At 47.5% G+C, this 71,450-nt stretch overlaps 1 protein-coding gene across 1 annotated transcript; it reads left to right on the top strand.

The window, feature by feature from the left end:
• The first annotated feature begins 11,814 nt into the window (after positions 1 to 11,814).
• LOC148837310 (uncharacterized) lies at positions 11,815 to 70,588 on the top strand. Its single transcript, XM_088910320.1, has 16 exons — positions 11,815 to 12,501; positions 37,699 to 37,754; positions 39,100 to 39,212; positions 42,315 to 42,389; positions 47,985 to 48,122; positions 49,019 to 49,096; positions 50,016 to 50,167; positions 50,980 to 51,034; positions 51,608 to 51,682; positions 53,037 to 53,148; positions 53,258 to 53,788; positions 54,569 to 55,150; positions 56,165 to 56,287; positions 56,629 to 56,774; positions 56,991 to 57,048; positions 62,102 to 70,588. The coding sequence occupies exons 1-16, from the start codon at positions 12,416 to 12,418 to the stop codon at positions 62,236 to 62,238; spliced, it is 2,517 nt and encodes an 838-aa protein (XP_088766446.1). The 5' UTR covers positions 11,815 to 12,415; the 3' UTR covers positions 62,239 to 70,588.
• Positions 70,589 to 71,450: the final 862 nt, after the last annotated feature.

Here is a 71,450-nt window from a genome sequence, read left to right as displayed (position 1 = left end):
GGTCTGAGGGCTACAGATCTCCTGTCCCCCTTTCACATCTCTCTCAAACCTTCCGAGTCATGAACAGCAGATGGCGAGGGGACTTCATGCAAATATTTTAAAGTCCTCAAAGGCAAACCAGAGGGCACGCGTGGAAGGGCGTTTAAGACCGAGAAGGGGAGGCATGTCTTTACGCAAAGGGGCGTGTGAGTGTGGAACCAGCTCATTTTTTTAATTAAAATTGCTGCTCTGGCTCCTTTCAAGAAACAGCAGAATGAGATCCGCAGACCAATTAGCTACTAACCACCAAGTGAACCTGATAGACTTAATGGTTTCCTCTCGTCTGTAAGCTTCTTATGTTCTCAAGCTCTGAATATCTTCATCCTCAGCTCAGAATATCTTCATCCTCAGCGTGCCGCAAGCCCTAAAACCTGAGATAAAAAATTAACCTCCTTTCTATGCTTTTAGAGTTCTGATGGGAGGCAGTATCCCTTTGTACTGCATCCCTTACAAACCACGAACGTGAAGCAACAGCCGCTGGTGAAGGGTCTGTGTCTTCCTGGTTGGTGCCATTTTGTTTGGTTTTCTTTAGCCTCTCATTACCTGACTAAACACGTCATTCTGCAGCAACAAAGGCTGAGTCCCTGTCTCGCTCGGCCTGTGCTTCATAAGAAACTCATCTGTGCTCATTGCTCCTTTGCAGTGCAGCTGTGTGTCTGGACATCTTGCCCAGTGTACTTCATCAAGGCAGCGGAGATGTGTGTTCAGACCAGTGAGGATTGGTGAGGGCAGGTCTTCTTCATGATAGGTGTTTGAGGGAGCGGCTCTTGCCTCTTCAGGGATCCCATGATGATTACTAACTCGGGGGGGACAATGAGGGATAAGGCCAGCTGTAGAGCAGGCGAGCGGGAATCTCTTGGGTTGCTGATTGAAGACATGCAGATGTCACGGTCGTCATCCCTCCTCTAGAGGGCGCTCCTACCTTTTTTGTTGTGTTCCCAGTTTTATTTGTCCCAGCTGTGTCTTATCCCCTTTTCCCTGTTTAAGCCCGGCGTCTCCGTAGTTCTGCGCCCAGCTTTGGAAGACGTGTAAAGTCTGAAGGCCCGCCTATCCGCCGGCTCAGGAGCAGTCCGAGGGCAAGGACTTATTCCCAGACGTCCTGACCTACTGAGTCCGGGGCTCGGAGCTCTTTGTCCTGTCAAGGTTTTAACTGTTCATATTCCTAGCTCCCTGTTCCCTGTGTTCGTCTCGGATGGATCTCCCGGCACCTGCACGTTGGACAGCGCTCTGATTTCCCTCTTTGGACTTCTTTTTGGACTCGTTGGCCTGCGCTCCCCCCATGCACCAGATCCCCGCCATCATCACCCCCCTGTGTTTCTACCCGCCCTGATCCTGCAGTGTCTTCCCTGATGTCCTCCTCCAGTCACTTCTGGATCACACCGTCTCGCACAAGGCCTCTAACTATACACTCCACGGGAGTCCGATTCAGCTCCCGTGACAGCAGACAAAACCCCAGGCCATCTACCACTCAGCAAAGCCTTCCCCGACGGGGCTGTATTTCTATCAGATAATGATTAGTCTATTTTCTATGTTTTTTTTAAATAAAATATATAAAAATTATGTTTCTCTGGAACTTGTGATATTCTGTGCACTAACTTTCTGCAAAGGCAAATAGTTCCTACCACGCAGTATTTAGAAGAGGAAAACAACACTTCTAGTTCTTAACTTATTTGGTTGAGACTTTTGTCCAAAGTGACTTACTGTACATGTGTGCCCTTTGACACAGCTGGGTGTTGCCCTGGAGCAACGGGAGTAAAGGACTTCTCTCAGGAGGAGAACAGCACTGAGTGTCTGGTGCCGTTCTAGTTTGGATCTGTGGACCAGCTGTGTCTTTGCTGTTGCTGTTCTGTGGTTTAGAAAGATGTGGTTCCACCTACCAGTTTTGCCAAATAATGCCCGCTAGATCTGGAAGCTAGTTGGCTGATGGCATTCCATTTTTTTTTAATGAGCTCAGTTTGCGTGCATCCGAAACTCGTCATTTGACCTACATTTCTGCAGGATCTCCATCTTAAATGAATAATTCTTGTTTCCTTTTTTTATGCAAAAAATAATATGCAGCAGCAGTCATGTCACCCTGCAGCTCACAGCTCCCAGCTGGCAGCTGGCAGCCCACTGAAGTTCAGCAGGTGTGAGCCTGGTCAGTACCTGGATGGGAGACCTCCTGGGAAAAACTAAGGTTGCTGCTGGAAGAGGTGTTAGTGGAGCCAGCAGGGGGTGGTCACCCTTCAGTCTGTGTGGGTCCTAATGCCCCAGTGTAGTGAGGGGGAGACTATACTGTAAAAAGGTGCTGTCTTTCAGATGAGATGTAAAACTGAGGTCCTGACACTCTGTGCTCATTAAAAATCCCAGGGTGTCTCTCGAGGAGGGGTGTTACCATGGTGTCCTGGCCAAATTTCCCATTGGCTTTTACCAATCATGGCCTCCTTATAATCCCCATCTCTGAACTGGCTTCATCACTCTGCTCTCCTCCCCACTGATAGCTGATGTGTGGTGAGTGTACTGGCGCACTATGGCTGCCGTCGCATCATACAGGTGGGGCTTCACATTGATGGAGGAGAGTCCCTATTACCTGTAAAGCTCTTTGAGTAGAGTGTCTGGAAAATCGCTATATAAGTGGAAGGAATTTATTATTATTAACAACCTAAGAAACATTATAAACGAGAAGAAATCATTCAGCCCATCTGTCCTGTTTGGTGTTTTGTTTTTGAACTGCACCCCTGATCTCATCCAGCGGTTTCTTGAAAGAAGCCAGGGTGTATCTGTTCCATACTCCCACCACCCTTTGTGTAAAGTGGCCCTTGTTCTTTGTTTCAGATGTGCTTGCATGCACAATAGTTTCCACTGCTCTACTCTACTTTCGTCCTCTGTTTCGTGTTTCACTGTGTCTTAAAGTCATATGTCTTGAGTTTCTCATGGAGTCACTGCAGTGCTGCTCCTAAGGCAGTATTGCTGAGAGCACTTGGATGTGGCCAAAGCACAGCTGTTTTCTTCAGAGTGCAGGGCCCTGAAAACATGGGATTTTCCAAAGGAACCTCATTAAAGGGGCTGTGGAGCAGTGGGAGAGGCAGGGAGGCTGTGCTGAGCAGATGCAGTGGGATGAGAGTGTGCCTCTCCTTCTGATGTGGCCTTCCTTGGTGAGGGGAGTTTGGGCTGCACATTCTCCATGTCTTGATCACCCCAGCAGTCAGTCCCTAGGGTCTCTCTCACTCACCATCACAGGAATGAGGGGCGTTGCCACTAATGCTTTGATGGAAGCACACTACGTCGAGCTCTTAAAATAGATGCTGGTGACTTCATTTCCTCTATCAATAAAATCTTCAGCAATAACTGGATTAAAAAAGCCACATGAAACTTTATGCCAGTGACCACATGGCAGTGACCTAATAAGCAATACACTCAGAGTCAATTGAGCTTCTTGATTACAGCCCTTGACATTCTGTCATCAGTCTTTCTGGGATGCATTTGTTAGACTTATTTGTTTCCATTCCAGGAATGCAAATCTGGGCTAGATTAGCACTCCCTGGCAAGGTTGGTCACAGACACCTACTGAACAGCCTTGGAACTTTGCTGGTGTTCTGCTTTCCGAATGCCCCACTGTGCCTGATCAGAAGTGCAAGCTGACGTGATTGCTCACTGCCTCCAGTAGCTATCCAACTCAGTGTCACAATAATCTATGTATTAATAACAGTCTACCGTGTTAGTCATGAGTTATTTTGCCTTGTGCAATACATGATTCATAAAACATTACATTTTTTGGCGTTCCTCTGTACTTGATATCTACAGTAAATACCACGAATTGAATAATTTAAAAACATTGTAAATTAGGCACAATCAACACATTAAGGTGGAAATCTGCGCACATCTCTAACCAGGCTTATTTAATTACTGACCGGGGCAAAAATATCTATATGTAACTGTGATTAGCAGCTTCTTGAAAAGAAATTGGCACCAGCATTAAATCTGCTGAAAAGTAAGGGAATCAACATAATAATAAAAACTGAAATGTCCAAGTGAAAATAACCAAACATTTCCTTCCAGCATTCCATACAACATCTGCGAATGTACATATGATTGATTACAAATGAGAGGAGGTCACGGGCATTGCAATGTTGCCTGTTGCAGTCTCCCAGGAAATGTGTTTCCTTCCCGCGTTCCTGTGTGTTCTCAACTGCTCAGTCCAAAAAAGGGAACATGGTCTGATCTCCCAAAGCATGCTGGGATATGAGCTGGCATGCATCATATTCACAACCCCCGTTGAACATTGTAGATCAGTTCCCGATTTCACTGCTAATCACTGCTCTTGGCCGTTATTGAACAGATGCTGCGTGTGTACTGCTCCGTGTTGCAGTTGTAGATTTAGTCTGGAGCAGAGAAGACTATGAGGGGACCTGTTACAGGTATTCACAAACCTCAAAGGCCCACAGAGGATTTCTTCAGAAGGAACAGTGAAACACAGGTGGCCTGTAGAAGCGAGAGCAGGAGGAACCTCTTAACCCCAAGGGTTGTGGGAGTAAGATACAAGCCACCCAACCTTGTGGCTGAAGCTGGTGCCTTGGCTTCTTCCAAGAAACAGCTGGTTGACATCCTCAGATCAATGAACTGCGGATAACTAGCAACTAGTAACTAGCACTGTGGATAACACGAGTAGAGCCACTGTGAATACGGAGCGCTTGGTTTCCAGCAACCAGAGTCAAGGCCCCGCACTCCCTGAGAAAAAGCACAGCCGCTGCATTTCCGCAATTCTGGAAGCGTTCTGGAACATTCCACAGACTCACCCTCTATATCTCCCTCACTCCCTCCACAGCTCTTGTTCCTTTTACTCTCCATTCATTCCCATCACCCCCAGGCCCCCAAAAGACTCTTTCCCTCCTTGTTATTCCCCAGATGAGCTGCTCGTCCATTCAGAAAACTCAAATCCAGAGGAAATTGATGAGCTATTTCGGGTCCAAATATTTCTGTCTCTCTTTCTCACAGGCTGTGTGCGCCCCAGGTTCACAGAAGGATTATAAAAGCTTCACAGGAAAAATGCACCCCCCCCCCCCCCCGTGTTTTGAAAGCAAGCACAAATGTGAAAAATTTGTGAGCTAAAAGTGATCTTTCTGGACTAGAGAAACATTTTGGGAAAGGGACAGAATTTCATTTAGATTTCAGGCGCAGAAATGGAGCACAACTTCCATCTGGGTTTAAGATATTGTGAAATTGCGCTGTGAATTGTACAGTGATTTTGGATTTAATATGAGATACATGACAGTCAGACTCATTTCCATGTTGGAGAATCGTGCAATCTGCCTGCTCTGTCTTGGCGTGAGAGAGGAGGTCAAGGCCCGGGACAGTAACCACGCAGTGGGACACCTCAGGCAAGGAGCTGGGTGGGATGCTACTCCAGCATCTGGTCAGTGAGCTAACCTTAAAGGCTCGAGACTGAGAGAGTGCGGTCGTGACACAGCATCACACACCACACACAGAGCGTGTTGCACGCACTGTAACAGTAATTGAACTGCACACTGCACTCAGCTCAGCTCGGCTCAGCATCTGCAGGTCTTAGCTCATCACAGCTGTCATGGGACACTCGCCAGCACAGAACTCTTTCAATTTCCGTTCCAAAGACACCCAGCTCAGCACTCGAGCACCTCCCGCCTGCTGTTGCATCTTATGTGAAATGTTGACTGTTACTCTGAGGACTCCATTATGAACTGTTTTCCAAGACTATAAACACCTTTTCCGTTCCTCATGGAAAAGCGGCTTCTATTCCCTGTCATTATTTTTAGCTTGTTCTTTGCTTATCCGTATGGGCTTATCTGAAGTGGACTTTGGATTGTTATGTTCGGATTTGCTTCATGAATGAAAACGCTAATGCTTTCATTTCCCCTGCCTGATTCCCTGAGCTATGTGATGGTGCTGGATGAGCTTTCTAGCTCTTTGTGTTTAATGGGGCTGTCTGAGCAGAATGCGGCCTGTGATAGCTGTCTGCGCTGGGCTGGGGATGAGCGCGATGGTAGCCTCAGTATTGTGCTACAAAGAAACGAGATAGCCCGTGCAGGAACACAGAGACTGAAGTCTAGGGGTCTCAGGGTGCAACCCCAAGCCAGGAGATATGTAAAGCTATGGATTTAGTCATCTGGTGGACAAGCATAAGTTTGACCTGCTGCATGTAAACTGTGTGCAATACATACAGAATTTACACAATAGTGTGAGTTTTGCCCAGTGTGTTTTTTCTCTTGTGCTGGTGCGTGATGTTTCTCTTTCATCCTAGGTGTGGTGTGGCTCCCCAGTTTGCTGCCCGGGGCCACGGTAGTATTGGAACTTAAGCACAATGAATTAACTTGAGAGCACTTAAATCGGACGACGGTGTTTTTCATAATAACAATTCCTTCCATTTATTTGCTGCTTTTCATTCCGATGGATCTGGAAAAGAGTTGACCCTCTTAGGTAGGAGGAGATCCACTGAGCGACACACAGCAGCCCCACCGCACAGCAGAGCAGGCAGAGGAGAGATAAACTGCTTCAGCCACTGAATCAGATGAGCAAGTCCGGAGTAGATCTCAGTCAGGACCCTGGGGTTGTCACCCCTACGCCTGAGGCCCGTGCCATCTTTAAAGCTGCTGGGACCTTGGTTTCATATTCCCTCTTAAGGATGGTAACTCCTACAGTACACACTCCTACACAGTCATCACCCTGGGCAATTGGTTTGGAAAACTTTGGCCCAGACGGAAGAGCGCCACCTACTGGTCCACTGACACCACCTGCAGCAGCAGCCCGGATTTCCTTGGGGGTCTCCCATCCCTGATCCGCCCAGGAATGCAAGGCGGAAACACCTCTTGTAGGATTTTTTCTTTACAGTAGTTGCCGGTTAAAACCCTTCAGTCTTGTTCAAAAGGCTCCCTTTGAGGAAACTTTTACCTCCATCCTTGTAGCTTCCGGCCATCTTTCCAGAGGCACTAAGCAGCATTTCTGGCTCTTCTTCCCCTTTTAAAACATCCTGTGTTTCCCTGCATCCTGGAGCCTCACTGGGCAATGATGGATGGACTCCGTTCCAGCGCTTTTAAATGAGCAAAGGAAGGGGGGGGTCATTCGTATATATTGTAAATGAGCAGGGCAAACAAGAGAGCAGTGCATCTTACTTGGGAAGCCAGCCAGATCCTGGTTCCCAGTTTCAGCTTTCTTCAGAAACCCAAACATCGCCTTGGGCTCCGTTATCAACACGAGGCCCTCAGGAAGAGGCTGTCTGCAGGCCAGTATGTCACCAGACCAGGGGCGCGCTCTGCCAGCTGTGTCGGGCTGTTTCGCCTGATGGGCACAGCTCTCTTCTGCCCCTGCCTGATCGCTCGTGAGCTCTGGGCACAGTGAACACCTCCGCTGTGCCCCGTGGGAGAGTCCTGCCCTGTCAAGATTTCACAGACGGGCTCACCGCTTCTGTAACTGGAACACAGACACCCATGCAGACGGTCGATATGTGTACCTTTAGCACTTGAACAATTCCTCTGCATTTGGGGACGTTCATGTAATAATATTGAACACAGCGGCATGATGTCCCTTCTTCCATTCCCTGACTGGAGTACACTCTCTTGTTTGCATTGTGTGACATTCTGTACGATACTTAGATTGCAATTAATTTTTTTTCCCTTCTGACCTTATAAAACCTTCTTTTGCTACCCAGTCTGCTTACTGACCTCAGGCCACCTATTTCTGTAATACAAAATGTTATTTCTCGTGTCGGGTTTTCTGCATTTGTTTTCCTTCTGGCAGGACACGAGCCAGGTAGAAAGAGCAGGCGGGGCAGAGCCAGCAACAGACCAGGATCCCCCGTCAAGACTGAAGGTTCACGCCGAGCACTTCGTGACAAATGTAGACAAACCCAGATTTTGTCTTTTGAAGTTTCCCCTCTTGCGTTCCCCGGTGTTAACAGTCGTTTGTGCTGGAGCTTCCTGAACATTTCCCCAGGGAGTGTCTGCCTCTTCCCTGGAAAAACACAAAATGAATTTGGAATTCCTAACTATTGTGGAAGGAATGGTGAAGCACGAACCAGGCGGCTCAAGTGGAAGCAGGAGCAGGAGGCAGTTCTTTACCCAGAAGGCCGTGAGGGTCTGGAACAAACCACCCAGCCATGCTGTTGAAGTCAATACCCTGGATTCTTTCAAGAAACAGCTGGATTATAATTAATAATAATAATGACTTACACTTATATAGCGCTTTTCTGGACACTCAGCTCGAAACGCTTTACAGGTAATGGGGACTCCCAGGATGAGACACTGGGATCAATTAACTACTAACTACTAAATTGGCATAAATGGGTTGACTGGCCTCCCATTCTCTGTAACCTGTCTTATGTTCTGAAAAACACAAATTTATTCCTCGCGTCTCTAATTGTGTTTTTTGCTCCTTCCCTGACTAGTGTTTGTCAGCAAACTGCCTGTCCCAGAGGGGGTGTGAGCAAAAAGGAATGAGGCCCCACACAGTGACCCTCTGTGCCCCCTGACCTCTGACCGGGTCAAGGTGGTTTGACTGATGGCAGCTCAGTCATGGAGGAGCAGTGTGAGAAGCCCAGCCCAGCTCCCTGGCTGCAGAACCCTTCACCGCGGTAACCGCAGTGGCTGGAGTTCTGCTGCGTCAATAGAGAGAGTGCTTCCTCAGCGCTCCCTCCCTCGGCAGGTCTCTGAATCAACTCTGAATTGTTTGCACAGCCCATCCTGTTCTGAATGGATCTGGGCGGAGCTCGTTAAAAGAACGGCCATTTAACTGTCCGACAGAGGACAAGATAACAAGCCTTCGCAAAGCGTGCGCCGGGGCAGAGAGCGACCACAGCCAGCGCTCAGCATGAAGATTAATCTGAAAAGCGCTCAGGCACAGACCCAGACACGGGCAAGATAGATCCCAGGAGGAAATACCCACACAGCAACTGGCAGCCTGTTAATGTTGAGACTACACTGGCAATTTGTCTGAACCTCTGTTTAGAAATACCTTTCAGCTAATCTCACTTCCCTCAGCAGTGGTGGGGTGGCATTTGATTTTTGGAGTTATCCAAGACCTCAGGGAATCAGACCTCCATTGGGCAGGCATTATTTGAATACGCTATTAATGCAGCTCTGTCGTGGGCCCATTATTTTCCAGCAGTATTCCACTCTTATAAATAGAATCATAATTTGAAATTAGCTCCTACATAGTTTCTGGATAAGAAAAGCATATTCAAAACGAATATGATTAAACAGATTAACGTGATAGAGCACGTAGTGACTATAATATTGCATCACATTTTGGCAGAACCAGCAAGTCAAAGCGCAGCAGTATCTACACATCAGCCACCTGTGCCCCAGGTGCCTTCAAGTGCCAGCTTGTACTCATTACTATCTCTCCTGGGCTTCCTGGGTAACAACTGTGTATGTTGTAGTGGAAAATAACCTTTAGAAAAATATATGATGACCTCAGTATTTGCAGCAAAACAAGACGGTGTGGCCTTTCTTCTTAATTTACTTCTAAGCCTTGTCGATCCAGCACACATTTTAAAGGATTGTGGAAAATGGAACATGCTGCCCAGCCGTGCTGTAGAAGCCTCTTTCAAGAAACAGCTGGTTGACATCCTTGGATCAGCTCGCGACAAACTACTCCATGGGCCAGCGGGACAGAACAGTCTCCTCTCTTTTCTAAACTTTTTTTATGTTCGTAATATTGCAACATTTACAAAGCCAGTTCAATCTGAAAGGCTCCCTCCCAGGGTCCATGTTCAATCTGCAGCCGAACCTGTTTCTGTCTCAGCTCGCAGTGCAGGGTGACTCCTGTTCACAGGGAGCATGAAGCCGTTTTGACAAGCGACCAGCCCCACAGTGCCTGACAGGAGAGTCGGCACTGATTGGTGGAAAGCAGTACTACTTGAAACACTTTTGCCAAGGTGTATACCTATCAGAAGCTAGTTTTCTTTTTTGTGTGTGTGGGGGGGAGGGGGGTGTATGGGAGGCTTTATTCAGCCCAGTTTCTGTAGGGGGCGCTGCAGTGACCGCTGGGTGACAAGGGGGGCCTGTCCTGGTTCACTCAGATAAAATCCTATACAGCTTTCCAGCGCGTGACAGGCTGTGGCGCTCCTGAAAGAAAACAGAAATCGCCAGAACAGCGTTCATCCCTTCTCCTCTGCCGGAAACAGGGGAAATACTCCCGCGCGGTGACAGGCAGAGCCGCTGAGAGAGCCCAGCGGTGGAAAAACAATGTTAATGACAGGAAGCTGGAGCTTTGGCAGAGAAATGGCGGCTGCCAGCACTTCCCTTGGTGCTCTCTGCGCTGCACGTGGAGACTCGCTGTCTGAAAACCTCAGGCCCTCATTAACTCCTCAGCCCAGGGGCCGCGGGGGAGTCTCTGGAGACCTCCGAGATCTTTGCCTTTTACGGACAGATCCAAGCCAGCGCCGGCTTCCTCTCCCGGGAGTTCATCCGTCTTGATCTCGCGGAAATCAGGCCGCAGGATTCCGGAGTTCCCTGCGCAGGAATGCGCTTCCTCTGGCTGTCGGAGGGAGCCCCACGCACTGCCAGCCAGGCCAGGCTCCCTGCCCTCTGTGCCAGCAGCCTGTGGGAGGGCAGTGCTGCAGAGCCTTCTGGGAAAGAAGAAGGCAGCGTGGGATAGCAGGCAGAGGAGAGGCATTTTTGAGTTGGTGAAAGAAAAAAAACACACACAAGAAAAAACTATTTCATGCCAAGAAAAAAAAAAGCTGTCCAAAAACATGTCTGTGCTCAACGCATTGCCTGATGGAAAAGCAGCAATTGACTGCCACTCCCTCTGCTGGGGTCTCTCCCAAGTGGGCCAAAACAGCCCAATAATAGGGGCGAGTTTTCTGGGAAAACATTCTGAGGAGGAATAAAACAGGCAGGCTGCTGCCTATTTATAAAACAGTTCCCACAGAATCAGGCCCACTTCTGTGGCTGTGTAAACAGGCCCCAGTGTACTTCCCTCTCTGTAAATGGTGCTCCAGCTACCGCCAAGTGTACTGCCCCTCTGAAAGTGGGGCAACAGCGAAGACTGACAGCACTGTCGCCCGGCTGAAAGGGCTGTGTGGTGAGGGGTGCCCTCGCCCTGAATGGCCGCACGCTGGCCTCAGCGTCAGTGGGGCGCCTGTGTCACCGAACACTGGCGCAGTCCTCCTCAGCCCTCTCTGCTCATAAAGCCCTGCTTTATTCAAACGGGAGGCCTTGACGGAGGGGGGAAATCGCGTCGAAGACAGGCTATAGAAACGCTGTTCTTCACCCACCATGCCACGCGAATTCCGATTTCCCGTTGCTAGGTTAAACACTCACATCGCCAGGGCCGGCGAGAAAGCTCCACAGCCAGGTTGAGGACGTGATCGTCACGGACGAACCGAAAAGGCTGTGAGAGCAGTTGTCATTGTCATGTCATTCACGGGTCTTAATGCATTACGTCTCCCACTGGAATCACAGCCATAAAGAGAAAAACACCGACATAAACTGGATACACCGTTCAGGCGTAGGTCTATTAAAGCGGGTGTTTCTGGCGTCTGTCGTGCTTATTCACTGATGTCACAGATTCATTTTTTTTAAAAAAAATGTGCATGTCGTGCTGCCAATAGTGTTTTTGTTAAGAATGACCTCACCCTGCTAACGGCCGCTGGAGATCAGAATAATATTTTAAGACGCTAAACCCCTCTATTACGGTAAGGCAAATGATACTCTAGAGAGCGAGAAGGGAGGGAGAGTACTGTAAATGTTTCCCACTATTGTGATGTGAGGGGGCAGTTCGTTCAGCCCTGGTAACAAAAGGAAAGAGAGTCGGGCTCGGTTTGCTTTTCCACAGTTTAAGCAGCGGCAAATATCGCAGCTCCTCGGCCGGCGACGCACGCCAGGAGGGTCCCGGCGATAGCGCGGTATTTACTGGAATTGGGTCTGGAAACGTCTCGGTCCGTCTGCGGTTTCTTCCACGCACTGGTTGTTCGAGAGGGTCTGAGCCCCTCGGTTTTTCCGGTTCGGAGTCGTGTTCTGCGATGTAAAAAGTGCTAGGGTGAAGTCCAGCTGAATTTGTTTAACTGCCTTTTCTGCTTCGCGCAGGAGGTGGGGCTTTTTGGCTGCAAGTTCTCTTTTCTTGCAGGACTTTTTTCCCTGCAGTTTGCAACAGACTTCTCTCTCCCGATCGCCTGCCGCTCGCTCGCAGTGCGGATCCCCACAGTCGTGACTGCCAGGTAGAACGGAGAACACAATCGGTTTTTCGTTTCAGAAAAGGAGACCTTTAACGCCGACTGGTGCGTGTGTATGTGTGAGTGCCTCTCTGTGCTTTTGGCGTTGTTTTTTTTTTTGTGTGTGGTTCTTTGCGATCTTCAGCGGATACTACAGGACGGCAACAGAGGTGGAATAAGACTGGAATTCGTGAAAACGATCAGCCATCAGCCATGAAGTCGATTAACCTCGACACCTACAGCCTGTCACTGCTCACGGCTAAAGAAGACATCTTGAACCCCCGGTCGTCAACCAACTGGTAAGTCAGCATAGACTGGTATGCAGGGCGGGCTGGCCAGGCTGGCCTTTATTCCCCCCCCCCACTCATATATCATTTTGTGAACTTCGCTGTCATGGTGTCTTGTTCCTTCACGACGTGAGCATTCGTGAAGCAACGAAAAAGCTTCGTTTGTCCGCGATGTGCGCAAAACAAAGTGTGCTCTTGGGAGATCTTGGGACCGTGTCTCCGGGATGGCATCAGTCCCAGCAGAGTGAATTGCGCGTTCAGCGCAGCCGGGCTGCTGTTGTAACAGCCTGACGCGTGTCCGTGTCAGCAAGCACCCGTGATAAAATGCAGAAAGGTCAACGACCCCCTTACCGCTTCCCCGAGAGCAGGTCGGGTTTCAGACAACATGGTGCACAAGGAACGGACGGAAGGGGCTGTTGTTAATAGCAGTGGAGTCGGACGTGTCGGGTATTTGGCGTTTGTGCCCTGTTACTCAGACCTGTGGACTATTCGTGACATTTTCACCACCACCCTCTTACTACACACAGCCCTGATGGCTCCCACGGTTGCACACCTGTAAATACTGTACGCACACGCTATTGCAGTATCATACATTTCACGCATGCACCTAACGCAATTTAGCAATAATAATAATAATAATAATGAATACAGAAAGAAGTAGTAATCCCTTATTAAAGTTTGTAACAAAAATGCTCATCATTTAAAAAAAAAACTATGTAATGCTGATATTTTGTTACGTGTAGTTTAATCGGTCGCTATGAAACTGGTTTAGAGACGCTGCAGGATATATAGATCGGTAATCCTCACTCCTGCTCCTGCTCCGGGTGTTGTCATTTACATTCTGCCCGAGCTCTCGATTACAGGACGTAACAGAATCCGTGGATAACCTAATTGGCCTTAATTAACGGAGCCGTTGATTTCTTTGTGATCGCTGTAACCTGTGTGGGATTGTGGACCAGGAGTGAGACGAACCGTTACAGCAGAGAAGACGATACAGTAACATTTCCCGAGCCTGAGAAAGTCCGGCAGTGAGAGAGGAACAGCCTTGCTCCCCGAGAGGGTTCAGGAGAGGGGTTGTGAGCGAAAGCGGTGTGTTTGTGCGACACCCGGGCACCACAGCCCCAGCGCTTGACTGCGCTGTCATTCCTCCCGCACCGTACACCAGGGTTCTGAGCAAGCAGCTCGCCTGACTGGCAGCTTGTGCCCGGTGCTCTTTCGGCTCAGGCGTGCGCTGTTCGTACGCTGCTGATGAAATGCAGTGTGTTAGAAGGGGGCGGCCTGTATGTTTTAAAGCTGAGAACAGGTAGCAGGTCAGATCAACCCTATTATTTAATCCTAACTCATGCTTAATCTGAAATCAGTTGAGGGTTTAACTGTGTAACTGGAAGAGATCCAGCAGGTGTGTGGTCACCCAGGGACCTCTGCAGCAATCCTCCCGTTTGAGCTGATTATGATCTTAACTGGACCGGCTCGGTTCCCCTCAGCGGGAGGCTTTAAGAGCTGTGAAACCCGCAGGAGCAGAGCTGCCCCCTCTGACCCTTCTGCGGGCCGCCACCGTCCACCTGAGCGCACGCCGACTCTGCCCGGCCCTCGGCCCATTTGCTCCAGAACCGCAACGTCAGCCGCAGCAGTCGGAGAGACCCGGGGTGGGGGTCAGATAAGAAACTGGGCCAAAAGGCGCCGCACGAGGCATTCGTGAGTCACTCGGGCACATGGTGTGGTCCCCCACACTGCTCTGAAAGAGGAAGAACCAGGGGCAATGTTGCAGAATCTGAGAGGAACACTTAGCTTGCCCACATGGCTTCTTGCCTAGCAGCTGTAAGTGTCTGGTGGCTTTCAGACCTTGTGCTCTGCTCCTCTGAGGTGACAGGTTTTGGGAATATGGCTGTTTGACCCCTGTGGGCAAGTTGGCCGTTCATGTGAGTTTATTTTAATGCTGTTCCTGTTGCTGAACGCAATGTTGCCTGTGCTCCTAGTTTTTCTCTGTTAATAATAATAATAATTATTATTATTTATAATGCACCTTTCCAAGCCCAAGGATGCAGTACATAGTGATAAAGAAAATGACAATAAAAGTACAATAATAAGTAAAAGAAAAAAAATAAGCAAGAGCATACAGATTCATACAGACAAAACGTGGGTCAGTCAGGCATAGGCCCTAGCAAACAGATGAGTTTTGAGTTTAGATGCGAGGAGAGTCAAAGAACTTGTCTCTCCTAGAGTCTGAGGAAGGGCGTTCCATAACACTGGAGCAGCGACAGAAAAAATATGGTCACCAAAAGTCCGGGATTCATTCCCAGGTACAGTGAGCAAAGGGCCAGCCTCACCTGAGCGGAGCCTAAACAGAGGGAGTATAAACATGGAGGAGTCCACAGATGTAAGATGGAGCCAGAGTATTATTATTATTAGAGCCTTAAAAGTCAGTAACAAGATCTATTATTGAACTCATTCTCACCGTGCTGTGAGATAGAGGTCCAGCTGTTGTGGCCGGGTGCTGGGCAGTGCTGGGACAGGTTGGTGGGTGACAGTGGCCTCTGCTAGGGGCAGGAGCAGCAGTGGACTTTGGTCTGTCCTTCAGGAGTACAGAAGCACTCCTGCTCCTGGAGCCCAGGCATCATCCAGAGCTGAGGAAAGTCTCGAGACCGAGGGAGTCAGAGTGGAGATCCTAACACAAACTCAGTATGTTTTATTGGCATTGCATAAAGCTGAAGCTTCAGACCTGTGCAATGTGATCATGTACAATACATACAGCAGGAAAGGCACAAACCCACCTTTAAAAACGAAAAATAATACGTGACAATGGAATTGACAGAATGTAATAACACATCATCTTTCTGTTTTTCTCCTCCATGAAGCATTTCCTCTTATCCAGACATCTACACGTGGTAGGGTTGAAAACTCTGTCGCTAAAAAAATCTCAGAGGGAGTTAGATAAGATAAGATCACTTTATTGGCCATATACAATTTCTTGTATTAGGAATTTGTCTTTTAGCAGACCGCAACTTGCTCTCCATGAGACACACAGACAGGGAGAGGAGCTTGGGCTCAGAGCCCAGGGTCAGCCATTTATACAGCACCCCTGGAGCAGCTGGGGTTAAGGGCCTTGCTCAGGGGCCCAACAGAGTAGGATTCCTCTGCCGGCCCCGGGATACGAGCGGGTAATCTTCCAGCCACAGACACAGATCCTGAGCCACAGAGCCACCATACCGCCCAGTTCTACTGATACTGTACATATCAGCTTGTCTTCAGCAGGACAGATGACATCCAGAGTTTTAGATGAATAATTAAATTATTTTGTTTACAGTAAAAAAGGTGATCAAAGGGTTTGTATATGTAGTTAAAAGTGAAGAATTGAATATAAGGGATGTATTGATACAGTCGTATTATGCTCTAGTTAGGACTCATTTAGAACACTGTGTACAGTTTTGGTTACTACATTGTGGGAAAGGTATTGGACTGATAATGAATCAGTCCACAGAAGAGCAGTCAGATACATTTCAGGTATTACGGGGATATCCTGTACTGACAGACTGAAGGAACTGAACCTTTTTAGTTTAAGACAGACTCAGTAGAAGAGGAACCTTGCAAGTAAGCAACATACTCAGTCACATTGACAAAGACCCTGTGGTTCTCAACTGACAGCCCACTGAAGCTCAGCAGGGTTGAGCCTGGTCAGTGACTGGAGGGCAGACCTCCTGGGAAGCGGGGAGCACCCACCCTGTGGTCTGTATGGTTCCTAATGTCCCAGTATAGTGGTGGGAGATGTTAAACTAAGGTCCTGACTCTCAATGGTCCTTAAAGATCTCTGGGCCTTTCTCGATAAGAGTAGGAGGCACTTCTTCACCCAAAGGATTCTGGGAGTCTGGAACAGCCCAGCCATGTTGTCAAAATACCCTGACATCTTTCAACAGATCACTGGATCAATGAACTTCTAACTACCCACCAGGCTAGGTGGGCTTCATCTCTTTCTTATATTCTAAAGCCAAAACGGCAGTGTATTAGCAATATATGGTACTGAACTGTTGTTTTTTCTAACAATGTTCATTTAGACTGTTCATTGCTATTTCTAATGAACTCCTAAAAAACAGGGGAAAACATCATTCTGAGGTGAACTTTATATGGCTCGTTCTCGGCTGTGTGACTGCTGTGGTAACTATGGTAAATACAGTGTTTACTGACTTTGAGATACGTTCTGAAGAGCAGAATCATGTTCCTCAGCTGCTGGGCAGAAGAACGCAATGCCAGACATGTGCATGAGCCAGAATCTGATATTTGTATAGAATTCTTCTTCCTTTGTAGCTTTGAGCATGTTAGGACATGGAGTTTCTGTTTCACTGGCATTATTATGTTATTCAAATAGTGTGCTCTTTGCAAATTTTCAGCAGGCAGTTCATCTAATTCCGGCAGACATCCTGTCACTGGCAGCTTAAGCAATCTTGGCTGCTGCTATTCTGATTTTTCCACACAGTTAATCCCCGTGGAAACACTGACAATTGCAGGCTTTACAGTTCAGGCTGCGCTCTGAGGCCGTGTGCGCACTGGGCAATGTGTGCGTTTGCCAGGAGGGATACAGGCTCGTTCCTGTCGTCGCATCAGCACATGCCTGGATTATGTGTGTGAGCTTGTTTTGGAGTCTGCAGCAGGATCTGTCAGTGTCAGTGTGGGAGTCTGTCTGGAGAGGCCTGGACTGAGCAGCATCAGAGAATCTAGATGGCCTAGAATACCTCTCATCTAGCTGGGAGTGCTCATCCTGAAAGGTGTCTTCATTTGAATGCACAAGCTCTAGTCTCTAATAGAACAGTCAGTGCAAAAGGGGTTCTTATATGAGAACAGAAAACCAATCCAAAGGAGGGCTTTTGAAAGCCTTAAAACAAAACGAGTGTGATTCTAAATTCTCTCTCTCTCTCTAAAATTCATGGGATCAGCTTAACATGAAAGAGGGGAACTACAGGCTGCTCTTGTTTCTCTCCTCCTCTGGAGCTGTCCTGAAACAGCCACATTGAGAAGAGTGGATTGTGTTTCCTGTCTTCTGATTGGCCGAGAGTGTGCCTCTTTGCTGACATCACAATAGCCCCTGTCCCAGCTGGGAGAGTTTGCAATGAGCTCATCACTGGAAGCTGTGTGTGGAGGCTGAGAGAAGGGGGGAGTTGTTTTGAAAAGTGATCCCTCTCCACACTCAGCCCTGGCCTTCAGACCCATTCTCCCTCTTCCTTATCTCATGACCTTGTCTGTATAGGGGGCTGATGACTGGGAAAATATGCCAGCAATGATCACCCTTGGTGTGTTTGTCTCTGAAAATAAGGCATGCCTGAGGAAGTTCCTTTGTTCTGGTTTCGGCTTTTACTGCTGCTTTAAGCAACTCTCATTGCAGTGCAGTGCTACAGTCGAGCAAATACAGTATGACACCAAGCAGCAGTATAGACCACCCCTTTCTCTCCCACTCCGTCTCTCTGCTGAAACACTTAAGAAATTAATTTCCCATAATGAATTATCCCTCAGGAAAATCAGGATCAGGATGGCCAAGCAATCTATGGCCTCCCATGCTTCCAGAATAGGCTTTTGGTTGCTGCACCCCTTAACAGGAAAGCACCTTCCCGATAATGGAGGAGTGGATAAAGCTGCCTCAATCCATGCATTCGGACTGTGCCCAGGAGTGCTCAGCTGAGCTCATCTCCTCCTCATTGATAACGCTGCGCTGTGACATCGTGTGTAGCAGCATTTCTGATGAGAAATCTGGAAAGTCACAAGAGCCTAAGAACTTAAGAAGGGACACAAGAGGGGAGTCTGCTCAGCTCATCAAGTGGGTGACTGATCATCAAGATGAGCTCAGCTCATCAAGTGGGTGACTGGATCAGTCAGCTAGTGGCTGACTGATCCAGAGAATTGATCTTATTCAGCTGTTTCCCAAGAGAAACAGCTGCCTCCAACAGCATGTCTGGGGAAAAAAATCGTTTTCCCCAATTGCTCCTTTAAGTTCATCTGATCATTTAGTTTATATGTTTGTCAGATTTTGTCAGGTCTGTGATTATATCAGACCACGTGTCATACATTTCGTTTATATTTCTGCTAACATGAATGCAACACTCTTCGCTTCTCAACCACTTCAACAGCCCGATGTTTCCCTAGTCATGAATTTTGTCTAAATCCTTTTGAATTTCCTTTGTTGCCTTTGGATAAGCCTTCTATGTCAGGATCATCTTGACATGTGTAGTTGATGCGTTTGACTAGTTTCGACCAGAATCTAGATCATTGATATAATAATTCCTGTGGTATTGAAACCCTGTAAGATTTACCCATATTTCTATTTAAATCCCTGGAGATTTATAGCATGGGGTTCTTATCTTAAGGGATTTTAGAACTTCTGCCTCTTCAGTGCTGATAAAATGAAACGCTTAACTTTGTCTCTCCTCAGTCCAAGGCTCGTTGATTTCTTCTTCAATGAACACCAGATGAAATATTCATTTAATACATTGTCCTTTTCACTTTCCACATTTTAAGGTCACCCCTTTGCTCCTCTGGGACACTTTTTTGTTCTTTTGCTGTTGTAACACTGAACAAACCTTGTGCTATTTGTTTTGGCCTCCAGAGCAGGGCTTGCTTCTCTCACTCAACCTGTCGAACACTGTGCTTCACTCCAGGGTTATATCCCGTGAGTTACCCGCCAGTGGAGCTCAAGGGTGATCATGAGTCTTGTTTGTTTTGTGATCTGCAAGAGATAATGTCTCTATTGCAAATTTGCATCCAGCTAGGTGTTTTAACTCTCAGTAGTTAAATTCATCTTCATGTTTTTGTACTGTACTGTAAATGTTTTCAGCAAAACATGAAGGAACAGCTCTGCCGATTGCCTAAGACTGATGGGAGGTGTGGCATATTGCTTTCTGTCTGGAGATCAGAGGAGTTTTACCCTGAACTATGAAAGCGAGCTCTTCTCCAAGCCTTCCACTTAATGCTGATACAATCTGTTTACCTTATAAGATGGCACGCCAGCATATTTATGTATAATATTATATGAATTTGTAAAAATGTGTTTATATTTGAGAACAAGAGGTACTTCTTTACACAAAGGGTTGTGGTGGTATGGAACAGGCTGCTCAGCCATGTTGTTCAAGCCGATTTGCTGGCTTTGTTTTAAGAAACAGCTGGATGGGGTCAATGGGCTACTGATTCCAAATTAGCCTAGATGGCCTGATTAGCCTCATCTGTAGCTGTGTTTATTATCATTTCTTTCAGTTTTTCCATTCCCAGTTTTATTTTTAAATTTCAATTTGTTTTCCTCTGCCAACAAGAAAGCCCTATCGATTCGGTACATGTTTTGCTTCGTGTCAGGTGAGAGGTGCGTCTTCAGATATGAGATTCTCCAGGTGGGTGTGAGCAAACATCTGTGTGTTTTGTGAGCTCGCGGAGTGATGCTGGGGGTAAATATATGCCTTCAGCCAGCAGAAAAAACACTTCCCAGTCACAGAACCCCTCATTTCCATCAATTGAAGTCAACAACAATAGCAGAATAAAAGAAAATATTCATTTCGGGCTGAAAAAGATGGGCTCATTTTGAAAGCGGTCCCGTTCTACAGAGGTGTGCACTCTTTTCCACAGAACGTTAGCAGAGTACAGCGGTTCCACCGAATTCAGGAAATGTGTTAGCAGTGAGGATAGGCCTCATGCTTTAGCAGTGCATCTGCAGTGAGCAGGGTCAAAATAAATTCCTAATGCCCCCCAGTTACAGCCCCAGCTTGTATAGCGTTCTGCAGGCTTGCAGTCCTGTAGCTGAATAATTGCTCAACACCTTCCTTGCTGGGTATCGTCTGATCCAGCTTGCTCCTGCGGTCCCGGTGTACTAGGGTCCACCTGCCCTGCCTGTTACAGAAGGAGACGTCACCCCTGGTGCCTGGGTAGAGTTGCCCTCGGGCAGCTGTCGACGAACGCCTGTGCTGTGCTCGTCCTATCAGCGCCATGCCTCAGTTCGCAGACACAGAGACGTCTATCAGGAGGAGAAGGAGGAACTTGGACTATCTGTCAGGGCTCGTTGGCGCTGAACAATTTGCAGGGAGCTGTGACCCCCCCCCCCCCCACCTTGGAGCCTGGATAGCGCTGAATTCTCCAGCAGCAGGGACCTGCCCTGCTGGGGTAGTGGAATCGTCTGGGGCGTGGCTCTGCACCTGGAGTTTCTTGGGATAGATTCCAGCAGGACACATCTGTGAGCACAAACTGAGGGAGCAGTGTGGTTTGGCAATGCTTGAGGGCTTTTCCCCTTTGACTAAATTCCCCTCACCTGTCTTTGCTGTGGGCTTCAGAATAGACCTGGCGTTTTGCACCTGTTCTTGTAGATGAAGCTGACCCCAAACACACAACTGGCACACGAACTGTGCTGCTTCCCTTGCCTCTGTGCCGTGTGCTTCGTGCATTGCGCACATAAACTATAAGATACTAGCGAATGCAAAAAGAAACTGCTGAACTGGATAGACCGAGGCGCGGGCGGCCGATCCCTTTTCCAAGCCTCTGATTGTAATCCCGCTGTCAGACAGATGCTGGAGATGTTGGAAAGCTGTGGCTGAGTGATGGCCCGCAATGTGGGGGTATTGTACAGTTCACAGTCTACGATGGTTATCTCCCGCACAGCTGCAGGTGAGCTCTGCGCCAGTACTGTTGCAGTGGCCTCATGCAGGTGGGAGGGGTTCCGATGCTCACCTCCGTTGCCTCACAGATCAATGGCCACACAACCTTTGTGGTATTTTTATTCTGGGTTAAAATAAAATCTATTATTGAATCTGCTTACACGCCGGGTTTGGGTCAGCGTCAGTGTCTCTTACAGTACGTTAAGATAAGATCACTTTATTGGCCACATACAATTTCTTGTTTTAGGAATTTGTCTTTTCACATACCCCAACTTGCTCACCATGAGACACACAGACAGGGAGAGAAGCCTGGGGTCAGAGCGCAGGGTCAGCCATTTATACAGCGCCCCTGGAGCAGTTGGGGTTAAGGGCCTTGCTCAGGGGCCCAACAGAGTAGGATTCCTCTGCCGGCCGCGGGATTTGAACCGGCAACCTTCCAGCCACAGGCGCAGATCCTGAGCCACAGAGCTCCACCCCCACAGTGCCCCAGTACCATTGATGCATTCTGAACAAATGCTAACCCACGCTTGAGAGTGCAACAGGAGTGTCCCAGGAGTGATTTGAAACCCCCAGTCTTGCGAGCCCAGAGGTCGATCCACTCCTCCCTGCAGCAGATTGGGTTCAGTCAGGCCAACACAGCAGGAAAGCAGTCAGGGAGGGAGAGAATGAAGGCAGAATGAAGCAGCTGGGGTGGTCCTGTTTCATTAGAGTAGGCCCCTACTGTCTGAATTAGCAGCGGTGGAAATCACTTATGCGCTTATGACCTTTCTGAGAGAACATGTTTGGTGACTGGAGTTGGATTTAAAGACATTGTTTTCCCATTTCTCAGAGTGGGAAGTGGTATGGGAGTTATGTTAAGTTGTTGAGTCTGGGGGGAGGGGGGCAGATGAGTTTCAGCAACATTAGTACTCACCATCTTGATTGCCTCACTCAGAAGCAATGGGAATTGTGTTGGTGTACTTGGCTGTCCTCGAGGACAGTAAAGTAAAGGAAACATGAAGGAACCATCAAAGGATGTTTCTGATGATTCTTTCAGGTTAATTGATGCCACAGTAAATCATCAGTGATGGGGCCATTCCTGTAAGGTCATTAAGCCAGTCTCCAGGGGAATGGATCATCGCATTCACAGGAGCAGACATACAGAGAGAAGCAGGAAGGAAGCAAAATACCATATGAACATCATCAAAGCTGTACTGTGGGCGAGCTCTTCTGTCCAATCGGTTTTAGAACAAGGTAATCTGAGCATTACAGAGTAGCGGACTCAACATTATTGCAAGAAAGCTTGCCACCTTATTTATTAATTAAGTCCTGATTTCCTATATTGTGGAAAAGCTCAGGGTTCACTCCAATAGTAGTGATGTATTATCAGAAGAGGGAAATTGGTTCCCATTCACATGTGGGCGAATGGGAGATTTTTTTAGATTTTTTTACAGAGGGAGATTTAGTTGTGGGTAAGATCCATCTGAGTGCAGGTTTTCTGTCTTTGGGATGTGAAGGTGCGTTGTAGTGTATTTAGATTACAGGGGCAGAATTGGGGCTCAGGACGCCTGTACAGTATATATACAGTATCATCCCGTTTTTGTTACATTATGAAACCAGTCAGGCATGGCGACCAAATGGCGTGGGGTCAGTTTTACAGCGAGAAAGGAGGAAATAATATTCACGTCTGCGTGCCCCTGTAGCTCCTTCAGATGTTTAGGAGTTGAAGTTAGAATTACATGACTAGGGCAGCGGTGTGATCTCGACACGGCCGAGCAGTGAGCAAGCTGTAGCTGATTACATTTGAATGCAAACAAGTTAAAAGTGTTGCGTAGAGGCCCCCCAAAAACATCAAATTGAAGGTTGATGTGTGTGGAAACAAGCAGAAGCAGATTCTGCTGACAGGATGTTTGGACACATGGCAAGAAGTGTAGACCCATTCACCAACAGTGCACGCAGCTCTGGTCTCTATATTATATAATTAAGCACATATAATAGCTGTTGAGAAGAGTAGCTAGACTCACAGTTGTTAATTAGGGAGCTTAATCCCTTCAGTTGTTACAAACAATAGCCTAGACTACAGCATCTCTCACTGAAGCTGTGAAACTTGAAATAGAATAAAAAATCACATCTCCCATTGTCCAGTCAATGCTGCAGGTCAAAAGGACACACATACTGTAAAAGCTGATACAAGTAGAAAACATTCGCAGGCGTGGAGGATTAAAAAAAGGTATGGTGTAGGGGGCCGAGCCGTGCTGTGGAGGCAGACGTGCTGGGGTATTTCAGAATGCGCTCGACACTGTGACAGATGTGCGTAGCGTACGGGAGGATGGCAGGTTCGGATGGGCCTCTTCTCCTCACAGGTTGTCTTCTGTTCATACTCTCTAGCCCCCAGTCACCCGGCAGGATCCTGGGAGCAGTGGGTGCTGTTCAGACCCGCTGTGCCTGTCTTCACGTCAGGGGCGTCAGCCCAGGTGCACGGCTTCCAACTCCTGACCTCAGTCCCTGAACGGGAGCCAGAGGAGAGTGAATCAGCACGCTTTGTCACTGCCAGAACTCTGGGTGTGAACACCGATAATATTGTCAAGATATAACACAAGTACTGTGGGATCCAGGAACAGCCAGATGCACTGCTTAACACAGTGTGCTCTGGGCCGTCACCCAGGCTGATCTGCAGTTATACAGATATTCTGTACCCAGGCAAACACGCAGTTATACGGATTTTCATTACCTAGGCTCATCTGGATTTACACAGTTCTTTGTCACCCAGGCTTATTTGCAGTTATACAGACACTGCACATGCTGTACATACTTCGTTCACGAGTAGCTGAATGAAGCCTGGGGTTATACTGCAGGAGAGTGCACTGCAGCCAGTATTGAGCTGCCTCTGGCCCGTTCGGGGGCAAAGCAACTGTCTGATTCGTTGCAAACGTGGCACACACAAACAGATTAGGTGAGCAGGAAAAATCATTTGCAGACATTTTAAAGAAAAGCAACAGGTAAACCTTTCTTGTGCACGGCAAGGTACTGTACTTCAGGAACTGTAAAACTGCATCACATTTTTTTGAGTTGTTGGGATGACAAAACAACATAAGAGAGGAGACGATATGGAGAATGGAGAACTGTGCAGAAGTGCATTTAAAACCAAAATGGGGATGTATTACAGCAATGCCTTAATCCCTCTGATCAGGGGGCTCTCTTGCACAAAGCACTCTGGCTTTAAATGCTTAATATCAGCCCCATTGTTTCACTTACGAATTTACTTTCTGTTATTAGCCTAAGAGTGGAACACAGAGGGACAGATTGCTGTTTCCTCCCTCTTGGTGCTACTGGACCTACACTGTGATTGCGTGTCTTTACAGACAGAAAGGTGTTGGAATGAGCACCTGCAGGGCTCGGCTCAGTTTAGCAGTGTGCCCTACCCTAGAGCTCGTAAAGAGGACTGCAGAGTTAAGAGTGCACTCACTCTGAGAGGAGCCCCTGATGTTGTACTGGCTTGTCTAGTGGAGGCTGCTCCATGCCTCAAAGGGCCATACTCAAGACCTCTCACTGGTGAAGATATCCGCTCCTGGCAGTAACATGAGGAGACAGTGACAAGTTTCAGTAGCAGAGATCCTGGGGCGAGCAGCAGCGCAGGCTCATATACTGTTGTTTTTTTTTAATTTGGTTTTTATTCCAAATTTGGAAATCCAAATTTCTGGATTGAGAATTGGGTATGAATTAGAAAATAGCACGGATAAAAGGGTGAATACTCGGACTGGGGTGATGTAATTAGTGGAGTACCACATGAATCTGTGCTAGGACCAAATTTATACTGGTGATATACTGTAGATTTAGGTAGTAAAATAGTTACACTTGCAGATGATACCAAAATTGGGATGAATCAGCAAATAAAGTAAAAACATGCATCTAAAACTGAGAACAGGAGGTGTTTCTTTACCTGAGAGGTGTGGGTGTATGGAACAAGCCACTCTCCTAGGTAGTTGAAGTCAGTTTACTGTTTTCTTTTCAGAAAGAACTGGAAGAGATCCTTGAGTCAATCTGTCGATTACCAGATGGGCTAAGTGGCCTCTCCTCGTTTGTAATTGTTCTTATGTTCACTCTGTGAGTGGGGATCCGCTTTGCGCACAGTGGGGTTTTATTTGTGCTGGTTTGCCAGGGGCGTGTGTCATGTCGTCAGCGAGTGCTCAGGCCCCGGGTGGCGTTAACTGGGTCACCGGTCACGGGCTCACCTCCCCTGCCTGGTGAGGCAGAGCTGAGGAGCAGGGCTGAATGATTAGTTGGAAATCCCTTGGCTGTCCCAGGGCAGTGGTGCTGGTGTGAGGACGCTGTTCCCCTCTTCTCTTGGGGCACTAGGGCAACCAGGCAGCGAAGGGTACCTACACCTCCTCATTGGGGTGAACACAGGCTACTGCCAGAGCTGTTTGACTCTTCACAGCAGATCTCAAGAGGGTGTCAACTGAGAGCAGCCTTCTGCCTTTTTTTTAGCTCCCAATGGGATCAAGACCCAGTGAATTTCCAGCCTTCTGCAACGTTGTGAATAAAGAGGCTCTTGTGTGTGTCTAAGAGGTTTAGGCAGAGAGCTGCAGGTCCTGCAGGGTTAAATCTGTTTTTAGGGAGAAAAAAAAAACTCAACTAGGAGCTGTTACTAAATCTGACCCAGAGAATTTACATTCTCCTCCGTTCCCATGAGCTCTTAGAGAGCCCTGAGCGCTCAGCTGCAGCCTGCTGTGAGTCTGCCAGGCTTCTGGCTGATGCAGCAGGAGCTGATGTACTGTACCTGGAGCCCTGAGCTGCTCTGAATTCTTTCTGTCAATAGGATTTCTGAATAGTGTTTCTCTAGCCACTGCTTTGATGCACAAGGGTTGCAATGCATTACAGAAGTGCAATGATGTAATGGTAAGAATGCAGTGAGTTTGCCCTGGACACAGCCCTGCTGGGGCCTGTGTGACTGCACTGGGCTGAATCAGATGAGTCTGGAGTCTGGTGCACGCCACTTAAACCCATCCCCCAGGTCCCGTGTCTTTGCTTGTCCAGCCTGTGCCTTAAAGCAGTGGTACCCAGCGCTGCTACTCCGGTACCCAGGAGTCTTCGAGACTGAGTTTCCTCCTGAGCTTTTCGTTACTTCTTTGAATGGATGAAGATGCATTGCAGTGTTTCCTCAGCCATACAGGTGCCTAATGACTTCTACAAAACATGGGGCACTGACCGTGGCAGATGAAGTTATCAAGCTGTATAACATTAATGAAAAGCTAAAAAATGCTCCATTTCTGTGTAAATGACCATTGCCTTTTACCCAGCCCCGTCTCAGATGGGGCAGGGAGCCCCCTAAGGCTGGGGGAGGTGTTCTGAGCTGTGGGGAGCCCGATTGTCCTGATGGGAATGGGAAACATCTGGAGAATTGAAGCCTCTGTTAATTTATATACTCCTGTTAGGTTTATGGAGCGCCTCCTTATCAGTGCTGTAAAAATTCCTGGACAGTCCTGCCGTAAATCACCTGGGTAATGTATCTGCATAAGCAGACAGAGGCTCTAAAACACCTGATGAGAAATGAAATGAAAGAAGCTCTCCCAGCTGCTGTCCCTGCTGTCTGAACCCTGAGCTTTGCCCGCCGTTTGGAGAACACGGGCTCCATCCCAGCAGTCTTTACTATGTCATTGGTTTGTGTGTTTAACGGGTGACTTTTATGATGATCTGATCTGTTGTTTATGATGGTTGCTGGAGACCATCACTGATATCAATCAGCACAATCAGCACAACGCTGGGAAAGTTTAGCCACACAGTCACTGTTGCAGTTGGGCAGGTCCAGCCATGGCTACTAGTCAACTAGTCATCTCTAGGCCTCTAGGCATATAAGCTTTATAAGTGCCTTCAAGTTATCACTGAGCTGGGGGACCACAAACAATTCATTCCCATAGATAATTAGCAGGTCAGAAGATGCTGTGGCTTCTGAGAACTGGAAACTGTGAAATTAGCTTTTTAAAACAGGAGCAGGATTATAGGAACGCTAGACAGCAGCCCTGTTTGGCCAGGATCTCATCCTAAGATTTGTTTCACTGACTGCACATCTGACCAGCTTTGACCAGTTGATCATGCACAAATACAATTGATTGAACGACAATATGCCCGCTAATGTAAGAAGGACAGCAGAGTTCCAGTTAAGCTAGCTGCAAACCAGAAAATAAATAATTGCAAAACATATGCAAGACAAAGCTTTTTTATTGAGAAGAATCTTGTGTTTATGGTGATGATGTGTTGTGATCATCAAGCATGTAGTTCAGGTTAGCAGACATGAAACAGTGAGTTAGAACATTCATTTGCTGCAGGTGAGATGCTGTTTAAAACTCTGTCCAGGGTTTGGGGCTGAAGCTCATTTTCAGCTATGAGACAGACCGAATACTTCCAACTGCCTCAACCTATCTCTCTCATTTCATATTCACAAATGAGGTCCCATGATGCACTGGTCTTTGGCAGGTGGACCGTGATTAGCTGGAGTATTGGACAGGCCTTTCTCATTGGTCGAAAGAGTAGAACTTGTGATATCCTTCTTTCTCCTTTCGCCCCTGACAAAGGGTCTGATGGGATAGTGAGATAATGACGGTATCAGGCCAAACGGATTGAATGAAGTCTCTGAGCTCCAGCTTTGTCCAAGGGCCTGTGAAGCCTAGCAGTGACTGTCCCCAGTGAGCCACAGTGGGGAGTGGATCCTTCTGCAATGAGCTGGAAGTTAGGGAGCAGTCTCCATGAAAAACTATACCTGCAACACGTCTTTGTCTATGTAGCTTTGCAAGTCATCCCATGAGTTTGTAGTGTGCCTCCCTGGGTCAGCCTGATAGTCTTTGAAGGCGTTGCTGTTTCAAGGAGGATGCTCATCAGGAAAGGGACGGGATAAATGATCTGATCTGTTGTTAAATTATTAAGGCACAGTCCACAGTGATAGCGATACACGCCACTGGCTGTGCCTCTCCTCATTTTCATATGGAGTGAGAAACTCTTATTTAGTAACTAGGATGAGACATGATCACATAGTAGGTGTGAATTTCTGACTAATGAAGTCCCAGCATTTTAAGCAATAAATTCATCCACAACATGAGACAAGGGGACCAACATACCCTTCAACATACCCTTGTCAGTACAGGCAGTCCCCAATATCAGTCAGAGTTGGGGACCGGAAAGTTGTGATGGTTTATAATAAAATGATATCTAAAGGGGAATATTATCCCACAGGAACAATATAAATATCCAGGGTTTAGGACCATGAGAGTGTAAACTTTGCCCATGCGAGTTAAAGCAGGAGTCTTTTCCATAAGAATTAATGGAATAGAGTCATGTGAGGAACCATAAGTTAGTCTGAGTGTGTTCACTTGTAGCTATCAAATACTGGAAAGAGGCTCCTGTTATACTGTAGTCCAGGTTACGTTCCTGAATAATACACCTTATAGCAAATTGATTTGGAAAGACTTATATCCAAAACGAATCATGTACTTTAATTAGCTTATCATACTTTCACAACATACAGTTCAGACACACGTATATGCATTTAAGTACCAATAACCCATGAAAATCAATAATTAGAAATAGATACGGTAAATAGTATGACCATCTCTTTTCAGATTGTGGTCTCATTGAAAACAACAGTCATTCACTGCTCCAGAGTGTATGTTTTTCACATGCTGTCCTTGCATTTAAAGTTCGTGATCACGCCTTGATCCACTGGTTCAACCAGTGATGTAGTGAGTGGTGGTAAGAACTCAGCTTTAATGTTGAGAAATAATGATTCATAATCTAATTCATGTGCAACAGCACTATGTACGAGAAGAAGAATGTGTAATATCAGATTTTGCTCTTCACAACTACTTTTTCATTTCTGAAACAAAGGAATCTGTGGCCACTTGCATCGGTAGCTTTTGATGCATTGAAAAAAAACGTGCGTGCAGCACTCCCTCACTCTGAAATCCCTCTCTCTCTGTTGGCCTGCTGCTTCTCTCTCACTGTCACTCGCAGTCTCACTCACAGTGTTGCTGTGCTGGATCATTCCTCCCACCACAGCTGTTTATTTATTTGTTTGTCATTTTTCCTCAGAACTGGGATGTTGCTTCACGCAGAGCCGAAGTTTCCATTCCTCCCCCATCCCTCTGCATTCCTTCCTCTCCTTCCCTCCTCCCTCCTCTTCCAGCCTCCCATCTCCCTCTCTCTCTCCGCTTCTGGCCTGTCTGCCCTGCTCTCCTGCTCCCTCCTGCTTTCCTCTGCGTTCCCACCTCCTCCTGCTCTGCCTGCCCTCGTGGACCCTGGACAGGAAGTCTGGGACGGCCCCGTTCCTCTCCGGCTCTGCGAACGGTTGCTGCTGTGAGGTCATGGCCACCCTGGGGAGTCCCCCCCCCCCCCCTCGCGAGAGAAGGAGCCAGAATCGGAGTCAGACAGAGTCTGAGCGGAGAGTCAGAAGGGAAAATGAAGGAAGAGTTCGGAGGGCAGTGAGCTGAGCGTCTGAGTCTTACAGGCCTGGTGTGCAGTGTGTGCCATAGCAGGGTGTTCAGAAGCTCAGTGTTGGGCAGCTGGGCTGCACTGTGTTCAGTATTTCAGTGTTAAGAGGGCTGGTGTGCAGTGTGTGCCATAGCAGGGTGTTCAGAAGCTCAGTGTTGGGCAGCTGGGCTGCACTGTGTTCAGTATTTCAGTGTTAAGAGGGCTGGTGTGCAGTGTGTGCCATAGCAGGGTGTTCAGAAGCTCAGTGTTGGGCAGCTGGGCTGCACTGTGTTCAGTATTTCAGTGTTAAGAGGGCTGGGATGCGCTGTGCTGGGCAGCTGTGTTTAAGAGTACTGCGTTGCGCTGTGCTGAGCAGTGCAGTGTTAAGAGGAGTGCTGGGCTAAGCTCACTGTGTTCAGTTGCTCAGCATAAATGAGTTCTGGAGTCACAGCTTTCAGGAGCTCAGTTTTAAAAGAATACTGGGGTGCACTGTGCTCAGTAGCCCAATGTTAAAGGGTATTGGGGTGAAGAGTGTTCAGTGTTAGGAGTGTGCGGTTGCTGTGTGGAGGACAGCTCTCACTGGTGTGAGTCAGGCCTCTTTTTCACAGGCTGAGCTGAGTATCCGCTGCACAGTGCCAGGCAGCTCTGTGAAGGAACAGGGCAGGGCAGGGCAGGACAGGACACGCACGTGCACGAGGGCTGTGACGTCCGAGCTGAGGGGAGCTCCTCACTCTTCCCACAGCACCCCCAGTATAAACGTCTGCCCTTTGGAGGAGCCCCTGCAGGCCCATGGACGATACACAAGGCCAAGCTAGCAGACACGGACCAGTTGGCAGTTGTTTCTTTTGATTATTTTTCCACCTAGCTGCATGATGCACCAGCTCCCCTGACTGCCGGCCGGTGCCAGCTGTGCCACACTGAGAGCTCCACTGGCCTCAGAGGGGCGCATCGATTGCTGACGTCACTGCAGGCCTGCCAGCGCCTGACGGAGCCCGGTCTCACCCGCCTAACACTGCTGGCTGTTGCCCCGCCACTTATGAGCTTTGTGTTTTGGCCTCTGAGAATTCAGTGGACCTGAGAGAGGCCACAGGGGGAGAAGGGAGGTGGAAAACGGGGGTGTTGCCGTGAGAGAGAAGGGAAAGAGAAAAAGGAGAGTTCCTGGAGAGTTTCTCCTCCTTCTCCCCTCTCCCTCCCCCTCCCCCCTCGCCATCGTTTTTCTCCTTCCGGTCGTGTAGGTGGCTGAAGTTTGTCCGTCACCGAGGCTGCGGACAGGTTACTGTTTTATTTTTTTTTCAAAAGGCCTGTTTCCTGTAAACAACAGAGCTGCCGTTTTTACCATGTTTGGTGAGCGCTGAGTGTGAGAGGAAGTCAGGGCTTGGGGGGTGTAATGCCTCGCTTCTGAGCTCCTGCAGACGCCTATAAATAGCAGGCTGGGCCCCAGGTCAGCGCCGAGCCAGCCGGTGGTTATTTATGACAGTCTGGAGGCCGAACGGGAAGAGGCCTGGAGAAGTGTGCGAGGGAGAGAGCGCTGCTTCGGTTTATTCCGCTCGGGTTTCACTGTCTCGTTGCACCGTGCCGATAGCAGTGGCCTTGCCCCGCGCGTGGTTCGGCACAGCCGTCCGAATTCAAGTCTCGCGGCCAGCCGCGCTGTTTCCGGTGGCTTGACTGAGTTTGAGTACGAGAGCAGGGCCCAGAGACCAGGCGGCACGGTTTCACAGGCACTGCAGGGTCATGGTGCAGCCAGCGTGCTTTATTCATAAACGTAGCTGTGGCCAAAACTCTTTCAGCACTGCAGCCTTACCTAAAGTGCAAAACATTTGGCAGCTTTGTAAGCCCGTCTGTCATTTATTCCTGTTCTTTAATTTCTTGTTTTTCCATCTTGGCATGGATGACCCTGCTTCTTCTGGCCTTGCCTGTAAAGACGGCTGGGAGAGCTGAGGGTGGCACCGCAGACTTGCACGAGGCGCGTCTTGTCCCCTGTCTGCTACCAGACCCTGCCCCTGCTCTTCTGCATGGGATGGCCAGTGATGTCATGCAATGATGTCATCACATTGGATGATGTAATGACATCATCGCAATTTATTCTTGAGTTACCCATTTGCATTTTTATAACTGAAGCTTATTGAGCGGAATACCTCCTTTAAGTAAGAGTCCAACAGCACTGTCCAATCTGGGATTTGAACCTACAGCCTTTCAGCTGTTAATCCAGAGGCCTCACCAGTACCAGGATCAATGGGCTGCATGTGGGTTATTGGTCCAAGAGCACATCGTGGTGCTCCTTGAAGGCTGGGATACCCGAGCAAGTGATTAACTGGGCGAGGACACAATCGGAGTGCTGGGATGATCTGAGCAAAGGACCTCAAGAACCGGCTCTCAGTGATTAGAGTTATGATCAGCGACTTTTCTTCTGGAATCTTTCCTGAGGCGATTGGTGCAGGATCCATGGTAACAGTTAATATTTAACCGGCAATGAAAACACCAACCCCACGATCGGAACGCGTACCATCCAACCCTTTCAGTCAGTAGCTCTCATAGACACGGTGAGCTAAGTATTCCGGTTCCTGCATTATTTCAGTTAGCCCCAAGTACGCTGGAATGCCCCGTTATCCCACAGCTTTTTGGCATGGATATGGACCATCTGTACGAGCATCTGCATCAGGCCCTGCGTGATCCCATCATGCTGTGCGGCACTGGCTCGGGGCAGAGGGCGTGTTCGCCTCTGGCTGTGAGGGTCCGCGTCGCTCTTTCTTTTTCTTCCTGTTGCGTTCAGCGCGCCGTTGATTTGAGGTTAGCTGGTCTGCTGCTGCTGTCACTTTGGCAGGCAGGTTTCATACCGCTCGTGAATTGCCTCCAGATGAAACCGCGGTTGTCATTAGGCAAAGCCTCCGGGCCTCTCTTAGCTTCTTTGGCTGGAGCCGAAAACTTCAGACACAACCCCCCTCCCCCCCCCCCCCGCCTCTCACACGCTCACTTTTCAAACCACTGACTCGATGTGTTTCTCTCCCCTCTGCGGCCTTTCTCTCCAGCACCTCTCCTCTCTTCCTGCTCTCGCTGTCTCTGTGTCCTCCTCCTTGCCTCTAGCTCTCTCTCTCTCACCAGTTGTTCTGTTGTTCTCATTCTGTATCTCTCTCCCCCTCTGCGCCCCCTCAGTCTTGTACTGGCAGGTTGGTACCCCAGTCTGAGATCATAGCTGGATACCGGGCTCTGGTCAGGAGCAGCTCTGTTTCTCTCATCAGGCGCCGGGATGCGATGCCACATGTATTAAAACAAACCCGAGCTGCAGAGCTGGGGCGGTTGTGAAGTGCCCAGTTCCAGTTACTGTGGCACGATGTCCGCTCCATCTCAGAGTAGACACAGCAGTGTACGGTGCTTCCAGATGCCTTGATTGAGTCAACCTTCAGAATAAACACGCAAACACAAACCAGAGGACACCAGCGGAAACTTTGTGGAAGTGCATCTATAATAGGAGGCATGTCTTTACCTAAAGGGTTGTGGGAGTATGGAACAAGCTATCCATCCATGCTGTTGAATATCCTGGTTTAATTCAAGAAATAGGCAGATGAGATCCTTGAATCAGTTGCCTACCAGACAGACTAGGTGGAATGAATGGCCTTGTCTCGTTAGTGAACTGTTCTTATATTCTAAAGCAAAGACTGCAATATATTAGCAATATGTAGGACTTAACTGATTTTGCAAGAATTACAATTGTGTAGAAAATTCAGTGAGAAGCGATTTAAAACTGAGAACAGGAGGTGCTTTTTTACACAAAGGGTTGTGGGAGTATGGAACAGGCTGTCCAACCTTATGCAATCAGCACAGAGCCAGTGTTCAACCTCTCAGCGGCTTTCCCAGGCATCACTGCTCACGGATAAAGGTTTTCAGTGCAGTGGAATGGCAGATCCACAGTCCCCCTCGGCTCAGAGCCTGTCTTGCCAGCACTACGCTGCTCGTGAGATCACATTCCGCCCTGAGAACACTTCCCAGCACAGGGCTGCTCCCAGGGATTTGGGAAAAGCGCTGAGGCACACAAGCCAGCTCTGCGTGTCCATAGTCACACTGGGATCAGTGGCAGAGCTCTCTTGACCTCATGAGTGGTGAGGCAGGCAGCTGCTGATCAAGAGTGTGTGTGTGTGCGCCTGTGCAGTTTTACTCTAAAGAACCGGCTTCTGGGTTGTTAAAAACTAGTGACATTTTGATGGGGGCTTCTGATCACTTGGCTCAGGAAGGAAGTGACTTTCATGCAGCTTATGTCAAAAAATTGTACATATATGCATAGAACAGGAATGTGTGGTTCCACACCAGATTTTTATTGATTTCTTGTGTGCTTAGGTGTAGAAAAATCTGAATCTACAAATATTAGTCATGAACAGGCAAGTACGCAGCAGTTCTTACTTACTAGTCAGACCGGGCTGAGTCTATAAATTAATTGCAGTAAGTTGGCAGAGAAGGCTGAATTCTCGAGGCACTCTCTGGGATGATTCTCACTTGAATGTTGAGAAGGTTTTCGTTCAAGAAGGTTGAAGAAAAACAAAGATAATTGAGATCATTGCTATGATGCACTACGGTGTGTTTGCGTTACGGCAGGGATTAAGCCAATCAACTAAGACGGTAGTAAGACAAGTAAGACATTCTGGAAAATTCTACCCAGTCTGCCCAGTTCTCACCTTTAACCTCTCACCTTTGACCCCCACAGTGCCTCACAGAGCCCCGTGATGAATTCCTGCTTCTTGTAGTCTGTGTGCTGTGAGAAAACCTTTATTGCTTCTGTCTGATTTGGATTATTATAACCTTTAGGATTAGGCCAGCCAAACAATGTGGACGCAGACCTAAACAGAAGAAGTGGCATTAATCCAGAAACCCAACAGCATAGCGACCCAGATCTGAATTCACTGCTGAAAGAGTGAGAAAGAGGGGGAGGGAACAGAATGATTTTCCAGGTTCCAAACTTTCACTAAGTGTACACTTGTGTTTTGTTAAAACCAGCTTTCAGCTCTGTTATGGGCCCGTTGAGAGAGACGCGGTCTTTCATTGACTTTCTCCCCAAAACTGAAGTCGCTTCAGGCTGAGGTCACGTGACGGAGACGTGGAGGAGACGAGGGGCTCTTTTAACACCGTAGGAGATAATTGAGGTTATTACTGCAGCCTATCATTAACGTTTAGTCACTCGCTTATTTAAAGAATTAGATTGTCAGCCTGCTGTGGTTTCAGCTTCAGGGTACAATGTTGATATTGTTACATAATTACATGCATTGTTTTTTCCCCCTTACAAAAACACAGTCATGTTATGCTGCAGTAATGCACTGAGAGCGAGACTTGCTGCTATGAGCTGTTTCGCCTGAAGCGCGGGGCTCGGAGCTGCTCCGAGCAGCCCGGGTTGTGCCATGGGAAGCTGCGTGTGGGAAAATCTTGTGTACCTGGAGGATTGGCACTGCCTCGCAGTGGGATCAGCCTCTGGCTCGTTGCCAGGGAAAACAGTGAAATCGCCCTGCTGCTGGGCTCGACAGATCAAGGCGATCGCGCTCAGCCTCTCGCTGCCATTTCGCAGGAAAGTCTCTCTCTCTTCCGACGATGGCCGTGGGCGAGTGCCTGGTCGCCACGTTCTGTAATCTGCAGCGTCATTTTGCTGGACCTTTCAATTCTTTACTCTGCAGAAAACGCTGCCAGAGAGCAGGGGGATCTTTGATCCTCATCTTCGCAGGGTCGTGCAAGGCGATCGCTGTGCGGTTCAATTATTAATGGAGAGTCCACAGTCCCTGAGACACGTTCTCTGCTCGCTGTACGGAGTTAATCATTACTGCTGCGGTTCGTTCTCCCAGCAGACCGTTAAGCACGCAGCCATCTCTAAACGTGCAGGAAAGAGCTAGTCAATGGTGAAAGATTAATCTCTAGGCAGCAGCGTTAACAGCAGTGTTAAGTGTTCTGTGTGTGTGTGGCAAGCATTCACGTTTGTAGGAGTGCTTGTAAACGCTCAAGCCAGCCATCGGGCCACTTACAGTAGTCCATTTGGCATTTAGTAGTTAGTTGATCCAAAGAAGCTTTCTAGCCATTTCTTGAAAGAAGCCTCAACAACATGGCTGGGTAGCTTTTTCCACACTTCCACTACTCTTTGGGCAAAGAACTGTTCCCTGTTCTTGATTTCAGGGATTTTAAATGCTTGTATCTGGACCCCTCATAATCTTCTCTGTTCAAGACCACAACGGTTTGGTTCCCTCAGGTCTGTCGGTGTAGGACATTCCCTTAAACCTTGCAGTGCATCTGCTCTCTGTACTCTGGGCTGTCTCCAGAGCAACAGTATCTTTTCTATAGCGTGGCAACCACAATTGCGTAAAATATTCATCCAATATAATATCAGGTCTCGTTGTAATCTTCCTGGTTCAGCTCCAGCTTGCTCTTCTGATGAGAGACTCGGGGAATACGAGCAAACCAGGGTTTGTGCATGCATGGTAGTGCTGTTCATTTGAAAGATGTGCGTTTTGACTGCTGTGTTCTAGGAAAGGGGCACCTTAGAACTTACTCACTGTGGCCCAGGCTAGTTCTCCGCCAGGCGCACAGAATGTTTAATGGAGTATTGGGGAATCGAGCATGAAGCACAACAGCATGATCTTCAAAGCTTTTCAGAAAATTTCTTGACATTTATCTAATAAAGCAAAGGAGCAAACACCTTTGATTGCCTCTTACAATGCAATGTATACAGACAGGCCCCATTCACAGAATAGGTATCTTATTTTTTTAGGCTGGTGCTCCACTGTTATTCTGGTTTTTGTGTGAAGTGGTTACTAGATAATGAGGTGACATCCTATATCTTTCCTACTGGTAAATCCCAGAGCCGCTCCTTAAAATCAGCAATTATGTGATGAAAGTGTGTTATAAAAGCATGTTATATTTTCCCTGTATTACTGAGGTGGGGTTTTCAGGCAGTGGATTATGGACATCCTCTGTATAACTCAAACACTGAACTGCTAGTGCTGCTCCACACACAGAACATCGGTTATCTGTCAGCAGAGGCTGTCATCCAAAATATACCGTCCTTTTAATGAGCTCCAAAGTGTTCTCATTCGTGCGGCCTGTAATCCCCTAAAAAGGAATTACTTTAATTGTGTATTACATTACGGCCCCTTTGTAATAAAGTCATGTGAGTACGAGTCAGGACATGGAATTGGCTCCAGTAAGCTGTCAGACAGGTTCATCTCAAAGCCTGCAGTGAGAATATTTCTGTTTGTGAAGGAACACAAACTTTACACTCAGGAGATTTTGGTCGGGACTCACTCAACATTGAGCCCTAAGTGGGAGCTGAAAGATAATGGGGGTCTGTGTCCATATATCTCTTTGGGGAGTGTCAGCGGTTTACAACACAGCAAAGCATTTTGACTGCTCTTTACAGATATTGGGGTAGGGTTAGTTAACAAGAAAGGAATGTAGAGCTGAGCTACACATTATTACAGCTGTATACCATCCTACATCTTAGTACATCACATTACAGCTGAGTGCACCATACTACAGCTGATTATACCCATACTACCAATAAGTGCACCAAATCTGTAGTAGAATCTATATTGTATTAATAAACAATTATTAGATCTGCTGGGAGCAGGACCTTTGGAAAGGGATTGAAACAGACAATTGTAAAACAGACAATTATAAATTACTTTGTTGCTTCTAAATGAGGTGTATGGTTGAACGTACTCCATTACACGTTAATACACCAGAGGTACAATAGATACTCTACAGCTCTCCCAACACTGGCAAAGGATCTCATCATTACCACTAATTTTGGCAATATTGTTCTGTCTTTATGAGTTTCTTTTGAAACATCTCTGCAAATGCAAATTGAAAACTATTAACCGATCATCAGTTCTGATGAGTTGTTCTGTAATATTCCAGACAGAAGACAACATAGGAACATAAGAAACTTCCCAACGGCCATTGTGCCAATCTAGGTATTCTACAGTGCCACTGAGTGGTCAATAACCCACTGATTTAATTATAAAGAAGCTACGTGTCTAAAGAGCGGGGGCAAAAACTTGCATAGTGAACCTCTGGATGATGTGTGTGACTGGGCAGTGCACAGCTTTCTGTTCAGCCCTGAAAGAGAAATGATGTCACTGACTTCTGATCAGTATCCCACTAACTCTGCTAACCCCTGTCCGTCTTCCTCCAGGGCTTTGTTCACGTATGATGGGGCAACAAACAACTTGAAGCTGTCTGACTCTGGAGGTAAGGAATCACTCATTTGTCACTCATTTCTAACTCAGGGATTTCCAGACTACCCTGGGCAGGACATCCCCTTTTTAACCATCACATTCAGCAAGAACTGTTATATGAGATAAATATAGCCATTATAATACTAATATTGTTACACCTGGATCAGAGGTGGACAACATCTAGCTAAAGTCAACATTTGCAGTTCTCGGGATCTTCAAAGTAAGAAATAAGTTGTAGAGGGTCTGAGACACATTGATCAATAGAATCATCTGGTGTACACTGATTAATTAAGTTCTGGGTAAATCATTAAGAGTTATAAGCATTCCAGGAACACAGGATAAAAGACAGGGAGAGATGGGAAGGACAAGAGAGGCCAAGAAGAGGACAGGAGAGAGGAAAGGGAGCCAGTGAAGGTGGGAGGTCCTTACTCTGGATCATCTCTAAAGACCACATTCTAGTGAAGCATTCGAACCTGGTGACAAGAGGCTTGCCATTCTGTTGCTTTTAGGAAACTCTGATTTCTCATATAGAGAATCCCTAGGTTAAAAGCAGTCTCTCTTGCATTTTAGACTAGAGAGACACAACAGCTTTCCCTTTAGCTTTGTAGCATCCATATTTATATAGAGATTTAACTGTAGGTCATATTCTGCTTAGTTCAGAAGGCAGGTTTGTGTAGGTGTTATATAGGCTTTGATTACTTTGTAGCAGTTTGGGGTTTTTTTTTGGTTGGTCAGGACATTGGCCTCTGAGACACTTTGTAAATAGAGTAACTTTTATGTTGCATTTTGTATTGTGTGTTCTTAGTGTGTGTACTTGTCATTATTAATAAATATTTGTTTAACTCAGTGTGCATGATTTATTACTCTGTTCACCAAAGAAAGACAACAAAGAACTCAGGTGTCCCTAGCTATACCAACCATTTGGCACATCTCTTATAATTTGGGGGTTATGACTATTTAATTATTGATCATCCCGCTTGGTTATTTCTGTAACCAAGAAATAATTGCTGTATCCCACTATTTGTAACAATAGTAATGCTGGAGTAATAAAAATAAAAAGCTGTAAAATGGGACTCGACGAATGCAGTCAGATTGCTCCTGGCCAAGTGAGCGTGCTTGTTTCCTGGGAAGTACTTTCTGGGTTTTCTGGGGGTCCCCTGGACCGTCTCTGAGGACCCCTGGGGGTCCCAAGCCCCTAGTTGGGGAACTATTACATCCCAAATAACACATCAGCAGCAGGCCTGTTAACAGTCCCACACTGACTGAGGAGTCTTCTGTTTGAAAAACTGAGGAACCGTTACAGTGCTCTGTGGAAGGTCTCTCTAATGTGCCCCCCCCCCATCTCCCTCTCTCCCCAGCTGGTGGGGTGGCTGAGCTGGCAAAGAAGTTCCAGAGCAGCCACCCGCTCTACGGCCTGTGCAAGATAGCGGCCCCCGGCGGGGGTCCGCCCCGGATCGTCATGGTCATCTGGGTACGTCCAGCGGGTTGCTGTCCCGTCCTGCTCACGGCTCTCTGATCGCCTGCGCGCCTCCTCTCCCCGTGGGCTGTTTTGCTGGCGTGGCCAGTGGAACGCGGTGTTGCTCACAGTAAGGGGAGAGAAGCGCGTGAACAAGAACAGGCTTTTTGTGTGAACGCAGAATTGTAGGGACTGAGATGGAACAAGTGAAGGTTGATTGCACATGGAAAAGTAGAAGGAAAAGCCACAGCATTTCAGGTGGCAGTGTATGGGCTGAGCCCAGTGTTTACTGAGCTGGACTAATTTCTATAGTAGTTCAAGTAGGGAGCTGCGTCAGCACGCGTAGACTGCAAAGGAACAAGTGAAGGTTTATTCCCTGCTGAAAAGAGAAGAAAAGAAACACAGTGTTTCAGCTGTGGAGCCTTCTTCTGGTGTGTTGTTTCTTTTCTTCTGATTTATATATTAGGGACCTATACCCTGTGTGGGGGATTTGGTGTAAATTGAGATAAAGGGTATTCCAGTAAGCGGTGCATTTATTGGTATTGGTATAAGTTGTAAGGATGGATAGGGTGTTTCAGGTCTATTAGTTGGGTTTATACTATGTAGATAAGTTATATCAAGTACAGCAAGTAGGCATAACCGGGCTCCTCTTTGTTAAATAAGGAGAAGACATTGTAGAAGTCAGTCTAGTGTTGAGATTGACTCCCACCTCAGAGCTGCGTGTAACTCCCTCACTTGGAGTTCAGAATGAATTTCCATGACGACCAGTTGGAATGTTGTGGGGGTTGGAGGTCGCATCTGTAGCCAGTTGCGAGGGGGGGGGGGGGCAGAGTCTAGCGTAGCCTAGCGTAGCCCTTGACCTCTCAGCTCTCCCCCCTTCCTTAAACACTTCCTGTGACGCTCTCTCACTGTCCTCAAATTCAAAGTCAACCGACTTTAGTGGCACAACCCGTGACTCACAGTGTTGCCAAAGTAATGACAATCAGAAGACATTTACAGACATTTCCAACAACCCCCCCAAAAAACGTATCGTTGTTATTTGAGATGTTATTTGAGTCTCTGTTCCCCGGGCTGTGACAGGAGATCACATACTAGCCTGCAGCTCTCTTGACATTCCTCCCTCCTCCTCTTTTAGGACTGTTAGCTGCTTGAAATGCTGGCAGCTGTGAGAATTCTGGGATTAGATTACTTATTTTACTTAAAAACAATGATTATCTCGGGTGCCACTGTGATTGCTGCCTCGCAGCGCTGGGGCTGGGGTTCAGTTCCTGGGGTGCTATCTGTGTGGAGTTTGTTTGTTCTGCCCTTGTGTGGATTTCTGCTGGGTGCTCCAGTTTCCTCCTGCAGTCAAAAAGACATTTTGGCAGGTTAATTGGCTTCTGGGACAACTGGCGTGAGTGGGGGCATATTCTGGGTCTGTGTGCCCTTCGATGAGCTGGCGTCCCATCCAGGGTGTGTCCTGCCTTGAGACCGTTGCTTGCCCGGATAGTCTCCCGCTTCCCCGCAACCCTGTATTGGATAAAGTGGTTAGACAATGGATTGCAGCCATTGCTGGTGGCCTACCCTGACCAATCTCCCCGACTGCTTGCCAGAGGAGGGGAAGGTGTGGCCTGAGAAAGAGGTGCACACTGTCTCCCTCAGACTGGCAGTGCCTCCCAGGCGCACCTTCGCAGTGTTAATGCGATAGAGGCCGGCCGGTGGGGTGTGGGTGCTCTCAGTGTGTGCCAGGGGAACTTGTCAGCCACGCCTAGGCCTTCCTGCATTCTTCCTGCCCCCCCCCAGCTCCTGGGAGCAGGAGGAAGTGTCCGCCCCTCCTCTCTCACGGAGGGTGCAGGGGGTTCTCTGGAAAGCAGCTCCGATGCTATCTGCACCGCGCCCTGTGAATTCACGGCGTGACTGAATGGGGCGGCTCCAATAAACATAAAGCAAACACTTCAGGTGCTGATGTGTCAGCGGGAGGGAGAACAGAAGGTAAAGAGCTCTTCGACCACACAGGGAAGAGCCCAAGCCCCCGAAGCCAACTGCCAGGGCCGAGCTGCCCGCAGACAGCAGGTCGTCGTGAAGCACGGGGGAGAGACAGGTGGAACACGGCGCCTGAGCCAGACTGTCGTGTGCTGCAGGGAGAGGGTCAGCGAAGCCCAGCGGGGCCTGCGGACGCCAGCTCTTTGCTGAAGGGGAACCCGCTGCAGCACTGAGTATAAAGGCAGCAGAACGGGGACACGCCGATACAGAAGAGCAGCCCCACTGCCACCTGGGCTCCTGTAGAGACCGTAAAAACCCCACTGGTTTCCTGACGGCGGTCACCTCTGCCCTAGCTGTGCCCCTTCAGATGCCAGCTGTAGAGGGCGAACAGCCTGCTGGTATGCCAGGGCTGCATGACAGGCACACTCAGCAAGGCCATGTGCCCAGATTGTCTCCTGATCTCCTTTTCTTTATTTTCCAGCTGTGAACCTGTGTCCTTGTTTCACCACTGTTGTGCCATTTCCTAGGATCTCTTTTCTTTGCAATCGCCTACACTGTAATCCAGAACGTGTATGGTCTCTGCTTTTAGGCTGTCATGCATTTCAAATGGCAACGCTCAAAACTGTGTTCGCTGAGTCCCTTTCTCAATGAAAGCCGACATGCCACTGAGAGAAGGCTCTGCAGAGTCTCCTCCTTGAGCAACTAAGTCACCCCACAGGCAGCGAGAACAGAAGGGTGGAAGGGGTCAGTAGCTGAGCTGTTGTAAAGGGCAGGTTGTCTAAATGCACAGGGCATTCTCAGCTGTGTCTGATTCACATATATTTGTGAAGAGAATGTGGTGGGTTTGCGATGTTTGAGTGAATGCCGGCCCTGCTCTCTCCTCCACTGGGAGCATGGGAACATCAGCAGGGACCGAGCCAGAGAAGCCACTTTTCTATAAATCTTCTGCTGAAAGTGTCTTAATGTACTGTTCTGTCAGCTGGTTTGGTCACATTAGTACAGCAAATTGTAATAGGCTGAGCTATATTTAGTGAACAGAAGTAGCTAAGTGTTTGGCGTGACCCCGCTTCGACCTCAATGCCCAGGGGACCGGGGTTATTTGAGTTTGGGGGTGCAGGGCTCTCTTTTAACCCAGGTGTGTGGCTGCTTCCGCAGGTCGGGGAGGATGTGCCGGAGCCGCGCAGGTCCGAGTGTGCCGGCCACGTGCCTGCTGTCAAGGCCTTCTTCAAGGTGAGACACCCTGCCTCTTCTTGGGCGTCTCTCCCCCACAGGCTACCAACAAGCGTCTGGAGCTTGACCGCTGGGCAGTGTGTGACGGCTCAGCTGCTCTGGAAGAACGTCTGTCTGACACATCTGTGATGATACATGTTCTATGTTCTGCATTGACACATGATCTATGGCCAATGTTAACATACAGTATTATCTATGATCTATTACACATGTTCTATATTCTGTATTGTGACACATGATCTATGTTTTACATTGACACATGATCTTTGATCTATCGTGACTCGTGAAGAATGATCAATGACTGATATTGATAACCAATGATTTATGACGACCTGTATCAACACGTGATCTGTGATCTATCATAACAAATGATCTATGGTTAATTATCTTTGATGACACATTTTCTATTGACACCTGATCAATTATCAGTGATCTATGACAGTACAATATGATGTATCACTCTCAGCAGTTACTGTATACTGTAAACCTTCATAATGTATTAGTCCAAGACTCAGGTTTTTTGAGGTCTGGAATGTATTCAACCATACATCTTCTCAATAAGGAGAAAATCCCAAACTCCCCAGCTATAAACCCAATTTTTTTACATCTCTGAAGTTCTGGAAGTTTTGTAGAAGACAGTTGCTGTGTTTTTTTAAGCTACGAAGCATTGAGCCTTCCTTTTAGAAATCGTGATGCATCTTCCTGTGAAGGTATACCTCTGTACCTCTGCTGTTCGCTGCTAACCTTACATGTGTTCTCAGCTTTGTGAATTTACTAGCAGCGTAGCCACCCACCTCTTCAGCTTAGTGGGACCCACTGTGGTGAAGGAGTAGTTTTCCAGTGCTACAGTGTGTTGTAAGAGTGGTGCTGGGAAGAATGGTCAAGTCGATAGAGTTGAGCTCTATAGAAGACAGTTGCTAGGTGACAGGGCTGCCATTACCCCCGGACTCGCAGAGACAGGGGATTAAAGCTGCCTTGGCACAGATTGTAACTGATGTAAACAGAGCGTTAAAGCTTTGTTAAATTGGCGCTGTTGCTTAATTACAGTTTCATGAGGACAAATCAAGACTAATTAGGTTTGGCTACCGGCCTCGGAGAAACTTCGAGGAAAAGCTGTAAAGCATGTGCCCGAACCACACGGTACCTGAAAACGTCTGAGAAAGAAAAGTAACGAAACCTGCGTCGTTTCACGAGTCGCTGCTGACTAACTCCTGTAGCCGTCCTTTCTGTTGAAGAGACTGAGCCGACCTGTACTACTCATTTCAAAAAAAGAAAGAGTGAGGAAAATGGAGGAACGAAAACCAGTAACTGTCGCCATTGTGGTGATGTACTGTATGTGAAAAAGTTACTGTAAATTGTGTGTATTTGACACCGTACAGGCCTTTGTGGTTTCTGAATATTTGTATCACTGTCTTCTCAGTTCAAGACTAGAAGGGTTCAGTTCCTTCAGCCTGTCAGTGTACGACTTTCCCATCAGCCCTAGATTGCTGGTAAATTTCTTCTTCTCAATCCCAAAAGTGCTGATTACTCTTCTGTAGACTGATTCAAGAGATTTTTGTAACGTGGGGACCGAAATCATGCACAATATCCATCCATCCATTTTCTAACCACTTTATCTGATACAGGGTCAGGGATAGGGAGCCAGAGCCTATCCCAGTCATCAACATTGTGAGGCACACACACACTCACACCCACACCGGGGCCAACTAACCTGCCAGAATGTCTTTGTACTGTGAGAGGCAACAGGAGCACCTAGAGGAAACCCACACGAACATGGAGAGAACATGCAAACTCCATGCAGATAGTACCCTGGTCTGGAACTGAACCCTGGGCTATCCTGACTGCTGCATCACTGTGCCAAGTCAGACACAATATCATTTTTATAAACTGAAGGTAATGAAGACAGATGAAGCCCTTTACAAGTGGGGAACTGAGGTGTGATTGTGAGACAGGGATGTTTTCTCTGCTCTCTCGCTATATTAGAGCTGTCTCAGCTCTGAAATAGCGATGTTGCACTCCTATCAGCTGTGCACTCTGTGCAGCTTACCAAGAGCAAACATGGCTTAATATGCAAGAACCCTTTATTGTTGCTTTCTCTCGCCAATTGCTTTGTCATTTTTGCTGATATTTTTAAAACTTTTTTTTCCCCGTCATTTACAAAAGGTCTTTGAACTCCTGTAGGCAGCAGCAGCACTCCTTCAGGATCATTTGAATATGTTTGTGTGAGAGACAAGACCGAAGCGCAGCGGATGTGAAATGAAACCTGCAGTTTGTTTCTCGAGAGCCTGTCAGGAGTGGGGTTCAAACCAGTGCCTGCAGAATAAGCAGCAGTCTTACAGCAGCGCCTTAGACCACTGGACACAAAGCAACTTTCGATTATATTATATACTATGCTTGTGAATTTAAAATGCCAGCATGTGAAATTTTGCATTCTTATTTTATTTCAACACCACCTTTATCCAAAGCCACGTGCAATTGTATCCGTTTATACTGCTGGGTGGTTCACAGAAGCAGTCTGAGTGAATTACCTCACTCGAGGGGAGACAGCTGTGTCTCCTCCAGGGTTCTGGACCCACAGCCTTTCAGTGACAAGTCCAGAACCCTGACCAGTCCTCACGGTTGCATGCTCTCTCCTGGCATTTTCAGCACAGGTCATTACAGCCCCAGGTCAAGGGAGCTGAGAAAATTGCAAGGAGCTTAGAAAATTACTATTGCACTAACCAGGTTACACCCCCAACCAGAGTTGCACACTGCCTGTCCTCTGCTCTGTAGGAGGGGACTCAGTAATTGTAAGACACAGTCCCATTCACTTCAGTGTTTGGCTCCTTCATGCCAGATTGCGAAAGGGTGTGGGTGAAGCAATATTAAAGTTGTGTTGTTACAAGCAACAGCCTCATTTAAGAAAAACATTCCCAGGGATGCTGTTGGATTTGGCAATGAGCTGCACAGCCCTTGTTTCTGAGGTAAAATGATTCAGCGTCTGGGGCTGCAAGGGCTTGCATTGGCGCAGAACCTGCTCACAGGCTTGCTAACCGGCTGTGCTTGTGCGATTTCCTCGCCTTGGTGTGCTGGCTGAATGCAGAGCCGACAGCAAGTTGACACGGGCGCCTGTTCCGTCCCACGCCACCTTCCCTGCAGCCTGGCCTTCTCCGGCGCATTCCTGAACAAAACAGTGAAAAGTGAAAGTGTGCTCCACATAACTTCATTCCAGACCTTCTCTCCCGGCTCCCAGCAGGGCCTGTCAGTCCCTCCTGATTCAGGGCTGAATGCAGAATATTCAACAGAGACCTCCAGACTGGAAACCTGTGAAAACATTTACAGTGTGACTATTAATAATCCAGAGTTTGTTAGGGAAACATGTCCATTGGAGAGTGCAGAGGTGACTGCTAAGCAAGACAGATGTTTCTCTATGATACACTAGGCCAGCAGTGTGCACCCCTGTTCCTGAAGGGAAGGTGTGCTTGCAGGCTTCCTAGGTTTCTGTCGGGGTTTGATTCTAGCCCCAGGCAACTGTCTGTGAGGAGTCTGCATGTTGGTGTGTGTTTTCCTTGCCTGAGGGAGGAAACGTTCCTTCAGGGTTTTGCATCCTGGTTCCCATTAGCCAACCAGTGACGGGAGGATAAATTTTCTCTCTCTCAAGGTGTGTGAGAGTCTGTCTCTAACGGTCTGTGAGCGGAATGCTCTGCATATCAGATTTCACACTTGAGCCATGAGCACATTAAGGACGCAGTATTTAAGAAGGAGCAACATAACTGTGAGTAGGTCCCACTTCTATAAACGTGTCTACAAATCTGATTGATTTAATTTCCCATGGTTTTACGTTGTCAAGTTTGTGTACTCCAGTTGAGGTGTCTTTCAGGCCTGAGCCAGGAGAGTCAAGCCCTGACGTGCACGCGATTCAGACCGGCTTCATTGCCGATAAACATTTAGATGGTTGCTCAACACTCCAGCAAGTGAAACGAAGGCAGTGAAAGCTTCTGTTGCGTTTTGTACCGTCTTGGGATTTGCTGATATTGTTGGTGGGGACTATGCGTTGAGCGAGAGAATCACATAACGGAGCAGACACAGACACCAGTGTCTGGTAGCTCGCCTGGCGTGGATGCAGCCTGTGGGCTTGACAGAGACGCTCCCATATAGGGCTGATAGATACTGTATATGCAGAGCTTGGTCATTGTGTAGGGAGCAGTGGATGGTTTGCCCATGTTAATGCTAAATTTTTTTTTTTTTTTTTCCTTTTCACTTGAAATGGAATGCTACTGTCCCTGAAACAGAGGCTTACGGTAACCTAGAAGACAAAAATCTCGATACAGTACAGCTTTTACTTTAAGGAGTTTATTTTAGGCAACTGGAATCACAGAATGTCAACATTCCCCTCGTTAAACACAATCAGCAGCAAAATCCTTTGGTCCTTGAATATCCTTGAAAAAAAAAGCACCAGGAAAGAAGAGCAGACGGAAAACTGTCTCAAGGTTGTTTTGTTTTTTTGGAAAAGGCAACACTGCCCGCTCAAGCTAATATGGCAGAGCTGTATAAAATGAGTGTCCACAGGAGTGGGTGGAGACAGGGGATCCGAGGGCCTGATGAGTTGGTCCTGAGCCACTGTTGGCCAGAGCAGCCCAAGCAACATTTCACTCTGGGCTTGTAGTGCCCGGCCTCCCTGTGGTCATGATCGCAAACCCCTCCTCTTCAGGGCGCTCCAGCCCTTCCTTGTTTGTTGTTCATCTCCCGCACCCGCTCCCTGTTCCAGCCCCTTTTCAGTTCTCCTTAAAAGCCAGACGCTGGCGCTATTCCGGGCATCATGCGAGCCCGGGACCTGGATGCGCCTGGCCCCATAATGGTTTTAAGTTTCTGTTCCCGTTTCCCCTGCCGGTCCCGACCCGGTTCTGGTTTTTAATCATCTGTCTCAGATGGATCGCCTGGCCTTGGACTTTTGCCCTGTTTTTGGATTCCTCTTTGGACTCGTCCCTGGATCGTTTGCCTCGGTCACACCTCCCCCGACCACCAGCACTCCATGGACACGCCCCCCCTGTTTTCATTCCTGTCTCCTGCATGCCTTTTTTCCCAGTGTTTCCTCACTCTACCCCGGATCGTGTCATCTGCACAGGGTCCAGAAAGAACTCTTCCTGACAGCTGTCAGTTATATTGGTGAAGCAATGTCTCCTTCCATCCTTTCATTCAGCATTTTCTCACTGCAAGCAACGGGTGCTAGGCAGGACACACCCTGGACAGGACGCCAGTCCATCGGAGGGCTCACACACACTCACCCCAGGGCCAGTTGTCCTACCACTATGTCTTTGGACTGTGGGAGGAAAACAAAGCACCTGGGGGAAGCCCATGTTTTGGAGTCTTCAGGATACAAATACAGATAGGAAAAAGGAATTGTGATTCATTAATCTTATCAATGGACATACATCAGGGGAGGGGCTACAGTCAGCGGTATAACAATACCAATGACCAATAGGCAGGTCGAGTAAGCGGAGGTGCTGCTTGGTGAACATTCCCAGGGAAAGTGTTGGCACAGCTGTTCAGTCTCTCTTTCCTCTGTGTGCCTCTGTGTCGCTCTCCTCTCTGAATCCCCCTCTCTGTGTCTCGCAGGAAGCTCACGTCTTTATCAGCGCCACCGGCCCGGAGGAGGTGACAGAGGAGTCCATCGATGCCGTCATCGGTAAAATAGCGCCCCCGGTGGACCGGGTGAGGAGAGTGCCACGCCCGGCAGGCTCCGAGGAGACAGTGGTAAGATGCCCGTCTGAGGTCCTCCACATCCCACTCTGCCACAGGGGGCGCTGTGCAGCAGCACATTTCTTCATTTCAAGCCAGATGTGTCTTTATTCGTGAGCTGTACCCTGTGTAGACCATGGCTTTCAGTTTTACAACACAAAATGCAGATTCCCAAAACTAGTCTTACATTTCAGGCCAGGATTGTTTTCCTACATATCAGTAAGGCTTCATTCCGGTTATGATAATGCACAAGGAACCTTTGGGATGTTAAAATGTCAAAATAGAAGAAAGTGCTTGTTTGTAATTGGAGTGTATCCCCCTGGTTTAAGGAGAGTTTCTCTCCTCCTGTCTAGGAACCTTGATTCCTCTCTTTTGATCCACAAAAGGACACTCCACCTTTCCAATTATCTGTCTCTCGCTGCTCATTTCCCCCAGTAGCCAGTGCTCTGCCTGGATTTCTGTCCCAGTTCTCTTATTCCTCCTCCTTTGGACTCCAAACAGGTCCGGTAGCTCAGGGGACCCCCATCCTGGTCCTGGAAATCCAGTGTGTCTGTAGGGTTTGGGCATGATCTAACTTAAATCACCTCCTCATTGGCTTCATCTAACCAGTCCAGCAACTTCTCCCAGCTCACGCAACAGGTTTGAAGAGATTTGGAAAACCTGCAGACACACCAGCCCCTCCAGGACCAGGACTGGGGACCCCAGCTGTAGCTCAGTGAAGTTTATTGTTCCTGCCGAAACCAGTGACGTCTCCTGAATCTCAAACTGCATGACAGTACCTGAGCTGTTAGCAGATATGACCTTGAGGACAGCATGGTATAGACACGAGGTTCACTGTGCACTCAAGCAATACTCTTGTGATTCCTCCACATGGCTGTCGGTGGTCCCGCCCCCCTCCCCCCACGGTCCAGGGCACAAACTACAGGAAGACAAACGCAGCCATGGAGATGAGACGGATCAACAGGGATTCGTTCTGGGCACGTGCAGAAGTGAGTTTCCACGCAAGCTGTCCGGCTTCTGCTGGTGCTCAGTGGGATAAACCAGGTCATGAAAAGCCCTTCTATACCAACATCAGAAGCCCAGAAGTAAGAATGCAAGACCAGCTACAAACCACAGGAGCCATCCAGCCCAGCTGGCCTGGGCCCAGGTGGAAGTTAGTAGATAGTTGATCCAAGGATCTCAACCAGCTGTTTCTTGAATGAAGTCAGGGTATCAGCCTCAGCAGCATGACTGGGTAGCTCATCCCAGACTCCCACAACCCTTTGTGTAAAGAAGTTGCTCTTTCAGTTTCACCGGTTTCCAAGTAATCCAGCTGTGACCCAACAGCACAGAATATCATGCAAAACAACTTGTATGCAGAAATACTATTAGAAAATCTGTCTGTTGAGGCATTTGTTTTGTGGATGTTAACTCACAACAACAGCAGAGGTTACACGGTCCGTCGCTGGGCAGCGGCTGTTAGTTTATTGATATGTGAGCTCTGTGAATGCTGTATCAGACCCTCCCAGAGCAGGACCGACATGGTATCAGACACGCAAATACAGAGAAACTCTTATCAGACTTACACACAGTGGGAATGGCAGTATAGCCAACACCCCCACAGAGGGAGTAACACTACGACTGAGACGCGCCCACAGTGAGTGTTATTGTTCCTGCGGCTGAGGTCCAGGTGGGTACAGGTGTGCACGTGGGCAGTTCAGAAACTCAGGATGTGGCACAGAGTTGATACTGATTAGAAAATCCCCCTTGACCTTTTAAGAGCTGATAGCAGATTTATAGATACGCCTGGAAGCAGGAAACCGAACTGAACTAGAAATGTAGCAGCTGTGGCCGAAAGCAGAAGGGGCAGCGTCTGTCCAGCGTCTGTCCAGCGTCCGCAGCCGTAACCCCCTCCCTCTCGGCCCCCAGCGGGAGGAGGAGCAGCGCAAGGAGGAGGAGAGGCGGCGGGTCGCGGAGGAGCGCCGGCGCTGGGAGAGAGAGAGGGTGCTGCAGGAGCGGCGCGAGGCCGAGGAGAGGGAGAGGAAGCTGAGCGAGAAGGAGCAGCTCATCCTGGAGCAGAGGTGGGAGGCGCACCACGGTCCCCCAGCCCCCTGAGATGTCGCTGGGTCTCTCTCAGTGGCCAAAAGGCCACCCTTCCCCAGGCTCTGCAGTTTATAACACACTGGCTCCCTCTTGTGATGGTCTAGTCACACTGCAGCTGTACAAGCTGGAAAATAGCTCCTCACAAAGGACCTTAGGAGGCTCTGTATAGAAGAAGATCACTTTATTGGTCATATACAAATTCTTGTATGAGGAATTTGTCTTTTCACATACCCCAGCTTGCTCCCCATGAGACACACAGACAGGGAGAGAAGCCTGGGCTCAGAGTGCAGGGTCAGCCGTTTATACGGCGACCCTGGAGCAGTTGGGATTAAGGGCCTTGCTCAGGGGCCCAATGGAGAAGGATACGAACCGGCAACCTTCCAGCCACAGGCTCAGATCCTTAGCCACAGAGCCACCACACCGCCCTCAAAGACACCCCACCCACTGTATGATACAAATCGGTGAGCTTCAACAAGTAGGGCTATGCTGGTTTACAGCCTAGGGGCTGCCAGAAACTAATGTAAAACTTTTCTCCACAAGAAAAGACCAACTGCAGAGGCTGTGTAGAAAATCAACACTCTGGCCCCGAGGCTCGGTTTGGCTTCATCCTTGCTCTGGTAGACCTGCAGCTCTGATGTAGATCAAGTGGCATGCTGTTCTGCTTTTTCATTGCTGAGTCTTTGTTCGTTTTTTAGTACTTGCTTCTGGGAAGTATTTCTTGCTTTGTGACCGTGCTCTGCTGGAGCGTCCCTTGTTCACTGCCTGTCCCTGTGGCTCTGTGCCCCCCCAGGAGAATGCAGGCTCTCCAGGAGGCGGAGGCTCGGAAGCTGGAGAAGGCCAAGTGGGTGAGTGAGCGTGCCTGGGCAGGCGGAAGTGTGTCTCTGAGTGAGAGGGGAGAGAGGCAGCTGCAGTACTGTACACACACACACACACCCTCCATGGACAAACCTTATTCGTGCCTCGACAGCTGGTCCCAAGGTGGAAACTGGTGAACCAAAAATGAAATTCCCATGATTTTATATGCAAAACCTTCCGATTCATTCCTGAGATTTAGAAAATGTTCTCAGCATTCCTTGGTTGTACCCTAATAGAGCTCTGATTAGTCGAAGTCCAGTGTTAATCAGCAACATTGTTGCTGATTATGACAGCGTAGGACTCTATTTACCCCAGGACTGTAAATAGATGCACACTTAACTTACAGTTCAGTAGATGAACAGACTAAATTCAATGTGTACAAGTTCTAAAAACACTGACGATTTCATGACCTGTTTGTTGGGCGGCCTGGATGTAAAATGGGTACATATATGCACGCTGTTATAGTTGTATAGCGAAGATTTGTCAACCCGGTCTCTGTGAATGGAGGGGTTGGGTGAGTACTGCAGTTGTGTGTAATGCGCAGTTCCCCGTGTGTCCTGCAGGAGGCGCAGCAGAGGGAGCACGAGGAGGAGATGCGGGCCCGTTTTCGCCGCAGTGAGTCCATAGAGAAGGCAGCGGTGAGTTCCCCTCTTGACGGCCCTGTGAGGCAGAGGTCTGACCCGATACTCACGTCGTGCCCATGGCCGAGACTCTCTCTGTACTGTGTTCGTGTGTGTTTATTCCAAGCAAAACAGATATGTAGGCAGAGATGTTTCCCTTTGATTTCATGCTGACATTTCTTTCCAAAAATCACCAGTGCATTGATCTATTCATATAATGAGTTGGCCAGCAAAAATTACAGGCAAATCAGTATCAATAGTAACAAACAATTCATGATTAATGAGTAAAAAAGGCAATCAAGAGACATCAGGTATTGTTGTTATTATTATTATTATCATTATTATTATTATTGTTTCTTAATTTGTACATGTTCACCACTGGGAGTTAGCCCTTACCACTACCTCAGCACTTCAAGCAAGCAGTATGGGAACATGGTAATTCAGAACAGTTTTTAACCTCTATAGGAAGGGCCTAATGAGAGGCCAGTACAGTTGCTAATCTGTCACAGATCTATAGCTATGAAGGTAATTTAAAAATAGAAGGATGTGGTTATTGGTTGTTTGTGTTAATGCCCCGCTAGGTGACATTTCCAGTGCAGCTTGTTAAGAGATCATACCTCCACAGGAAGTGAAGTAGTGAAGACTGTCTTGATATGTGATTGCAGATCTGTGAAGGTCACGGACAGGTCAGGCCTGGTCGCTATAGTAACATGATCATACTCTGTACTCTCATACACTCGGCAGTGCAGTGCAGATTGGTGTCCATACTGTAGGAGACATACTGAGCCTGTCCAGGAGTGCAGATTGGTGTGTGTCCATACTGTAGGAGACATGCCGAGCCTGTCCAGGAGTGCAGATTGGTGTGTGTCCATACTGTAGGAGACATGCCAAGCCTGTCCAGGAGTGCAGATTGGTGTGTGTCCATACTGTAGGAGACATGCCAAGCCTGTCCAGGAGTGCAGATTGGTCTGTGTCCATACTGTAGGAGACATGCCGAGCCTGTCCAGGAGTGCAGAGTGGTGTCCATACTGTAGGAGACATGCCGAACCTGTCCAGAGGTGAAGACTGGTGTCTGTACTGTAGGAGACATGCCAAGCCTGTCCAGGAGTGCAGAGTGGTGTCCATACTGTAGGAGACATGCCGAGCCTGTCCAGGGGTGAAGACTGGTATCTGTACTGTAGGAGACATGCCAAGCCTGTCCAGGAGTGCAGAGTGGTGTCCATACTGTAGGAGACATGCCGAGCCTGTCCAGGAGTGAAGACTGGTGTCCATACTGTTGGAGACATGCTGAGCCTGCTGTGTGCTGCAGTGCTGTGTGAACCCATGCTCTCTAGTATGGTGACAGCGCGGTGTCTCTCTTCCTGTTTTCTAGGAGGCAGCAGTGCTGGTGTCTCAGCGCTCCATGAACCCAAGGGAGTTCTTCCGACAGCTGTCCTCCTCCTCCTCTTCCCACAATTCCAGCAGTCCTGTCTCCCCCCGCTCAGGTCAGGCCCATTGTGGGGGACAGCTCGGGGGCGAGGGGGGCGTTTGAGCAGTGTGTCTGGCTGTGTGTGCGAAGATAACGAACTCCCCTTTTCTTCCGTCTCTCCGCAGGCAAACCCACCTTCCGCCGGTACCAGCGCAGCCTGACGGACACCGCCTTCATCTTCGGGAGGTGTGACTCCTCCACGCCCACCTCCCCGCGCAGCCCCACCGTGGTGTCTCCCTTCTCCCCCTCCCCGTTCCCCACCCCCGCGGTGGGCTCCTCGTCGCCCTCCAGCCCTGAGCCCGCCTTCCAGCCCGGCGCCCGAGACGAGCCTGGGGCCCCTGGGGCCCCCGTGGCCTCCCCTCCCACCTCTCCCCCGCGCCCAGCCCTCCGCAGGCAGCGCCCTGCCTCTGCGGCCCCCCAGCCTTCCCCCCAGAGCTCGCCCGCCCCGGCCGCTGCGCCAGACGGCCAGCCCCCCGGCCCAACCCTCCCCGCCTCGCCCCAGCCTGACCCCCCAGTTTCCCCTGCAGGCCCAGGCAGCCTGTCAGAGGCCCAGCCTGCCCTCTGTATCCCTGCTGCCCCCACCTCTGCCCTGCCCCCTGACCCCCCGGCTGCTCCCAGTCCTCCCCGCAGACAGGAAGACTGTCCCCCAGCTGCAGGTAAGCAGCCATCTCACCTACTACACCTGTGAGGGCACTGGTAGAGCCGAGAGATATTCCGGAGTGACAGGAAGGTATTGGCTGCACCTCTGTGTTCCCGTCACTAAAGTCAGAAACTTTTATTCGCCAAGTACAAAATATACAAGGAATTTCTCTGGGTGCAGGTGTCAACATAAACTCCCATAAAATAAAAGAAAAAAATCTACAGATAAAAACAAATCTCGGTGATCTGTTCCATTTAAAAGTATATACAGTTGAATAATAAAATGTACAATGAGTACTGCATATATTGACAAAAAATATCAGCGCCATGTGCCGTGAAATACAAATGTACAACAAGTCACAGAGAAGGAATATGAGAAGTGTCCTTGTTTATGAGAGTTACAGCCTGGAGGAAGAAGCTATACAGGTGTTGAGCAGTCCCAGTTTTTAGGGCTCTCCCTCTTGGTCTCCGCTGAGAGGGAAAACGCTGGAAGAGAGAGTGGCCGGGGTGTGAGGGGTCACCCTCTTTCTCACCCTAGTCGAGTATAAATCTGTGAGGGGAGAGCTATCAGCCTCACAAAGCCAGTTCTTAGATCTTGCTGAATCAGATCTCAGATCTTGGTGGATCAGAACACTTTTCAGGTTGGTATTGTTTTAGGTCCCACATCAATCAGTAGTGCTTATCTGCGTATTGCTATGTCAGGCTGATCGTGAAGACTGTGAAGTGCAGACTTGTGCAGGGCTATTAATGAAGTGCAAGCCATCCACACACTGGAGTTTCTTCTTCTTCCTCTCCAGAGCTGCACATAGTTTACAGCACGGCGAGTGAACTGAAAGCAGACCCGGGCACGAGGGCTGAGGCCGTCTATAAGGCAGAATTGGACTCCAGCATCCCACCGGTGGCTGAGGAAGAGGAGGAGGAGGACGCAGAGGAGGAGAAAGAGGAGGAGGAGGAGAAAGAGGAGGAAGAGGAGAAGGAGGAGGAGGAGAGATCCGGGCTTCCGGAGATCGAAGCAGCTTCTAAGTTGGAGCCTCGAGCAGCCACAGAGACCTACCTGGCAGGACAGGCAGGCTGTGTCAGGGCTGAACCGAGTACAGAGGTCCTCCAAACTTCCGAGCAGGAAGATCCGACTGCCGAGCTCTGCCTGGAGCCAGAGGTGGTGCCTCTGGGAGAGAGGATGGCAGGGGCCGGGAGTGCTGTTCTCGTGGCTCCCAGGGCCACAGAGGAAGACAGAGCCGAGGTTGTCTTCACAGAGCCGGAGAGCGAAGCACCACAGCCGTCGGCCCCACCCCTAGAGCCAGAGCTGGTCGGAGGAACAGCTGAAGAAGGCAGGGAGGCTGACAGGGTCCACCACGCCGGCCAGGAGCCGATCACAGCAGGTATCTGTGCAGCGCAGCAGTGCGGAATGGAGTCTCTTCAGCCCAGACTGGGGCAGGGGGGGTTCAGATCCTGGGTGGAATGCTTCTGCTTTACCTCTGTGCTACTGTATTCAGATTGCTCCAGTGAGCACCCTGCTCCAGGTTACATTTAAAAATGAGCAGAGGAGGAACTCCTTTCCATAAAGGGTTCTAGGAGTACAGCACAAACGATCCAGCCATGCTGTTGGAGCTGACACCCTGGGTACATCCAAGAAACGCCTGGATGAGATCCTGGGTTTTTTTCGCTACTGTCTCATGGACAAGATGGCCCAGTGGCCTCCTCTGGTTTGTGAGCTATCTTGTGTTCTTGGAAAAGGAGTGTTCATGGAGGGGGAGGGGGGCTGTATTGTGGAGCAAATCAGTCCTTACTGTTGTCCAAAAAGTAATCAAAACTGACATTACATCTCAGTTTCCCATTCTTCTAATTCCGTCACCTGTGCTCCTTTTTATATCACCTGAATAGGATTTTAATGGATCCTGTTGTTGTGTAAAGATGTGTAAAGTGTTTAGACCAAATGGTCATATTTTGACCAAGGGAGTTATATGCAATTGGAAAAAAACAAATATATTAATTCAATTTTCTACGAAAGTTGATTTTTAATTTTAAAATGAAAAGTGTAGATATCTTAAACTTTGCACTAAAATAATTTAATTTTAAATTATTTTTTTAATTAAAATTAAAAACAGACTCCCCGGGTAATATTGGAAGCATTGCTAGATTAGCACCAATGATCTTTCGGGTTTTGCCAGTTTTTAAAATATCTTTCCATTTACAAGTTAATGTCAAGTTCTTGACAGGTGAAGCAGTGAGCTTGCCACTGCTGCCCGCTGCTGGCTGATACCTGGCTGACAGCTCATATCCAGGGAGCTTTGCAGCACATACATCACAGAGCCTTTACTGCCTGAATAAATGCAACCACACCTCCTGCTGAGACCCAGCAGGAGGCAGTGCTGACATTCCTGTTGTTTTGACAGACACAGAACAGTCAGGACTAGAGAGGGAGGAGCCAGCAGTGCAGCCGGCCAATGAGGGGACGCCTGAAGATGAGAGGCAGCAAGAGAATGGAGAGCAGGTTTTGGAGCACAATGGCACAGCAGGTATTGGATACCTGGGAATCCAGTGGCCAATCAGCAAGGAGAGGGAGAAGAGGAGGTGGGGCATGAAATCCTTATGGTGGAATCGGAGATCGGAGTGTTTTTAACTCGCTGGATACACCTGGAGTTACAGCCAGTGCATGATTCAGATGAAGTAACCTGAGGTCCACTCATTTTAAGGACTGTTATAAGCTCTTGTTCTCAGAGATATTGCTCTCCGAGAAGCACTGCTCCTGGACCTTTGATTGAATCTGAGGATCAGTACCAGGCTAGTTATAGGCAGACACTTTCAAGACCTGCCCATATTTCTCTTCCCCTGACGCTCTGTCTCTCCGTCTCCACAGATCATTTTGACTCCCCTGACACTGACCTGAGTGCACCTGTGGTGTCTGAGTCCAGTCTCTGTGCAGTGAGGCATGATGGGATGGAGGAGGACTCCATGGTGCAGGAGCGGGAGCAGGAAGTGCAGAAGGAGGAGGAGAATGGAGAGGTAATAATAATAATAGCTGACACTTATATAGCGCTTTTCTGGACACTCCACTCAAAGCGCTTTACAGGTAATGGGGATCACCTCCACCACCACCAATGTGCAGTGTGTGTGTGGCTGCCATTCAGAAGCTTCCACCCCTGCGGACACACAGACATATCACGTAAAATCAATTGTCCACCCTCTCTTCATCAGCTGACCCCTTGTTTGTCTTTGCAGGAGTCCCCAGAGCCAGAGAGGAAGCTATGTGTACGAGCACTGTGTGACTACCAGGCAGGTCAGTCCATGGCGCACACACACACAGAGAAATACACCTGCCTGTGTATCCGATTGTCCGAACTCTGTGCCAGCTCGGCTGTAGTGTAGTTGAAAGTGTGCGCGGATTAGAGTCCAGCCTGGCTAGGGATTGCCACATGAGCTTGTTGGCTCACACTTCACACTCCAGGCGGTGAGCCTCCATCCAGCACGCTGTTTCAGGAGTACGAAGGGGGTGGTTTATCAGTCAGCCCCAGGGAGAAACATCAGACCTGGGCAGGACCTTCGGGTGTCGGAATAGACAAGCAGCTTAGCAACTTGCGATGCAGAAACACTCCAGGAAGACTCGCAGGGGGGTTATGGGAGGTGTTGTTCATGCGGGGAGACCTGTATCAGCCAGCTTCTCTACAGCATACAGTATGTGAACTTGAGCGCCCAGGCAGGAAGCACATAGTAACAGCTGCTGACTGGTATTGGGAATCACTAGGGACATGGTTATTTTTACCTGGTGAACAACGGAAGATGGATTTGACTGTGCGGACCAGGGGCAGGGCTTGGGTGGGTTTGGGGGACTGGCAACGTCCTCCCTGAGCTCACTTCAGCGGCCAGCTAGCAGTGAGGAATCTGGAGACAGGTGCCATCTGCTCTGGCGTCAAGCAGAGAGCCACGGGAACTGCAGTCCTCACTGATTTTAAACAGCCAAAATCATTTCCAAAGGTTTTGGTTTGTAAGGGTGAAACAGGGCTCCCCCTCTCACTCAGAATTGTCTTTCATTCCTGATCATGTGTTGGCGATTCTTTTAATTAAACTCAGAGGCTCTTGCAAGGCACTTGCAGATCTTGCCACTGTTGTTGGCATCAAGAGTGTGAAACGAGACCAGTCATCTGACCAAACATCTCCCGTTCCGAAACTGTCCAGCAGATGGCAGCCTCCTGCTGTTTCTGAACAGTTGAAACTGCTCTTCCTTTGATTTTGCGTTCGGTATTGGCATTCCGGGAATTTAGCAACCGTTTAGATCATTCGTCGCTTTTTAATCATTTAAGAGTGGGAATCTTTTTTTTTAATTTCAGTCGTCGATCAACTAAGAAAAGCAGAACACGCTAAGTGAAAATCCCCCATCAAAAATCTACATAATTGGTAAAATAAGAAGCGGAATAAACTCAGAATGCCGTTTCATTTTTTTTTCTCCTAATTCCTAAGACTTCAGGCAAAGTAGTGATTTTTCATCTGAGCAGAAGAAACCATGAGCCCGTGTCCTATACTCTCAAAGGGCACAGTGGGCTTGAGGCTTCTTCTCTGGCATGTTGGGGGTTAATAAAGACATCGTGACGTGTAAAGGCAGAGAGGGAGTGAAAGGTAAAGACAGAGAAATGCATGTAAATAAGGAATCGTTACTCAAAACTTTTATTTGCCTTCTCTTATTACGTTGAAAGAATAGAGCAGCCCTGTTCTAATAACAAAGTGTTTGTACAGTGATATTCAACTCATGAGACCATCCTGATGCGTTCAGGAAGTATTAGCAAAACAACATCACAAGGTGCACATGCACCCTAGTTCGGCGTATCAAATTAGAATTCGACTGCCAGCGATTATTAATCAAGATTGTGATAATGAGGTTTTTACGATAACTAGGCGCTCAGCATTGTGTTCATTCCTGATCAGCTCGCTCATTCTTCACCACAAACAAACGCAGGACTCATCACAAATTTCACACCCAATCACTCTGATTTTGCGTCTGCTGAGGGAGGTGTTGCTGGTATTATTTTTAATATAGCCACTCCTGTTTGTGGTCACATAACACAGCGCACCTGTCACGCTGCTGCTAATCTGATCTACAGTCTTTTGAACTTCCATCAAACCTCAACACCAACTGCTGAAGCACTTTTTAAAACTTTCTGAAACCGTAGCACACCACAGCTAAAGAGTGCTTTCCAAAATAGAGAATAAAGATCGCTGTAAAGAATTCAAGGAAGCAATATTGTGGGGCTGAAAAGTCGGTATGTACACTGTGTGGAAGACATCAAAAGGACAGTGTCAAATCTGGTGCAGAGCAAGATAAGCTTGAGGATCATAGAAGACCGCCAGCCTTATTAATTTAAGAAAGGTTTTGAGAGAAGGCCCTTTGCACTGATGTACTTGAGCAGTTGTTAGCAGCTTATTTGACAGTAGGGTATGAATCAGGCCTTTTTAATTGCTTCCAGAACATGATAAGCAATTTGTTTCACAGCATTAAAAGGACAAGGACAACTTGTCAGTCTTAGTTCTTCACTGGATCCTAGAGTACTGTTGAACATAACTATTACAGCCAAACTGGAATGGGAATTGAGCTCAGTACCCTTGGGTTGTGATGCAGCATCGCGGGGAGCTTGCTCACACAGAGGGACAAATTAGTCACTGCTTAATCTGGGCAGCATGTCTTGGCACTGTGGCAGGATGCCGGAGCAGCTAAAAACTCACAAAGCCTTGGTTAGAACATGCAAATTCCACACACACAGGCACCCCAATCTGAAATGGAGCCCAATTGTGATGCAGCAGAGCCAACCACCATGCCACCTAACTACTGTACCTAATGTATCTCCTCAGCTCTTTGTCCTGTGTAAACCCATTACATATTCCTATGCTGCAAGCATTGTACTTAATTTTTACCCCAGTGCCACATGGCACTTTAATCCGCAAGGCAGAACATTGTGTAACATCTCACAAGAGTGCTGCTTGCTTAAGGAACTGAGCTGCTGTCATGTAGGTGGGGATCATGTTAAATCTCAATACCATCTCAGAGAGCTATTTTACGAGGCATCCCAGAAATGTGTTATATAACACCTTGGTTTAACTGCAGGTGTGCAAGGAAGTTGTGCAGCTCTTGTACAGTGCTGACAGCAGTATCTCTGACACAGAGTAGGAGTCTGAAAAAGGACTTGCCTACTTTATTATATTTCAGGACCCTCTTTTTGCCTGGAATAGAGACAGGTTACAAAAATATGTTTATTTACAACAAGCCTGCTGGTGTTCTGAATTGTTAATTTTCTATGCTCTGTCAATAATATACAAGTATGTCTTTGGAATGTAAGGTGAAACACATGCAAACACAGGGAGAACATACAAACTCCACACGCCTGGGTCTCAGAGCCGGTGCCAGATTTCCCATGAGGCACTGTAGGCACACTACCTAGGGCCTACGAAAAGTTCATAAGCTACGAAGCAGGGAAACACTAGTGACTAACGAAAGACGAGCTGAAACAACACGCTTGCGGTCGACTCCATCAATCACGTGATTTAGCATTAGAGGAGTTTAAAGTGCATCATGTCAGTCGACGTCACTCAATTGGCGTTCACCCCTCTTCTTGCACATTTCAGAGTGCCTGGGGCCTAGGGACACCAAAATCCGGCCCTGCTTAGAGCTGGGAGGCAGCAATGCTAGCCGCTGTGCCACCAGACCTTCCCACATTCAATGTATCATTGTGTTCAGTGCCTTCATTTGAGCACAATATTTCAGCTCAGTTCCAGTTTCTGTGGTGTAATTTCCTCATGTCAATAAACTAATTTTCTTGGCTTGATATGCTTAGATGATCTTGCACAACAGCTACTGGAATGTGCACTGAGGTAAACAGCTGCTCCAGCAGAGGGTCCCCACAGGGTCCTAAACACCACCTGGTATCTGGTCCCTGTACTAGTGCTGGGATAGAAGCAGGTCCTGGTGTTACAGCTGCCCCTGCCCTGCGCTGTGCTGTAGCTGTGGAAGTAAGACTTCCACAAGGTGGGGGTCAGCAGGAACTGCTGTGTCCAGAATGCCAATAAGTGGCTTCATCTCGGTGCAGTGCAGTGTGCCGTACGTTTCTAAAAAACAAGAACAGCTAAAGTGCATTTCTGCTTGGAAGGATACTCAAACTCGGTGAGAGCCGGGCAGGGTCTGTATTTTGAAGGCTACAGTGACTGAATTACCGTAGACGCTGGAGATTTTGGGTTATAAATAACTGGAACTGTCCTGTCCACCTTCTCTAGAACCACAATTACCCCCACTCTGACACATTGCAGCTCGCTATTTTAATCTGAAAAATCTGGAAAAAAAAAGAACCATTTATCTGTCACTCAAAGGGTTTTAATGAAGATTATGTCTGAAAGGTGCCGTGCGGTCTCTGCCCATCCCTGTCAAATCACACAGGGCCTTTGTTTCTGGGCCGCGCTAAACGGCCCGCGAGACAGTTTTGTCTCCTTCACATTCATGACCGAGTGAGAGGTGTGATGTGACCCAGACGGCAGGGTTCAGGTTACTGTGCCTGTCTGTCACACCACCCGACGGCACCCACAGCTCAGCCTAGTGTCTGTGGCTCATCAGTGCATAGGCTGGGATTTGCATGACAAATCACTGCAGCGTTCAGCTTACCAACTGCATTTTAAACCAAGATAAAGCCGCACGGAGGCATTGGGCTGTGTGGAGCACTGCGTAAGGCTCTGGGCTTGTGAGTGGAAGGTTGTGGGTTCGAATTACACCTGCATTGCTGCTGTTATAGCCTTATTTTACCTGAATAGTAGAACATCCTGCTGTATAAATGGATGCAAACATTAGATCAATTAAATAAATATGCAGTGCTGTGAGCAGGCTGAGTTGTGCTTAAAGAGGCCAGTGAGACCCAGCGTATTGGTGAAACAGTAGGTTGGTCTGTCTTGGGGGAGCTTCACCATTGCAGCCCATTAAATGTTACATTTCTTAAGCCTGCTTCACGTCACTGGAGCATTGTCAGAAAGTCATTTTGGCCCATTTGTTCCGTCTTCAAACGTCCTCATTAATTATGTCAGTAAGCAATGAATGAATAAATGGGTTGATTGATTTATCATTTCTTGCCTTTATATAGCAACTTGTATGTCAATTCCTGGTACCACCTTCAGAAGAAGCAGGGTTACGTTGGTTCAGTCAGTGAAATAATGAGCTCGGTTACGTGACCAACCGAGGATGAGTTGAAGAGGAGTTTAGAGTTTGATCTGTGTTTGTAACTGCTGTTCGTTTGCGAGGGAGTGGCTGGGCCACACCGGGCTCTGCTCTCACCCTCTCTCTCTGCCTCTGTGTGTCACCCTCGCAGAAGACGACTCCGAGCTGTCCCTGGAGCCCGGCGAGATCATCAGCGCCGTGGAGACGGTGGACCAGGCCTGGTGGAGAGGCTGCAGCAAAGATGGCCGCCAGGGCCTCTTCCCCGCTAAATACGTGGAGCCGCTCTAGGGTGGACGCACTCAAAGACTCCCTTAGGGACCGGAAGTGCGCCTCACAGCCTCGCAATCCGGGAGTACTGAGGGCTGCAGATACGCCGCAGTGCTGCCACCACAGCAACGAACAGTAGAGCACAGAACGCCTTTAGATAAACGTGCCTCAGATCGCTGGAGTCAACTTCAGTGCGCGTGTCTCAAGACAGCAAGTACACAGATACAGGACACTTCAGCATCAGGACCCGTGTAAAATGGTGCCTTACCGTGCAGGATTATACCAGTTCTTCAGGCAGACAGGTGATTCTCATTCACTTTACTGTGATGAAGATCCAGATCGTGGCGGGAGGCTGCAGGTCTCCCATACTCCTGTGAGGGGGCTGCACCAGGGCTGTCTTCCCTCCCGGTACCCTCCCTCCCCATCAGCAGCAAAAACAGCTCCTTGTCTACAGGCCATCTTTGACTTACAGTTTCGCCAGCTGATAGCCCTTTCTTCGCTTGATTTTTGGGGTGCATTCTTGGTGCTAGGAGATGTATTACCTTGCGTTGCATGCAGCTATAGCTGTGATGTACAAGTCAGGCAAAGTTAAGTTACAATCACCTTGGCATAAAGGTGATTATCACAACAGCAATCTGCAATATTATAACTGTAGTGCCTAGAAGAGAAGCACGTGTTTTGGAGTCTATTGGGCAGATATTTTCTCCCTGTCTAGGCCAATGCTGGGTTCATGTTTTGAACGAGAGGGCTGAAAATTTGAACCGGTGAAGTGCATTAACTTGATTTCTATCACTGGCTGCAACAAATCTGCGTTACCAGGTTAGTCTTTTTAGAGCTGCGCTTTGGAACCTCTGTAAGTGCAAAACCTTGGTGTCATCGAAGACATTAAGCTGGTTTGCATGCAGGTATTAACCATATCCTCAATATTGCCCCAACACTCAATGGCTATTTGATAAATCAGAGACACAGTAAATAATCTAGAACTAGAATGTGTGCCTTACAGTATTGAAGCTGCAGCATTAATACTTGGACAGTAGCGACATTATCTCCAACCCAGCATCCCCACTGATTTGACAGGACAACCGACAGGTATTGTGTGGTACAGTCTAGTAATCTTCGTATGCTGATGTGGTGAAGATGTCTGTGAATACACAGACTGTAAATGTTGCTTTTTTGCAGTTATTTATAGACAAAACCCTTGGTCTCTCCCCCGGGATGCTGAAAGGCCAAACACTCTGAGTTGATCCCAAATCAGGTCATCATCAGCTGACTGAGGCTCAAACACAACAGCAACAAAACCCTGTCTCTGAATACTCCTTGCACTTTGGGTGACAGAATTCACAGTTTGCACTCTTATTAAGCTGTGCTCTGAAATAGCTGCCCTGGAGGGTGTGTTGAAAGTCGTATACCAAATTATCGATCTTAAAACTGAAAACAGCAGGACTGCAAACTGTCTGGTAGCTTCCCGGTACAGATCTGTATATTTCTGCAATGCATAAATGTAGAACGTCGCAGTTCTGTTTCTTTAGCAATCGTTGTATCGAATGACTGGGCTCTTGTTATTTTACAATTATGGTATTTTTACTCGACATATAGATGATTAATTTACATTTTTGCTCAACATTTCTTGCCTTCTCCGTAGGCGAAAGCAGGACTGCTGTTTGTGAATTTGAGAGGTCTCCTTAGTAACAGGGTGTTTGCAGAGGAAACCTTGAGGTAGAATACAAGGAAACCTCATATACCCACTCACACACAGAGCGTGTGCCAGTCCTGCACTGAGGCAGGCTTTTCGACAGGCCCTCACAGAGCCTCTTTTAAACAGACAGAGATAGAGAATACGGTCTGGTGGCCTGCAGTCAGCAGAGAGAAGCAGCTTGATGGTGAAACAGCTGGTCGAGGTGTTTGCAGTTAGAGGGATCACATCAGCAGGACAATACATGTACTAGCTGGGTGAACCTGCCTTGTTGGGGGTTTAGGGCGCGTGCCTGGAGGCAGTAAGGGGTTGCACTTTCCTGCAGCAAGGAAAAGGATGCTTCAGTTCGTCCTGCGGAAATTATTGAACACATTGCCAGCCAACCATCATAAAACACAGCAGACCTCAAGGGAGTTGGAACCACATTCATTAGCTGTGGGTTTTTCTTATCTGATACAATAAAACATCTGCTTCCCATATTGTGCTTTTAAACATTGATTAATAAAGGTATTGTAATCAATCACTTTCATCCCCTTTGGTAATGGCAATTGTGCGCCCTGGAAGACCTAAAGTTATTTAGGCAGCCATGTGTTTCTATAGCATCCTATAACTTGTGCTGCAGCACACTTCAGGAAAAGGGCTTGTAGTTGTTAATGTAGCACACAATAATGTGGGTAAGCAAATTCTTTATGCCTGGGTTAGGTATTTCCCTATTATTCTGTTGTATATTCAGCATCTGTTAAGAAATGTTATGAAACTAGTTTAATTGCACACATTTGCAATTCCCTTTCCATTGAAGTTGGGCATGCAAATTCAGGCAGGTCTTGTCAATAGAACCAGGATACTCTTGTGCTTTGTGTGGGTCGTATTTACTCTGGCTTCAGGCTACCTTGATCTGGCAGCTGCTGCAGTCATCCCATTATTTCTATTCCATAATTTCTAAAGGCTCTTACTTTATAGTCATGTACTGTATTTATCTATTATATTCTATGAGATACATTAATCCTGCTTGTCTAGATCAGGAGCTCCCAGTCCTCTCCTGTAGGACCATTCACCCACTGGTTTGATTCCCTGCCCAGCTCTCAGTTGCACACAGTGGACTTGCTAACAGGAGTGATTTCAACTGTTCGGCCGTTTTTAGCTCTTTAACAGTTGCTTATGAACGAATCGATCTCATAAGTAGAAACAAAATCCCAAACAGGTGAGCTGCCAATATTCCAATCAAGCAACTCGTTAGTTCTCATCGGACTAGCACGTTGCTTGATTAAGGCTTCAGTGAGCTAATCAAGCCCAGCTGTGATGAAAAGCAGCATGGGTGTGCTCCTCTAGGAGCAGGATTGGGAATCCCTGTCTAAGAGGGTTGCAGTAAACTCTGTACGACTGTCAAAGGTCTTGCAACCTGGCCTGTTTCAAGAGCCTTTGAGCTGGAGGCTGGTTTTGTGCTTTGTCTTCGGCCTCCCTTCTTGAGCAGTCTGTTGGGTTGATCCATGACCTGCCCAGGCTGTGAACACCACTGCTGTCCCAGCACATTTAACCTGGTGCTGCAGGAAGAGTTTCTGCAGTCGTCTTCTTTGACTGTTTCACCCCTGTTCTGAGCCATTCTGACCTCATCTGGAATTTTCAATTCTGGTTATTTCCATATTGTTTTTTTTTCTTTCTAAAATTTCTCAAACATTTTTGTTATCCAATATAACAGCGGGCTTCGTTTCCTGAGTCGCTTGCTGTGGTGTGAAGATGAGGGAGTGCTGAGCAACAGTCAGTGCACTGTCTGCACACGAGCCACCCTCCTCTTCCCAGTTATCTTTGTCACTAAAAGGCACCGTGATTCGTAAGCTCCACACATTATCCGATAATGGTCCGGCTTTAAAAATTGTTACAATTGATCCAGATGGTTTTAAAATTCCAGATAAGTAAGTAAATTGAGAAGATTTTAAGATGTCAGTTTGATATGTCCAGGCACATTTCATTGAAGCTCAGCTCCTTTTATCTGGAAGTTAAAACAATTGGCAAGCACAAAAACAAAAGTTGAACTATTCAAATTTTTCTCTTTATTAATTTAATCTAGGCTGCAGTAAATACCATCACAAAATACCGCATTGCTTTTTATTAAAAACTAATAAAATACGAGACACAAATACCACATTTCAACCTATGCAAATAGTTATAATAATGTTAAATATATTTCATTTAGAGTATTAGTCTATGGTAATACAGTGTACTCTTCAGAATTAAATACAGAGTTGGGAACACAATATTCTGTTATAGAGCATTAGTAAGTGTCAATACAGTGTACTTTTCAGAACTGAATACGGGGGGGTAACAGTATTTCATGTAGAGTTTTTTCCAATAGTAATACATTGTATTCTACTGAATTAAATGCAGGGTGGGTAATATGGAGTATTAAGCAATAGTAATAAGATGTACCTTTCAGAATTAAATTCAGGGAGGGTAACAAAATTCCATATAGAGTATTAGTCTATGGTAATACAGTGTACTCTACAGAATTAATTACAGGACAGGTAACACAATGTTTCACAAATAGACCAGTGCAAGACATCAGAGTGGGTGGGATAAGAGAAAGGACTGAGCACTGGAAGTCAGATAAGGTCACACCCGGGTCAAAAAGAGTACCTCACACCTTCTGTGGGATAGAGAAACACAAATGCCGAGTGGTAGGAGAAAGGTGGGTTAAAGGAAAGGCAGAAAGAAAAGCTGCACCTTCGGTTTAATTTTGGACACTAGAGGAGGGAGTCTCTAACAGAGACTGACCGGGTGGGGTGACGGGCCAGAGCTCGACTCTAACGACCTCTCTTTTCGTGGTCACTGTGCAGAACCAAGGGGCCCACAGTGGAACTCGCAGTAATATCTGACGTCTTTGTTCTTCCCAGGGCAGTACAGACCTACTCAGAGTGTAGTAGTTCAGGTGGGAGCTGCGTCAGCATGCGTAGTCTGCAAAGGAACAAGTCATAGGTTTATTCCAAGCTGGAAAGAGAAGAAAGAGAACACAACGTTTCGGCCGTGGAGCCTTCTTCAGGTGTGAGCTCACACTTCAGGTGTGTGCTTCTTCAGGCTACATGGCCGAAATGTTGTTTTCTTTCTTCTCTTTTCAGCAGGGAATAAACCTTTTACTTGTCACCATACTCAGAGTGTGGCTGCTGCTGTCATAAAGCACCTTGTTCCACTTTTGCTCCTGTGCTACAGAAAGGTCTGCTCTTCTGTAATCCAGGTAGCCTGCTGTATCGCTCAGTTATTACTGCTTACAGTATACATACAGAAATCATCACAGTTATCTAGGAAAAACTCAAATAGCATTTTAGAGTACGTGGACTTTCAAATACGGAAAAGGAATCATTTACAGGGAGCAATAGTTATGTTTTGTTTTAGCTTTTATTTTATCTGTACTTAGGACAAAAGATATCAGCTGGAGAGATGACCAGTTTTCCTGACGATGGTAGCGGCTATCTACAAAATGAATAGTTTGAAAAATAAAAATATAGGAAAGCAGCACAGTGACCTGGCACAGAGCAGAGGTAATATACAGTATTCTAAATCATTAAGAAATTAAACTTATACTGTATATGCTTTTTTTCCTGAGATAAGTCCGCAACATGGATGAATTAGAAATCATCATCTTCGCATTGATGAATTTGAGACAATAAAGAATTCTGTACATTGGGTTTTTACATCATCATCATCTTGTTTTTGCAATAGCCCTTGTAAAATTAAACATGGATCAATAGTCCCTGCCATGAGAGTCTCAATTATTTTCCATGTTTTACATTCGTTTTAACCCCATTAAGATATCTTTTAGCACAAAATAAAATTCCCCCCAACATCTCATCACATAGCCCTTTTAGTTCCTGCACTAACTCCACATCTGCCCTGTAGTGTTAAATTAGGAAACGCCCACAGTGACTGTAGTATTCTGTACACTGTAGACACAGGGGACTCGTCCCAAAGAGGCAGGGGCACTGGGGTTTGTGCATGAATTCGTAGGATTATGGTCCCAAGACAAAGCAGACTTCCAGTGCTCACAGAGCATGCTGCTTTTCAACAAACATACAACTTCAAGTCACGGATGTCTGGAAATGTCTGGCTCATTAGGTGCTTTGTGGGTTTTTTGATTTCTGTTTAAAATATTTGACTGGGAGAGATTGTTTTTTAGGTATTGCTATTGTTAAGCATCCTGATCCAAGGAGAGCAGCTCTGGGATCCCACACACCCGCTGGGTTTCATTCCAGCTGAACTTCCTACTGAACTAAATCCTTAATTGAACTGACTGTTCGATTATCTAATTACTTCAGTTATTTAATTGTTTGATTGAGACCTTTGCAAGCTTTTTTTTTTCCTCACAAAAGCTGGAGTCCTTACGTTACGTATGAAACATCACTGTCAGAAGGTGATCTACATGTTTAGGAATGGAAGAAAATGAAAGAGTTTCAATTATTCATTTTGTTAGGTCAATTAAAGATTCAGTTATGTAACTTAGAGGTCACTTGAAAATAAACCAGCACAGGACTCCTGTCAGTCCTAAGAACCAGGGACTCAGTTAGCAATCTAGTTAGACATTTTGCTAAAGATATTTCTTTTAGCTGTAAAAGTCCAGCTGATATCTATGACCCCACAAAGAAATGGTACAAAGCAAGAAAAGGTCAGTGCCATTCTCCTACCACCAGCTATACTCCTGTCACTTACTTAATGTGACCTAGGGGCATCTTCTGTTACAGTCTTCAGATTGGAGTTAAGAGATCTTTAAAGATGAGACAGTCACGGCTATGAGGAAACATACATCTATTCTGCTCAGTATCAGCCTGAAGTCAACCAGCTTTGTTTACTACTGTGAGTGCAGTAATATGAATTTCTTTAACATGCAACTCAGTGACTACAGTATGTGCAGAGGTCTGCTCGACACTAACCAAGCTGAGAAATGACTGTCCGAGCGGTCTTTGTCGTAGTGTCCCAGCCCAGTCTGTGTCTGAGTGGTATTTGAGAAGTTACTAATGTTAGAGAAGTGATTCATGAGTGTTCTTCATAAGGAAAGAACACCCAATCAAATTGAGCATTTAAACTACAAGATGCAAATTAGGAGTCTGGGACACATTAAATCCTTCGCTTTGCTGACTAGAGATTTCTGTAAGGGTGTTTCAGTTGCAGTGTAACGGTGTCTTCTACTGAGTACAGCTTCAGGACACCTCTGAGCCCCCAGCATCAGCAAGCACCTCAAACCCCCTGGTTGTTTGAGTGGGATTTATGCTACTAACCAGGTACCATACATTCAGAAAAGGCACCGGTAACGCTGTTCATTTTAATTAGACCAATCACAGTGATAACCTGACCAAGGTTTTTAAGCCAATTGTGGGTTTGGCTTTATACAGCATCTATTCTTCAGCTGACGTATCCCAAAGCACATACAGTAATACAGACCTCCAGCTGAACTAGGAGCGGTACACTGGAGTACAGTATCTGGGGCAGGGCACAGATTCTTTCCCTAATAAAACCGCCTTCTGATTGACTACAGTATGAGGGCTCTGGGATCTTTAATGTGCACGTTATGGACTAGGCAGGAGCAAAGTCTCACTTGAAGAACAAATATTTTTGTGAAATGTAGATAGTGTGGAAATAATTTCAGGGGTTTCCTGAATCTGTCGCTCTTGCCTCAGAGGAAACACAGCGTAATGTATTTCTTTTCCATAAGAACAACTTACCCAGAGATGTGAAATCTGTCTAATGGAGATACCATTTCAGTCGCTGACATTGCAGTCAGTTATTGGCCCTTGGGCCAGTGGTTCTCTGTCTGGCCCCTGGGAGATCCCTGTGTCTGCTGGTTTGTTGCTCCAGCTGGGTTCTTCATCACAGATGAATCGTTTTTTGAAGTTCGGTTTGAGTCTTTTCTTTTAATTCTCTTCTTGCTCGTTTTGCAAGATCAGCTGGGTATCGGCCCTCTCTGGCATCGACGGTGTCATTCCCCTCTGTGGCAGTGTTTTACAACCTCATCACCAGTGATGAGCTTTGCGGTCGGAAGATAAGCCTGGGGAACAAATTCTCAATTAGCGCGTTGAGGGACAGCATGGCGTTTTGCATGCCGAGGCTGTTGGAAATACGGTACTCGAGCTGCAGTATTTTTTAATAGCAGGGAGTGCAGAACAAAAGCCTGAACGAGTGAGAAAATCACTTGCAGCCATTAGCTCTGGTGATTAAGAGCCCAGACAAAGTGATAACCGTCAGACACAGGACTGAGACGGAGGACCTCTGTCCTCAGGCACTGCTCACTTGAATGCCTGGGACTGTTTTCAGACAATTTTATTTTCATCCGTTTTTTTTTTGTTCTTTTCACCTTCTTACTCTGATGTGGACTATAGCCTGTCCTGTCCATAGAGAGAAGTAGAATGTATTACTTAGTATATACAGTATGTACCCTAATTTTAAGCACACTTAGCTGTTGCCCTGGGTGATGTTATCTGCCGTTGCCTTTCACTTTGTTGAGTTTTTTTCTTTGAAAAAAAAAAGTTGCTTTTTAAAAATATATATATTTTTAATGATTGTTTGAAAGTATTTACTGCACTGAGCTGGTTGCAGTCATATTATGCGAGCTGCGTGGATGCTTCAAACCTCTATGTGGGTCACTTTGTGTTTTCTGCATTTTGAATGTTCAGTAAAAGCTTTTATTGGTGAACCTCTGAAGACCCGTTGGCTTCAATCACTTTCCTCCTTTGCCTTCAGGAATGAACATCTGTGTAGTCTGTTCTATCCACAATAACTTTGATTGACCCCCCTGTACATGACGAATTAATCATTTTTGTTTTAAGTTTGGCCCCTACTTGAATGATGTGAGGCAGCCATGATAAGGAGAACAGGAGATTATTATCTTAATAAGTTAGAAATAATGAATAATTATCAATTAATATTAATTAATTAATAATTATCTTAATTATTATTCATTATCCAAAGAGTGGTTGGAGCATGGAACGAGCTGCCCGGCCATGTTGTTAAAGGGGATCTGCCGTCCCAATTTCTCAGACCGGTAATTAAATCTCGTGAACAAAACAAGTTTATTGACATTCTAGAAAAATTTGACACATTTTGAATTAAGCACAAAACCTTGAACTTTGTGAAAGTCCTGTAAGTCACCTTGTTGTCACAAACTCGCATTCAAGTTCCCAACGCATTGTGAATTGTGATGCGGCCCTTCCTGCTCACTAGTCCCCGTAATGGCCGATGTAACGCGATGTACGAGAGAATAAGCACAGGTTGTGCAGCAGACGCTTCACCACAGAAATTACTGCAATCCAATGCAGCTACAAGTAAGTAGTATTTGTCGGCAAAACCGTCTCGAAATTGAGTGCAATAATTCTATTGCATTAAAAGAGATGTCTTTGTAGCGGAGCTAGTTTGGGCACGGTGACGTCATCGCCCTCCCTGCGCGTAGCAGGGACCTCAGCCGCCCGGGCTGGGGGAGGTCTCCTTTGGCTCACTCGGCTGGTTCCCTGTTGTGTTACGCCAGAGAGCCGGGTTCGCGCCCAGGTGTAGGTAGAGCGGCGAG

The sequence above is a fragment of the Atractosteus spatula genome, chromosome 3 (assembly GCF_055471065.1).
Source record: "Atractosteus spatula isolate fAtrSpa1 chromosome 3, fAtrSpa1.hap1, whole genome shotgun sequence".
In the NCBI taxonomy this organism is placed as follows: Eukaryota; Metazoa; Chordata; class Actinopteri; order Semionotiformes; family Lepisosteidae; genus Atractosteus; species Atractosteus spatula.
The sequence above is the reverse complement of the archived record's forward strand: the minus strand, read 5'-3'. Positions and strand labels throughout refer to the sequence as shown.

What these genes read in the sequence shown, in the direction of transcription:
- LOC148837310 (XM_088910320.1), top strand. Translation starts at nt 12,416, where the DNA reads ATGAAGTCGATTAACCTCGACACCTACAGCCTGTCACTGCTCACGGCT. An exon ending in GGATCGTCATGGTCATCTGG is followed by an intron (nt 39,213 to 42,314) that starts GTACGTCCAGCG and finishes CTGCTTCCGCAG; the next exon opens with GTCGGGGAGGATGTGCCGGA. An exon ending in CAGCTCATCCTGGAGCAGAG is followed by an intron (nt 50,168 to 50,979) that starts GTGGGAGGCGCA and finishes GTGCCCCCCCAG; the next exon opens with GAGAATGCAGGCTCTCCAGG.